Source organism: Cupressus sempervirens, chromosome 1, assembly GCF_028749045.1.
Source record: "Cupressus sempervirens isolate cs-2001-9-10 chromosome 1, ASM2874904v1, whole genome shotgun sequence".
NCBI classification, from domain to species: Eukaryota; Viridiplantae; Streptophyta; class Pinopsida; order Cupressales; family Cupressaceae; genus Cupressus; species Cupressus sempervirens.
The window spans coordinates 500,178,701-500,250,789 of NC_143118.1; the positions used below are offsets into that span (position 1 = coordinate 500,178,701).

The following is a 72,089-nucleotide window of genomic DNA, read 5'->3' on the forward strand; positions in this document are numbered from 1 at the left end:
ATCCAAACCACCTACTGAGTAAATACAATGAAAGAGAACAACATAGAACAACACCAAGGAGAGAGAGAACAAAACACTTATATTGATTCATCAGGTAATTAGCATACATGCCCAGCTATAAGGCCTTCTAGGTTATGGCTAGATAAAAAAATTGATGCAGTGTAAGGTAGGAGAGTCTCCAAAGGAGATGACCTAGCCCCCAACAAATAACCACACAACAGAAGATAAACAACAATGCAACATTTGAAGCCAAATCACAATAAGTTATTCATAAATATAACCGATTACATGTAATGTGTCAGGCTATAAGGCATTCCTAGTTACTGCCAAATACAAAGTAATAGGTCTACAAGATCTCTCAAGATCCAATCTAAATCCTAGCTAGTCTAGATCCATGTCTGGTAGAAATCTCCAAGGAAGATCCAACTTGTACTTGCAAGCCCACCAAGAAATCTCTTCCCAAGCCTTAGCTACTAGCCCTTCTCAAAATGTGCTCCTCTACCACCTCCTCTTCTCCAAGATGGATGAATAATCACAATCTTGATATAAATTATGTCACATTCGATGCACTGTCCATAGACTCAAGAAAAACTCACTCTTTAGCTACTCTCCAGACTCACTCCTCCTCCAAATAAATGAATAAATAATGACTAAAGACTTCACCACACCCACTATTTATACCCAACTAATTCATAAGTCATCCCAATAAGCTACAAATTAGATATCCCTTACATTAAATTCTTGATGAGCCACAAGTCAGCCTCCAACATAAATTAAATACCAAATGTCTTTAAAGGATTACAATACTTATTAAATACATCAAAATTAATTACCAAAGACCAAAAATAGGTCCAATCAACTCCACCAAAATCCCTTAATCATGTAGGATGGCCAACTACCCTAGGATGCTCTAGCATCATACTCCCCAGGTGTGAAAAGAAAAGTGTGTCCCACACTTTGATGCTCAATGAAAATTCACAATCATCTTCATTTCACCAAAGGCTTCCACTCCAATTGATCTGGAGGATATTTTTATTAAAAATTGAAGTATCTCTAGATCTCCCATAATTAGCTCCATGTCAAAGTTCTCAAAATTCTAAATTCGATGCAACTCGAACGGGCAAAAAAGGAGTCCACGCACTCAAGTTATGGCCAATCAAAGTTGGGTCAAACCTTGGACCAAAGGTGATAAAAAAGGTGAAATTTGGAAGTCTCTAAAAGTGGTCAAGGTCAATACCAATTCGAAGGTCTTGTCAAGAGGTTTATAGAAATGTTTGTTTCATCAAAAATGGAGCTTGGATGCAAAAGTTATGCCCAATCAAAGTCATGGTCAAATAGGCATATCAGGGGTTGACTAAAAATAGGTGTGAAATTTTGAATTGGTTGAAAATGAAATCAAGTCACCACGATTCCAATGCCGTTTGCTTCATCAAAAATGGAGTTTGTGTGTAGAAGTTATGAACGGTGAAAGATGCTCAAGAAAATGGTTGACTAGTGATGTGGCATGTCTGTATGATGATGTCAACATGATGATGTGGCAAGTACAAGGTCAAAAAGGTCCATGTGGTAGGTACAGTCAATATGTATAGCCACTCAAAAATTGACACATGGCACTATGTGGAAAAAATATATGGTGCTACATGTATAGCCACGTGGCACCTTGGTGTGACATGGCAGTGTATGTGGCTGATAACATGGCTACATTTTTTGTGAGCAGGGGCTGGAGTTGAACCCATGACCACCGGCTTCTAAAATTAGCTGGTGGCCATTACACCATCCACAGTCTTCAACAATATCTATGGATAGTTTGTATTTAAGCTTTTAAATGCTGAAATTGCCTTTTAAAAAGGTTGTCAGCAAGGTTTGAACCCCCGACCAATTGGGCCTTCAAAAGGTTCTAGGTCGTTGTACCACCGGTGGGCGGTTAAAACTAAAAATAGCAAACTTTCATTTAAATTTTATTTCGCCGTCAATCCCACTTAAAGAACCGCCAATGGAATCAAACCCCTGACTCGGTGGGTGATAAAATGCCAAGTGGCCACTGTGCCATGTTTGGCGCTTAATATACAAAGGCCAAAGTTTATATTTAAACTTTAAAATAAGGGCATTTGATATTTTGTTAAGATTTTGACCCCTAAATTTGGTTTAAGGCCAAATTTGTAAAAGCCCAAAGGGGTAGACGCAAAATCTAATTAATTATAAGCCCTATATTTAAAATAATTTGTTTTAGCCTATTTTAGGCTAATTTTGTATATAAAAAGAGGGGGGGCTTTTTTATGGGGCATTCTGGAGAGGTCATTCCAGAGGAGAGGATTTTGGACATTTCAGAGAGCATTCTAGAGGAGATTTTCTGAGAAGCCATTCTAGGGGCACTCATAGTGCACTTGCATGTGATGTAAAGATGTTCTGTGTCTATAGTTAAACCTTTTTAGGCAGAGTCTTCCTTGCTCTTCAATAACCAGTCTTGCACCTTCAAAGCTTGTATGGAAGATGGTTCAAGTTGGGATTTGTTAACGACTTTGTGGATGGACTACAGTATGTTGTAAATCAACTTTTAAGAGCATCAATTATACATCGATCACTCAGTTGAGCTAGACCCAAAGATGTAGTCTGTTCAGCCAGATGAACTTCGAAATCAAATTGGTTCTCTCTCTCTTGTTCTCTATTTCTTGTGCTTATATGTGCTATTAGTTTCACTTAACTATCATTTAAGTTCTTTATTCCGCATTTAACTAAATTGAAGTGGTTAGGTAAATTAGCACATAGAGTTTAGTGTTTTAATGCATTGCACCGACACATTGGGGATTTCAAAACACTCAGTTTCTCTGTATTTACCTTTCATCTTATTCATGTCATTCTTAATGTTTAATGTATTTTCAGTTAAACATTAGGCATTAAGTATCTATACACTTTGATGCAATTTTCACTAGTATATAATTGCCTAGATCCTAATCAGATCACCAATAGGGACAAGAAAACCAACATGAAAATCATCCACATCTACATCACTCTATCGAACACCAGAATCTCAACCATCCAATCAGCATGCTCACTCTCATGAATAAACTAAACATAATGCTTCATTGGTAAATCCACATCCACAATAGAAACTAGTGAATCCACAATAGGAACAACAAACTCCACATCAATAGCAATATGTAACCCCTCAGCAACATATGTCAAACTCTTAACACCAACCATCTCATTGCTCACAACAAGATGCTCTACAACACATAACTCATCACCAACAACAACCAAATCAATAATGACCAAGTGCTCTACAATCTCTATGTCAAACTCAACCAACTAATCATGAAACCCAATCTTCATCCTAGCATCAACAAGATTAGGAATATCCTCAACAATAGCCTCTAGTTTCTTGGAAGATTATGTATCAAGCTCCACAAATTGATCAAGAAAATTGAACTCTTCCACCTCGACCTTGCAATGTCATCTTCTCTCTTGAACAAGTCTTCTAACCAGCCAGACAACTCTCTTCAAGATCGGTAGACTCTAGCTTCACAAACATCCACGGAATGCCTTCCTCACCTTGTCCTTAACTTGATCAGCCAAGCTAGCTTCAAACTGAGAAGACATCTCATAAAACCTCCTCTCCACTATATTATGGAGATATGCAATCATCCCAGGGTCCAATCCTCTTAGAGCCATAAACAATGGAAGATAAACAACAATACAAGATTTGAATCCAAATCATAATAATTTATTCATAGATATAACTGATTGCATGTAATGTGTCAAGCTATAAGGCCTTCTTGGTTATGGAAAAATATAAAGCAAGTAATAGTTCTACAAGATCCCTCAAGATCTAATCCAAATCCTAGTTAGTCTAGATCCACACTCTGGTAGAAACCTCTAAGGAAGGTCCAACTAGTACTCACAAACCAACCAAGCAATCTCCTTGTTTCCCAAGCCTCAACTACTAGCCCTTATCAAAATTCATTCCTCTACCACCTCCTCTTCTCCAAGATGGATGAATAATCACAATCATGATGTAAATTACCTCACATTCAGCACTTTGTCCACAGACTCATAAAAAACTCACTCTTTAGCTACTCTCTAGACTCATTCCTCCTCTAAATAAATGAATGAATAATGACACAAGACTTCACCACACCTCCTATTTATACCCAACTAAGCCACAATTCAGCTAGTAAGCTACAAATTAAATATCTCTTACATTAAATACTTGAAGAGACACAAGTCAGCCTCCAACATAAATTAAATACCAAATGCCTTTAAAGGATTATAATACTTATTAAATACATCAAAATTAATTATCCAAGACTCAAATAGGTCCACTCAACTCCACTAAAATCCCTTAATCATGAAGGATGACCAACTACCCTAGGATGCTCATGTATTAGGCTCCCCAGGTGCAAAAAAAAAAAGTATGTCACACACTTTGATGCTCAATGAAAATTCACAACCGCCTTCATTTTCACCAAAGAATTCCACTCTAATAGGGACAAGAAAACCAACATGCAAATCATCTACATCTACATCACTCTATCAAACACTAGAATCTCAACCATCCAATAAACATGCTCACTCCCAGAAACAAACTAAACATAATCCTTCATTAGTAATTCCACATCCATAGCAAAAACTAGTGAATTCACACTAACAACAAAAAACTCCACATTAGCAGAATATATAACCCCTCAACAACTTATACCAAACTCTCAACACCAACCATCTCATTGCTCACAACAAGATCCTCTCCAACACACAACTCATTAACAACTAGATCATCCACAACCAAATTCTCTACAATCTCCATGTTAGACTCAACCAACTGATCATGAAAACCAATCTCGATCCCAACATCAACAAGATTAGGAATATCCTCAACAAGCTCTATATTAGACTCCACAAACCAATCAACAAAACTAAACTCTTCCACCTCAACCCTGTGATGTCATCTTCTCTCTCGAACAAGTCTTCTAACCAACTAGACAACTCTATTCTAGATTGGTAGACTCTAACTCTACAAACATCCACAGAATGCCTTCATCACCCCATCCTTAAATCAATAAACCAAGCTAGCTTTAAACTAAGTAGACATCTCATAAAATCTCCTCTCCACTATCATAGAGATATGCAATCATCCCAAGGTCCAATCCTCTTAAAGCCATCTTCCAAGTTCTTCGCAAACCCTTTGCAATAAATCACCAATGGATCAATCTTCCCAAACAAGATCAACCTTCCATCTTTGCAACCATAGATCCATTTGCATGTCCTCCCAAGGTCATGGTGCAAACTACCTCAACTTTGGTGATCTATCTAAATGCTTAGGAACAACCTTCACTCTAATACCACTTGCTACAGTGCAAGGTAGGAGAATCTTCAAAGGAGATGTCCTAGCCCCTAGCGAATAATCAAACAATGGAAGATAAATAACAATGCAAGATTTGAAGCCAAATCATAATAATTTATTCATAGATATAATTGATTACATGTAATGTGTCAAACTATAAGGCCTTCCTAGTTATAGCCAAAAATAAAGCAAGTAATAGTTCTGCAAGATCCAATCCAAATCTTAGCTAGTCCATATCCACACTTTGGTAGAAATTTTCAAAGAAGATCCAACTAATACTCACAAGCCCACCAAGAAATCTCCTTATTTTCCAAGCCTTAGCTACTAGCCCTTCTTAAAAATTTCTCCTCTGCCACCTCCTCTTCTCCAAGATGGATGAAAAATCACAATCCTGATGTAAATTGCCTCACACTTGGTGCTCTATCCATAGACTTAGGAAAAATTTGCTCTTCAGCTACTCTCCGGACTCACTCCTCCTCCAAATGAATGAATTAATAATGACTAAAGACTTTTTCACACCCCCTATTTATACCCAACTAAGCCACAAGTCAGCCTAGTAAGCTACAAATTAAATATCTCTTACATTAAATACTTGAAGAGCCACAAGTCACCCTCCAATAGAAAATAAATAGAAAATGCCTTTAAAGGATTACAATACTTATTAAATACATCAAAATTAACTACCTAAGACCCAAATAGGTCCACTCAACTCCACCAAAATCCCTTAATCATACAGGATGACCAACTACCCCAGGATGCTCTTGCATCAAAAATACATTCAAGATCTACGATCCAACTTCAAATTCACACTTCCAGACACATATGCCCCCTCCTTTTGAAATCCTTGAAGTTTTACCTTTAGCCTAAGCCTAAGCACTCTATTTATATTTTCCAAAATGGCTTACAAAACATTAGAGAACATTACATCAAAGAAAGGTAGACCTCAAAATGATTAACACTCATCCCTAGACAAGATCCTATCATTAAATTCATGATCCAAATTAAATAGAAAATTTGGCTCATATAAGAACCAAAACATAGACAACTAGGTAAAGGAAGGAACCAAGCATTAGTAATAATAATTCACTTAGCCAACACTAGACAACTCAGCACCAATTGGCACATATTGTGAACTTGACACGTACTAGGAACTCGGCACATACTAGGAACTCGGCACCAAAACTCGATAGCAACTAGCACTCGGCAATAACTGATAGATTGAACAAAAATGCAAGATTACAAGCCAACTCAAGATGCTCCTACATCATTAGACAACCAAGGTTGAAAGAAATTATTCTCCTGAATCATGCAAGTGTCACAACATGAGCTAAATCCAATTCAAATTGAGAAATCCATGTAGCATGTTCACTAGGTCTATTCTTCCACTTCACCAAATACTCATAGTAATATTTTACTCTTGTGCTCTTGCCAACTCATTGATCTAATATTTGTTCAATTTGCTTCTTAGGATAATCATCTAATACAACAACTTCATCATCTGACTCATGATACTTGTACAGATCAGCAACATTGAATATAGGAGATATATCCATGTCATCGGATAACTCAACCTCATATGCATTACTACTGTCAAACTTCTTCAAGATCTTACAAGTTCCAAACTTCTTCATCTTTAAATTATTGTATGTTCTAATAAGAAATCTATCTTTCTTCAAATAAACTATCACCTCATCACCAACTCCACAAATATTATGTCTCCTAGACTTATCAACATTCTCCTTATACTTTAGATTACTTTGTTCCAACTTCAACTTCACTTCCTTATGCAAAGACTCCATAAAATCAGCAAACTCTTCTCCTACATCACTTCTTTTCTCTTCACCAGTAATATCCCTTAAATATGATACTCCTCTAAGTTGCATTCCAGTAAAAATATCAAAAGGTGTCTTTCCTATACTCCTATTCATGCAATTATTGTATGAAAACTCAGCTTGTGCTTATATCATCTCCCAATTATGTGATTCATTTCCAACTAAGCATCTCAAAAAATAACCCAAGCTTCTCTATTCACAACCTCTGTCTGTTGCAACTTCATGTTGTTCATGATATGGAATGTGATCATTGGGACATGTATGTATTGTCTGATACTTCATTCCAATTTGATTCATAATGGTAGATAATTTTTGGTACAAATAAGACAAAAAATTTGATGGTGGTAACAAAAACTCACCTATCAACCTACAACAACAAATATGAATTGTTAATATAATGAATAGTAATGGTATGCTAACATTAAAGATGACAAAAATGGCATACCTTAGCATACATGACATTGTGACATTGGATAAATCATTCATAACCTTCAAGTTCACCAAAACTATAGCAAAAAGAAGAGTTCTTTGGGAGCCTTCATATAGGAGCTCATGTACATTCTCAAGTATGGGTATATCAAGACCATCTTCATCATCATTATCAGATGCACTAGTACCATTAATTGCACTAACACCATCTTCTTCAATCATGTCCTCTGGCACATTATCATCTTCTTCCATGGGAGTATTATTCTTAGCTTGGATATTCACACCTCCATGTTCCTATAGTTGGAAATCCACATTTAGCAATCAATAAAACTTGTGGCCCCCTTCAACATGACCATGTTGCCTACAATGACTCTAGGCTATTGTGATTAGAATTATTTGATTCTTTAAGCCCTTACACTTTTTGCACTTGGACAATTACATTTATCAACTTTTCTTCAAAACTGAGAACACAATCTAGCAATTGTCTTGTTATTTTGTTGTAGGTTCATATTGCCTGGTGTGGTCTTTCTTCACGGGAAAATATATCTACAAAATTATTGGACATGTTGTACTTAATTTTTATATTTGCACATATGGTTTTGAAAGAAAAAATTGGTGTAATTAATGTATACATCTACAAAAATATTGGACATGTTTTACTTAGTTTATATCTGCACATAAGATGTTGAAAGAAAAATTTGGTCACCTCACTCAAATTCACCCATATTACCCATATTATAATCAATGAAAAGTTGTCCACTTACATAAAACTTCATTATTTGTGGTTAAAAATTTATTGCTAGGGAAATTGGCAAGGAAGAAAGGACAAAAGTTAGATGAAGTCAAAGATTTCATTAAAAATATCACCTCCCAAAATCCAATCATAGAAACAAAAAGAAAGAATTTGTAGAAATGCAAGATGGAGAAGCAGAAGAGTTGGACAAGGTTCCAATAAACTCAAAATTGTTAAATCTTCCAAAAAATTGAAATTCATATATGTTCAATGTGCAAAAAGCCAAAGTGGGGTAGTGGTGCAGGGGCCCAAGGTCCTAAAGAAGATGGTTAAACATCAAATTTTGGATAGATTAGGTGATTAATAAGTGTCCAAGTTGACACATGGTAATAAGTCAATCTCAAGCATCCTAGAATGCATTTACGAAAAAAATTGCATGTTGTAATAAGGCCTATGAGAAAGTTGTAGGTCAGTCAACATTGGTCAACACTATGAGTTGACCCAAAAAATCTTCAATTTTATGTTTTTTAGAGTTATTGCATGGTTTATCAAGTTTTTGTAGACATTTGAAGTCATTTGTTTGGAAATATTAAAAAGTTGCAAAATTTGTCAAAAAGTTGTCATGCAACTTTTCTTGCAATTTTGGAAGGTCAACAATCACAGATGTATTTTTATCAAACAAGTAGAGGTGAATATGTAAAGACAATAAGGCCTATAAATTAAATGTTCTTCAACCTAGGAAGGTTTTTGGTGTTGTGATGTATGTAATTTGAATCAATAAAGCAATTTTTGGTGGGAAAATAAGTGCAGACAGCAACTACTATTTTGACAAGCAATCAAAGGAATGAAGTTGCAGAAGAGGTTCATGATGACAAGAAGATGGTTATGGATCAATGCAAGATCATGGATAGTATAGAATTGGAGAGTCTTAATGCAAAGGCAATGAGTTATCCATGGACAATAAACACAATTGAAGTGTAGAAAAATAAAGTGAAAATAGTAAGATTAATGTTGTTGAATTGGATGAGACCATCATTTTTGGCAATTGGTATGTTGAATAGTCAAATTATGGTATTTATGTCACTAAGGCAAGGTAAACCTTGTGTAAAGATGAAAAAAATTGGTTCATGTGGAGCAACTTTGAGTAGAGGTGGTGACACAATGGAGCCTAGTGGGATAGATCAAATGATGATCAACTAGTCCTAAGACCCTCTTCACTAAAGTTCTGTCAACTAAATGAATTTATGATTATCAAAGTGCAAGCACCAACCAAAATTTCTTTAGGGATGATGTTATTTTATCACAACCACTCACCCAAATACGAAAAACCCCAATCACAAGGGAACCCTACAAACAAGCCAATTTATCACAAGTTGCTCAAATTGCACTATTTGACCAATTTTGGCATAACACCCCTAAACTTCATGAAATGACCAATTAAAACTCATACACAAGGGAATGGTCTATTTAGGTCATAAATGGAATGGATCTATGGATAAAATCAAACTATGAAACTTTTAGCACACAATTACTTTGCAAAACCACTCAATAGGGCTAGTAGCCCTTTTTGATGAAAATCAAACTTAATTGCAAATAAATCCACACAACCTAGGGAATAAATCACACATCTGAGTACCCTTTTGGGGCTTACAAGACATACTAAAATACTAGGTTTTAAAGTGTAAATAAGGTAGGTTTTGTCAGGTGTCTCGCTTAGGCAATTAGGCCTAATAGGTCTCCATTTTGAAAGGAAGTATGCTTTTTAGAGTTCCACCCTACAAAAAAATGGTTGGAACATGTGAGGAAAATTAAAACTAAGACACAAACCAATTTCCAAGCCCTAATGACAAAACTAGCATGAGTTATGGGAGTTGTTGCATTCATTTCGTAGCATGCACATGGGTCTTGCATGCCTAGGGCATCAACTCATTAATTATTCCTTGCAAGTAAAAGCCTAAAACTAAAGGAATCTTATAGTACATTTAAAATAATAGGATTTAACCAAAGGCTATTAGATTCACATGGTGAAACCCCTGGTTATGCCTCAAAATCCTTCAAAACCCTAGGTTAGCAACTAATTCAGACCAACCAATGCAAAAATATGAATAACTTGAGATTGGTGATAGGTAGAGACTTCAAAAAAAATGAGTTAGAAATATAACTCATTAACCTATCCAAAAATGTGAGTCTCAACCTTTGGAGTGTCCATATAGGACCACACAACATGTTATAGCAATCAGACTGCGGAAAATAGGGTAATTTTATTGATTCAAAATGTGTAAATTCATCTTATTGCCTATCATCCACCTGAAAGATCTTCTTATAGGTATTCCAATGGTTAACAATATTTCAAGCATGTTTTTGGTTGTTGTGATTGGTTTTATATTAGTTTGCAAAAAGTTGCTTGATAACTTTTGAGCAATTTTGCATTTTTTGCAAATTTTGCAAACTATAAGCAAAATGTAATGAAAACTAATCCAAATGACCCAAATAGGATCAAAACATGTCAAAACATGAAAATATGAAAAATCCTAAGTTTCTAAGGCCTTTGACCACCTTTGACCATAGTTGACCAAGGGCTTATAATGCGCCAATCTTGGAACTAGGTCTTACAATTTGGTCTAGATGCCTATATGATAGTTCTAACCTATTATATATGTTCTTAGGACATTTATGAGTTATCATTTATTATGTATGCTCCTACACCAGGTGGTCAATTTCCTCCAATCATGTTGACCTGATAAGTTTTAATTTCTTCAACATTTTTTTGTGGAGAGTGATGATATAGCACGACCTATTCCTCAACAATTTTGTACTTGCATCTCCAAATTGTATGTGTTATTGATCATAGTTGACTAACTGAGGATAACGTAGCCTATGGCTATAAATTCCATTTCCAATTATGAATCTATCGTAAAGCACATTTTCCCTAATCATGCCATCCCTTATTTGATTTTTTAACACAAAGATATAAATTATGGGAGATATTAATTGTAGGAAAAAAAATTTATTTACTATTATTTTACTCTTGTTCATATACACGTCAAATATCTACTCACTACTACATACTACCCAACCAAATAAAATAGAGACTTGAAGACTAGTTTTCAAAGGCATGTGAAATAGGGGGAAGTTGACTTCTAGAATATGTTTCTCTATCTTAAACTTATAAGGAATCTTAAATAAAATATTTCACTTTCCAAACAAGGAAAAGAATTGAGAACTTGGAATACAGTGACTACAGGTTGATGAATAAGTGATCAACAAATAAGTCTAGAGTTAGTACACCCCCACCTTGTCCAACTTCCTCTAAACTTTATACATACAATGGGAAGCCATATCTGCAAGTAGCAAGACCATAGATTGAATAGTCATGGAGCTATTTACCATACCTATAAAAAGAAAGTTAAGCATATCATTGAGGAAATTAAAACAATTATGAAGTGATCATTCTTGATAAGTTGGACAAAAGAACTAATGGTATAAGACTTTTTATGTAGAATATACAAAAGAAAATACAACAACAGACTATAGTGGATTCAAAATTATTATAAACAAGATTCATTAGGCATTTAAGTAAGAAAAATAACTTAGGTTTTCTTTCTTCTAATTCTTTAATGAGAATATATTCATTAATTAAACAACACCATGAGAATCTATAGCCATGACTAGCTTATCTATTGATCTGTAAACTCCTTCTTATGAACCACTTACAATTTTAAGATTCACTAGGATATAGATTTAATAAAGATCGTCACTGGCATTGCTTGTGAACTAAGAAAATAATACATAGAAATGCATAAAATAACTAAGTAGGCAAACCATGCATCAAGAGAACAAGAGACAAAGGATTTGATTTCGAAGTTCACCAAACTCTGGCTATATCTTTGGATCTGTAAACTTGCAAGTTCAATATCATTATTATGATGCAAAACTTATACATCACCATGGTCTTCCATGGAGTTACAATCTACTTCTCACTTCCACACTACAATGACAGGAACTTGGTAGCAACATGTTCATGCCTAGATCCTTTGTCACTTTTGCCAATGCTAAACAATAAAATTGCAACTCTCTCTCAATGGGAATTAAGCTTTTACAATAATGACATGAAGTCATGAAATATCCTCTCAAGAAAATTCCAAGTTTTATCTCATATTATGAGACCACTTAACATTCTAGAGCATTCTCCCGAATTCTCCTCTTTGAGACTCAAAAACTTCTCCAACTCTCCTTCTAGACTTAATTTCCAAAAGTCATTGTCCCTTTTACCAAATATGTCCCCCTTTATATAAGAAAATAGTTGTATTTAGTTTATAGCCAAATAACTATTTTCCTATTTTACCATAACAAATTCACTCCCAAATAGGATTTACAAATGAACATATCCTTCAAAAATTTCCCCAAACATGGCTCATATGCTCATTGAGCCTTAACAATATGCTATCTCCTTATCATATCCACAGATATCAATACTATATAATAAACTAACCCCATAAAAATAGCAAATGCATTGCATGGTGTAGTGGTAATTTCAGTCTTTACCAACATATTGGTTTGAGGATAATATCTTGTTGGTTGTGATTGAGATGTTTTTGTCTCTTCCATTTTATCTTATCTACAATAAATATTATGACAAAATAAAATTGTCGCCACCAACATGCAAGATAATGGAAATGGTGAAATGGTTAGAAGGATTCTTAGAGGGAGGAGGTCTGACATTCAAACTCTTACCAACTATTTTCTTGCAACTAGCAACAAAACAAGGTGCCACGTGGCAAAAGGTAATTCATCTAACATTGACACATGTCCGGACCACTTTGATTGGACCATATTGCATTGCCATGTCACTATAGTAATCATCTCAAAATATAATGTCATCATGAGCTTACCACATGTTAATTTTGATTTCCATATCATCATTAAATGCCACATGTCATTATACGATTGGATGAAGATGCTTACTTGGATGTTGATGTCATCACTAGTCCATCTGGTCAACCATTTTCCCAAGCAACTTCAAACAAACATAACTTCCACATACGATATCCATTTTCGACAAAATGAACGTCTTGGAAAGCTCTCGATGAGGTCTTCCGTTTAAGACCCATTGTTGACCACTTTTGAGATGGTCAAATTTCACCATTTTGGTCAACCCCTGGTTTGCTAGTTTGACCCAAACTTTGACCAAGCATATCTTGAGCAAACAAATTCCTTTTGACACACTTCAAGTTGTGTCGGGAACATTTTTTTGTACTCTATGCACTGATGCCAATCTTGGGAGATTTTGAGTGGGTTAAATTTCTAAGGCCTTCAAGATCCACCTAGATCATCTACATCCATGAATAGCTTAATTTTCATTATGTAAATCCTAAATCTAAACCATGACAAACCTAAACTAGTGTAGTAACCCCAACCGGATATAACTTCTTCAAACAACAAAATCTTCTCTAGTTCATTTGTTTGACATTTTGTTAAACACTTTGCAATCAAGCTCTGATACCAATATAATAACCCCAATAGGTTATAACTTCTTTAAACACCAAAATCTGCTCTAGTTCAATTGTTTGACATTTTGTTAACACGTTTCAAGCACGCTCTAATACCAATGTAATATCCTCTTACAAGGAACTAATATGCAAGTACAATTCTTGTGGTATTTTCAATGCAAATACATGGAAACTAGACATGAAATGCAAAAAAATTGACATACAATAATGGCTATAGTAATGCCAATATTTGATTCTAAATTATTACAACAAAATCATATGTTTATGAAGTACAATGATAGCTACGAATAATTACAAGAGGAACCTGATAATAGTGATGCCCAAGAATGGAAATGAATCAAACATAGATACCGTAGCACAGCATCATCCATGCATACTATAGCAGCCAAAATCTATTCTCCAATTTAAGCACAAATAGAACTCCTGAATTAAAGCTCTCCTAAATACCAAATTCAATGAATATTTTGCCACCTCAAATGGTTGCAACACTAAAGAGTTGACGTTCTCCAATGGCGGATTGAAATCGAAAACCTTAGTTTCTTCTCTCAACTTAATATCAAATGCAATTTAGAATAATCGAATGGTAAACAATGAAGCTCTCACCTCTATTTATACTTTTCCTTCACCCTTCTAGAAAGAAATAAAATATTAATTAATTGCATTTTCTAGAAGCTTCTCCCTTGCAATACAATATTTAATTATGCTTCTAGAAAATTAAATTACTAGAGGCTTCCCCCTTTTCAATAATTAATGCACTCTCTAGAAGCTTCTCCCTTACAATACAATAATTAATTGTGCTTCTAGAAAAAATAAATTACTAGAGCCTTCACCCTTTCCAATAATTAATGCACTCTCTAATAAATTAAATTAATTAAATATGAAGTCACATTTTTTTAATGAATTTATAAGAAATTAATTTAATCAATTTCTCCTTATTTCTCCACTTAGCCTTTGGAGAATGTAAAGGCTAAGAACTCCACTAAGATGCTAAAAAGATGGGGATATTACAATCTGCCCTCCTTGAAATTGCTTGTCCTCAAGCAATTCAGCAACACAATGAACTCCAACCTCCACCTGGATCCCAAATGAAGTAGTATGTGACATCCCTATGGACACTAAACTAACTGCAAGCTAGCATTATCAAGACCAACCATGTCTTCTAGCCTAGCACCCAAAACTTGTGTTGATGATGTAGAAGTCAGAACATCACTAGAAGACAACTATGTAAAAGATCTATGAAACCTCTCCTCCCCTGTATCCACTCACATAATATATATTGGATTGGAATCTTGATCATCACTAACATGCATTGAAAAAGATGCAGCTACAAGCGAACCATATGCACTCATGCCAATTGTATCAACAATAGCTGTAACCACATCAAAATATATGGACACAGGAACAATACTAACTACCACAATAGAAAATTGAACCAAATCTGCAGTTGATGAAAACTCATAATCATCAACATGTGTGCCATCATTAGAACACACATCAACAACTACATGCATGTTGCTAAACTCCTTATTGGATGGTTCAACTGAAATAGAAGTGGCTACTGATATGACAGTATCCTCACATGCTCCTATTCCCACTATTGCCACATCGCCATCAAATACATAATCCGGGGAACTCGTGCCAACAAATGTATCATCTAACATAACTAGACATGAATTCTCATCACCTTCCACCTTAATTATGCCCAACTCATGTAGTATCTCATAAGAAATGTCTTGCAAAAATGAAATTGCAATTGTGTCATCACATTTCGCTCTTCAAAAAATTGATATCATGCTCTGCTCAAATCTTAGATTCAAAATTAGTTGTGTCATTCATTTATGATTTTGATTCATCTCATTCACTTTCACATCCACTATTTTACAATACCCTGTATCTTAGAATCTTCAACCCTTGGCAGAGAAGTACACCCTCTACAGTTATAGTCAAACCTTCTGTCACTACCCATAATGTTGAAAACCAAGTCCTCTAGTTGTGGGTCAAAAGAAAAGTGATGAGCACTCCTCACAATATAATGTTGATAAAAACTCCCAATCTCATCATCAATGAACTAGGAATTAGAAGATGGCTCCACTCTCTGACTCCGAACTATTAATAGGTTGGGCAAGATCCTAGGCAACCCTCTTAGCAAACCCAACCACAAAATTCCTATTGGGAAGCATTTTAGCCAAGGTCTCTACATTCTTCCTCATCAATCGTCGTATAGCACGAGAGCCTTGAATGAGAGTACCCACAGATATACTGTATGAAACCTCCAACAAATCTGACCTCTCAAGCAAATACTCCATGAATGACTCAATACAGTAGAAATTATATGTGGAAGCATAAATTTTCTCCCCTGCAATCCACAGTCAACCCCTCTGAAAATGTAGCAATGCCAACTGTCAAATGCTACCAGCTATACGAAAAGGAGAAATAGATTCATTTCCAGTAGAAGGAAGCAAATCACCATGAGAGCCCATCTCCTTTGATGCTCTCACCTCCTCTATACATACTACACTCATATCTTGGATGAATGCATTTGCCACATCATCATGTCCCTCATTCTCAACCATAGAAGCAAACTCACCACCAACCACAATATGTAATTGAACAGGATCTAGGGATGGTGTTGACTATACCCATTCTAACTCCATGGTAACCTTATCCAAATAAGATTGTGACTCTGAAGAGCCAACTGAGTATACTGGAGAGAGTCCACAATCACCTCAAGCTCTCGGGTGAGCTCAACCACCTCCTCCTCTTTCCCTAACAACATCTCATAGTAGGTGCTACCTCACTCTAGAAGGTAATTCCTGTCAGCAACTAACTGAGAGTAACTATGCTTCAAGATCTTAATAGCCTCTCGAAGCACATGAACCTCTGCTAGAGAAAGATCACTATCACCATGCTCATCAAACATAGGAGCACCCCAACTAGATGTAGCTAAAATATGATGGATAGCATCATAATTCTCAAGAGCTAAAGCAATATTACTATCACTCACCTTCAGTTAACAAGACACATGATGCCTCTATAATCTCTGACTCCTATGAAAGCACTCTATCTTACTAACTACACTGAGATAGAAAACTAAATTAAGCCTCTGCACCACAAGATTGCTCATACGTGTATTATCTTCCTTGCACAATTCTACATTCAACATACAACTTCCATGTACCTCAAAAAACTCTTCATCTAAAGAAATGGAAGCCCTTGTCATATCAATCTCGTCACATGTCTCAACTTCCACCTCAATAGTAAGATCTTGTAAGCATTGTTCCTGGGACCCATCCAAAATCTCCTCAAAGTCGTCACCCAATATCTGATAAGGGGTGCCATACCCAGTACATCTCATGCTATCATCAAATGGATTGTTAAATATGCCCATACTATTTGCATCAACATCTCTTGACAAAGCCTCAACTATAAACTCCTGACTCTGCACACATGACTCAGCACCAAGCTGTGAATCAGTAATACTAGAGCATAAACTCACATCTATTGACTCTACTAAAACACCCACATCTACTAACTCTCCTGAGTGACTCTATATGTGCCTCTGTCCCACCTATGGAAGCAACTACCTCCTATACTATAGCAACACCATGAGAGCTCACATACAAATCTCCAATAATAATCCTGTCCTCAAGAGAGCCAAAAGTATCGATGGTAACAACTGTATCAATTGTCTCTACCCTATCTGTAGCAATAGCTCTGGGAGCCTCAACCTGTTGAAGCTCGGTGATGCTAAGTCCATCATCAACTCTATAGATAGGACTAGCAAGTGTCATACTAAATATAGGTACATCTACATCAAGGACTCTTGTTGGGGAAAACTCAAGCTTCCTTCACTACAACCTCGATGTCGGCCTTCTAAAGGTGGAAACCATACACCTCACTACCCTTTCAATTGTCTCTAGATCCAACAAGCTCTCCCTCAATCTATATTGATGAAACTTAAGTTTCTCCATACTCTCTTGTAGAGCATTCATCTTTGCGCTAACTTCCTCATTACTCCATTGATTTCTAGAATTTTTAGCCCTCCTATGTCTATCTTGTCAGTTCATGCACTTAACCGTGGTTGTGAGTGCCTGCAAAGCCTGTGCTATTCGCTCTTGTCTTGTAACCATTTCTTTCATAAAATTTCTTGTTTCTAGATCCTCATTCCTATTATCTCTTGGTGGGCTTCACTCTTGCTTGTCACCCATGGTGTCTGGCTACCTAATAAAAACTTGTTCCTTGTCAACAAAGCTTGCTTGATAGTGAAAAAACTGTGAGAGCCAACCCCAAGTGGCTTGTGATTGCTAAACCCTCAAGATGGCAGGAATGTAGTTCTAATACCAATGTAATAACCTCAACCGGATATAACTTCTTCAAACACCAAAATCTTCTCTAGTTCAGTTGTTCAACATTTTATCAAACATTTTGCAAGTGAGCTTTGATACCAATGTAATAACCCCAACAGGTTATAACTTCTTTAAACACCAAAATCTGCTCTAGTTCAATTTTTTGACATTTTGTCAACACTTTTCAAGCAAGCTCTAATACCAATGTAATATCCTCTAACAAGGAACTAATATGCAAGTGCAATTCTTGTGGTATTTTCAATGCAAATACATGGAAACTAGATATGAAATGCAAAACAATTGACATACAATAATGGCTACAGTAATGCCAAATTTTGATTCTAAATTATCACAGCAAAATCATATGCTTATGAAGTACAATGATAACTACTAATAGTTACAAGAGGAACCTAATAATAGTGATGCCCAAGAATGGAAATGAATCAAACATAGATCCTACAGTGTGGCATCGTGCATGCATACTATAGCAGCCAAAATCTATTCTCCAATTTAAGCACAAATAGAACTCCTGAAGCTCTCTTGAATACCAAATTCAATGGATATTTCACCACCTCAAATGGTTGCAACACTAAAGAGTTGACATTCTCCAATGGTTGACCAAAATTGGAAACCTTAGTTTCTTCTCCTAGCTTAATATCAAATGCAATTCACAATAATTGGATGATAAACAATGAAACTCTCACCTCTATTTATACTTTTCCTTCACCTTTCTAGAAGAAAATAAAATATTAATTAATTGCATGCTCTAGAAGGTTCTCCCTTGCAATACAATAATTAATTGTGCTTCTAAAAAATTAAATTACTAGAGGCTTCCCCCTTTCCAATAATTAATGTACTCTCTCTAGAAGCTTCTCCCTTGCAATACAATAATTAATTATGCTTCTAGGAAAATTAAGTTACTAGAGGCTTCACCCTTTGCAATAATTAATGCACTCTCTAATAAATTAAATTAATTAAATATAAAGTCACTTTTTTTATAATGACTTTATAAGAAATTAATTTAATCAATTTATCCTTATTTCTCCACTTAGCCTTCGGAAAACTTTAAGGCTAAGAACTCCACTGAGATGCTAAAAAGATGGGGACATTACAACTAGACACTCGTATCAAACACCGACACTCAAAAAGTGAGTCATGAGCACTCTCCAATCATTGCAAAATATTATTATGTACTATGAATGGTAACTACTAATCTATTTTTTCTTGTATGGGCATAATAGAACCATGTCTCAGTTAAATTATTGCTTCTTACATTCAATGTAAATAGGAAGAATAGTTTTAACATAGTTTCTCAATGCATTAGGCAACACCCAACAGTTTCAAATAACAAAATATGATTTTCAAATACCTCAATTTTTGACAGAGATGTTGTGGGTGCATATCTATCAACTACATTTCCATTGTTGTCAACCGAAAACTTAGTGAAATTCCACTTTATGCTATGACTAAAAAATCTACCTTTGATTGATTTCAAGAACTTGTAAATAGGGGTTGCATTACTACCATTGACCTCAACCTACATCATCAAAGTGCAATACAAAAACAAAAGATAAAATTTAATAACTTTGTTTAATAATTAAATGAAACTTGAAAGAAAAAAGAATCAATTATTTTACAATAACATTTTTCCTAAAATATCTAATAAAGATATCTAATAAGAAATCAAAATATGGCTAATATGCTAACCTTGCCAAAAATAGGAAACTCTACTATAAAGTAAGTACATGAAACCTCTACAATCTCCTCATTATCACCTAGTTCATGTCCACCAAACTGGTTGCAAGGGAAGGTTAGGATTTCTACTCCTATAGTTATCCATATTAATATTTATCAATTGCTTGACTCAAATTATAGATTATTAGAACAAGCTAAGAACCATTTGTTAAAGTTGGTTTCTAGAAAAGAATCTAATAACAAATAAGTTGTCCTACCTACCAACAACAACTAAAACAGTTTCAGAGATTACCATATTACTATCAAAATTACCATTTTGTTGTCATTGATTATAATTAATTAAAAAGATTTAAACTCGTTAACCTTTTTTTTGAGTAGAGATTCAGAAATAATACTTGTCAAGCTATGATTTTAGTAATTGTGATGTTGAAGACAAAGGGAAAAAAATTCAAAACTTCATTTTAAAGATTCTGGTATTGCTATCAGAATTTAAATAGTAATTTATTTTTTTTAATTATTTATTCATTTTTCATAAACTCGTCTCTTATGAGAATGAATGTCACATTTCACTTATTACACCTAGGTTATGTTCACAGAGGTGAATTGGAACTTAGGTTTTAAGATAAACTTCTGATAATAAAGAATTCTTGACCAGTCTAATAGATAGAACATATCAGACATATTGATTCATGTTTTCTAAATTATGATTCAGTAACTCATAATTGATTTACAGAGAGGGAAATTTGATGGAGTATCTTCAAATCTGGGAGACAAATTTGTGATTTGTTTTCTTAGCAACAAAAGGCTTGCCATCCACAAGGAAGACACAACTTAGGAACTGGTTGCTTTTGCTTCACTCTACGTACGTATAGCTTACTTCAGCTCAAAGTTTTAGCTTTGAGATGACGGGATGCGTGTAGTGTCATGTTGAGTAGGCTTGAACTACACTGTGAAGAAGATCTATAAACAAGGATGGGACATGCCATAATAGTTTCAACATGACTTCGGTACATGTTTAACATAGTAAGAGGGATGACAACATATGATATTAATACTTTGTAGAACTTGCCTGTCTATTTTTGGATGTTGATATGGGTTTTTTTTTTCATTGAATTCGTGTGTCTTTTCTCAGGAAAAGGAACCATTGTTTGAGATATATTCACAATGTTAATTTTTCTATCACTGTGCATGTAATGCATGATCTCAATGTTAAGTAATGGTTTTAATTTAGTCAACAACACCTAGGTGATGCCGATAAATGACAAATTTGATAAAATAGGAATTTCTCATGAACTTATATTATCATATTAAAGACTGATCCCAATGTTTAAATAGTACCACAATAATATTATCATAAAACTTCTGCACACATTTGTGATCAGGAAAATTAGTTTACCGAGCATTCTGTATAGTTAGTTGCTGACTCCTTGCAAATAATGCGATGACCTTCAGAGCAACAGAATTTCCATGTATTAATATTCACCCCTTACATCACACTAAATGGCTATAGCTATGTGACAAAACAAGAATAAATTCAATGCCTACATTGCTATCGAACATGTTACCTCCATGATTGTAAGGTGCTCACAGCCAACGCCTTCATTCAGCCAAAGAGTAGACAAGTTTATTGTGACTTAGTGCCACCGGAGGCATTAGAGAGGGCGCTTTAAAAAATTGCAAACACTGTTTTCTGAGTTCTGATCCACTTTGCCATCCAAAACTTTTTTTTTGCTTAGCTCTTTGTGCGGTTGGAGGCTTGAGAGAGGGCGCTTTCATAAATTGCACACAGTGTTTTAGATTCAGGACGCCCTTCTAAAATCTTGCTAATTATTGATTTGTGATTTCTAAATTATGGAAGTTAATAATTGATATATTCATAATTGATAACACATTCCAAATGCTCTTTCTACATATAGAAATAAACATAGACATGCTTCCAAATGAGTATGTAATTCTTAAAGATGTATATATACATTCATTGCATGTATTGCAGTCTATATCATTAAGCATGGTGTTCTTCCTTGTCTATTCTAACAAAAGTGAGATTACATTTAACACTTATTAACCATGGAGAGTATTCTATACACTGTCAATCCATGATAATGTAGAAGTTGTAATAAAAACAAGTAGCAATTTTTATACAACGGAATTATCATCAAGCACCAATAAAGTTAAAGAATAGAGTTCAGGCTTTAGCAAGAATTCTGGGTACTAATCATGGGCAAGTATATGACAATCTTAAACGTAATCATGCAAGTCCATTTAGTATTCATTGTGATGGAGCCACTACAACATGAAGGGGGGTTTTAAGACAATTTTTAACTGAATTGTCGTAACTTGAGACAAAAAAAAAGTTGTGTATTGTCTTGTCTTTAAGTGAGTGTCTTAAACTATTGTCGTAAATTATTGTCTTATAAAGACAATAAGGAACAACGCTATTATTGTCTCTTACAGACAATTTTAATTGTCTTTATAGAAACAATTATGTCTTTAATCTCACTTATTATCTTTCTAAAGATGATTAGAGAGAAGATGGTATAAAATAATAAATTTAAAAAATAATATTATTTAATATAAACTGCAATATAATTAATGAAATCATGTTAAGGCACGATGGATTCGAACCACCATCCCCCTGCTTGTAATGCAAGTGCTCATCCATTGAGCTAGCACCTTTTAGAACAATGAAAATTAAAAGTCTAAGGTTTTGCAAATATGAGCTACAAGAAGGGAGCAAGATAAATTTATTCAATGAGTTGGAACATTAATGGTGAGTTGAGACTTACATGTGGATAGATGGCACTCAAGGTTGCTAGTTCATCACACAAATGTTTGAACAAATTAGATGGAGCTTAAACTTGTTTTAAGTGTAAACCATAAATCATGATTTCAAATTTTGATTACAAGATTTTGATAGTTTTAAAAACATGAATTCTAATTAAAAAACCTTTACAGGTATATTCTCTATATGTGCTGAACTGGGGCTTTGAAAACGGGTATGCACATACAACAATAGAGAGAGATTTTAGCTGCAGCTGATATGGTACACCTATACACTTGATGTGGAAGCAAAGGTAGGCATGTCAATTGGTTTTCATCACCACTTATGCCAAGATGAAAGCCTTTAAAACTAATTAATTTATTAAATCAATTGTAAATCATTGCATTCCAAGAAGACCATTCAATTTCAATTCTAAACATGACAATACACATCAAGTAGAAGTTGAATTGCCTTAGGGAGGACACATTGCAGAATTTTTTTTTTTTTTTAACTTAAAAACAAGCCAGTTCCAATCTAATAAAAGAGGGAAATGCATTGGAAATTAGGCAGGTTGTTGTGAACAAGAAAGAGAAGTGGGATTGTGGGGTAATGAAAAGGAGATGTGAGGAAGAAAATACCTAAGAAGGGTACAGTAAGAGGGAAAAAAAAACCCAGTGCCTATGGATTAACAAGTGTGTCACAAGACTAAAACAAAGGAAATAGAAAGACAAGAATGCATACAAGAAAAAATTACAAGAATGCAAGAAGAAGAATGTGTGGTTGAAGAAAGACATGGATTGTGTTTCTTGTTTGGATTCATTGTGGATTATGGAAATGTGAATCTTTGTCAAAGACAAATTTTAGAGTTCAATTTGAACCGAGCTTGATCAAATCTCTATGGATGCATAGGGATTTCACACTATGAGTAATTTATACCAAATACTTGCTGGTTTAAGTCAAGCATTGCCATTCCTATTTGGAGGCCAATGTATGTGAATGGTTTTGACAAGATATAAATGCTAGTTTTAGGTTTATGGGTTTCTATAGCAACAGTAGAATCCATTTAATCAGATAAAGTAATTTTTAACCAACCTGGTGTGTCTTTAGTTCCAGAAGTTGATGCTCCAAGCAAATATAGTTATCGATGTGATATTTGTAGTCTTAAAGAGATTGCACTTTCCCAATCATGAATTCCTACACAAAACAATGCATACCTAATTGTAGTCAGTCCATGAAAACAATTTGTAGTAATGCATATACTCATATAGCTTTATTTTAAATAATGTAAGAAAGAAAAATACCCACAATGAAAACTTGAAATATATTGGTACCCACAACTTGAAGTTTTTGTACCTTCGATAAAATCACTCTGGTTCCAACATGTTTATTAAACCACCCAAATATATTGTCTGATTTATGAGCTCCAAAAAAATCTGGCCATTTTCTTCAATGTAGATCAAATATCTGTCAATTTTTATTGTTTTATATATCCACCCAGCTCCCCATAAAAGTTCAGCCTAAGAGAACACCAACAAAAATAATTTCAACTAATATTTTACTATAGCATAATCTGAAAGCATACCACATTTATTTACTTTTACCCCTAACCCAGAAAAAGAGAAATAAAATGGACAGACTGTTTACTTAAGTGAGTTACTGTAAGATCCTTTATGCCTATTAGTGAAATCAAAAATCTAGAATAGGGAGGTTGATGACCTACTCAAAAAATAGAATTTAGTAAAGTTAGATCACTATCTGGTTGACATATTGAGGGATTAAGGATGTTTCAACTGGCCTCTAAATATGAAGACCAAAATAAGGGACTGGAACTTAGCATGCTCTGGCAACATCTTCGAAAAAAAAAAAAAATTGAAGATGAACTTATATAGTGGAATAGTCACATTATTGCTAACGGTCTGTCGACTGAAGTTCATGACATTTAGAAGGATTTATAGGACCAGCTTGAGGAGAGGAGATTTTGCTTAGGGAAGAGATTTATTGGCGACAGAGGTTTGATTTTTTCATGCTTCAGTTTAGGTTAGAAGACATTGTAATACAATATTTCAGATCGAGGATGCCTTGGACAAGTTATTAACTAAGGATAAGGATATTCAAAATGAGGCAGTTCTTTTTTTTTAAGATCTTCTCAATTTAGATGAACCTAGATAGGATAATTCTCCTCTCCTAAATTGTATTCCAAAACTTGTTTCAGATCAGCAAAATGCCAGATTGATGAGACCCTTTACCTTAGAAGAAGTGAGGAATCAGCATGGGTGTAGATAAGGCACCTAGCCCAGATGGTTCTTCCCCCCTATTCTTCCAAGAGTGTTAAAATTTCTTGGGGAGAGATATCCTCCTAGTTATTGAAGAAGCAAGAATCCATGGAGGGATACTCAAACAATTAAATAAGACTTTCATCACACTTATCCCTAAGTCTACTCAACCAAAGTCCTTTGCTGATTTCAGACCAATCTCCTTATGTAAAACAATATATAAGATCTTCACTAAGGAAATCTCTTCTAGATTGGCTGAAATCATCCAAAATGTCATCTCAAAAGAAGAAGGTGGATTTTTTCTAGGAAGAGAATCTTTGGAGGGAGCATTGATTGCTCATGAAGTTCTACACTCGATCAATTCAGAGGGTCTTTCGGCAATGATTCTGAAGCTAGACATGTTGAAAGCGTATGACCGGGTTCATTGGGAATTTTTAAGGGAACTTTTAGAGAAGATGGATTTTCATAGGGAAATGGATCAAGTAGGTAATGAAGTGTATTTCGGGAGCTAAATTTTCAGTCCTAATTAATGGCTCTCCATGTGGCTCTTTTTCGTCATCTCATGGGATCATACAGGGGGACTCCCTTTCTCCATTTCTTTTCATCATCCTTGCTAAGAGTTTGAGTAGGTTAATTAGCATAAAAAATCCTTGGGCCTATGGGAAGGTGTTCCCATTTGCCAATTTTTGTCTCTAACTCATAACTTATTTGCAGATGACTCTATGTTATTTGGCAAGGGAAACTTAAAGGAGGCTAAGGCTATCAAGAATACCCTTTTAGAATAATGTTGCACTTCAGGACAAAAATTGAATGTCTCTAAATCCAAAATTTTCTTCTTTAATGTAAAACAAGTGTGAAGAAGGAAATTCAGAATCTTTTGGGTTTTGAGGTCACTGAAACTCTATGTAAATACCTAGGCATTCCTCTCTTCCAAGGTAAATGTAAAGTTGAGCATTCAAATCATTCAGAATCAGATTGCTTCTTGGAAGGCTAAATGGTTATCCCTAGCTAGGCAGATCCTCTTGGTAAAATTTGTCCTCTCTTCCATTCCAAACTATGTAATGTTAGTCTTTTTAGCCCCCAAAGGAGTTCTAGATTCAATCAAGAAGTGTCTCAAGAATTTCATCTGGAAGGGGAACCTTGATGAGAAGAATAGGATAGCATCAGTCTCATGGGATAAGATGTGCACACCAAGAACCCATGGTGGGGTGTGGATTCAAAATATTGGTGAGAGGAATATTATATTGGGAGCAAAGTTGACATGGAAGCTGTATGAAAAACTCATCAGTCTTATGGGCTAGGATAATTAGAACAAAATACTTAGATTCAAATGCTTGTGAAAGAATATTTACTATGATGAATCCCCCTTTAGGGTCAGGAATGTGGAACTTCGTGGTTAGATGTAGGGAGACCTTTCTTACCTACCTTTCATGGGTAGTTAATGTTGGAGACTAAGCCCAGTTTAGGGCATATTCTTGGAATGGTCTCCCTCTGATCTCCTCCTTGGGCAGATTTCCTAATGCAAAAATTGCCTTGTGCAATTACAGTTGTAGAAAGTTCCAACTCACAAACAATACAAGATTCTGAATTTGAATCAAGGTTCACATAGCCTTCAGGATTCTCAAATTCAACATCCTTGTCATTTTGCAAAAAATAAAACCAGATTTTCTCAAGCACCAATTGTCATTTCAAACAAAGTGAATGTTTTGGCAACAAATTCCCATGATGGCATCTAAGTGATGCAATCGGCCTAGCACCACCATTACATGGTGCATCAATAATTTTCCACAGCAAGCATTACATAGACCTAAAATAAAAAATTACAAGTGCATACCAAATTTGGGAAATCTCTATTTTTTTCATATGCAACTTTAACAGTCGTTCTGAAAATTTAAATCTAGTAATTGCAGTGCTCATAATTCCATTTCAATCAATCCCTGCCATGAAGGATCCCATATATATGCATTTGAACACTCCATGCAAAAGGCTCATTTTGGGGAGGAAATGGAAATCTCTATTATTTTAGACTCAGATTTTGCAACTTTATAAACAAAGAGCACATAATAATCAATGGCAATCTCTGCCATGCAATGCCCTTACAAGAAAATTACTTTTAGTAAAACAGGAAATCTCTATTTTTTTCAGAGTAAAATTTTATAGCTGCTCTAATTCCCCGAGAGTCTACAGTTGAAATCAGAAAATGTAAAACAACCAAATGCAATACTCACTATATAAAAAATTGCATAATGACTTCCATACTTTGAGTGTGTCTCTATGACTTCCATACTTTGAGGGTGTCTATATGCTCTATCTCAATGATTCCAATGGGAATTATGTTAAACAGTTCATGTGCCTCTATGAAATATTTGTAGATTATATTTAAATCTTAATTTTTGACTCGTGGCTATACACAACAACAACATTTTAATATCATTCCTCAATGTCTTTTGACATAGAGAAATTAGTCACATAGTGGAGTGGAAGAGTGTTCGTACACCCTTGGCATAATCAGATCAGCTATCTTGGGGGTGGGCACAGTATACAGCAATCACAATATGATTTATATTTCCACCATGCTCCAATCATTTCTCATACTATCATCGTATGATGTAAATTGTTATCACTGGTCCTTATTTTGAATGTCTAATCACTTAATGAATTCGAGCTTGAGCTTTTGGGGTTCCTAGTGGTATAATTTACAATCTTCATGCATTCATTTGATAAGAATTATCACGATGATTCAGGACACAAACTAGTCTATGTTATTAAATCACCTCCTTATAGATTAATGTTGTTCATGCATGATTGCTATTTTTATAAGAGTTCCCTCTAAGTTGTGAGATCAATGACTACTCCACCAAATCTTCAACATTATCACTAAAATGGAGGCCCTAAAATTTTGCAAAAATTTGGGCTCCATCACACATAAGATCCCTAACTACAACCTCAAATCCTAACATGATATTAGGCAACTAAAGGAAATATTTTCTCGACCCAAAACCATAGTCCTCTATACATCTCCTCATCAAGTTCCAAACAAGAACCTGATCTATCACTGTCAAGGGATCGATAACAAAGATGTCAGCATATCTAACTTTGAATTCAACTAACCATGCAGAATATTTGTGATCGCCAACTAAAACATTATTAATGAAACTCAAATATGCCAACAATCTTGACTCACTACAATCAACCAATCATCATTTGGAAGCATGCATACTAACATTGTGAAGTGGTTCCAATCAAAATACTCTCCCAAGTGGAAGTGGTAAATAATTGAACTATACCTAGAAAATATCCCATAATTGATTGCGCTAATATCTACAAGAGTACAAATCAATCTACCCATAGGTTGCAACTACTGTAAACAATATAGAAAAGCTAAGGGAGTAATAAAGAATATACTAGAAGTAGCTAAAGTATCATCTCCTATGATCAAAACACCTGTACTAACCAGCCACATCCATAAAATATAGAATTGTTGATCAAAAGAAACCAACCAACTCATCAGTCAATCAAGGATTCAAGTCAAACATTGGCTGATTAAAAAGTGGACAAAGGTGCTAACAAGCATTGTAAAAACTCCAAGGGCCTCTATCCATAACATAGTGAAGTTCACTATTCTGAACCTATAATAAATGTAAACTATCAAACTTACAACACAAACCTTCATAAGATGAACTCCCCAAGTTTGAAAGATCTAAAATAAACTATATCTACTATTGCTCATGCTTAAAATCAATGACTATATATGGTGTGGGAGCACTTGGACTGACAAGCAACCAGTGCCACACAAAAAAACTTCTCATTTTATCTTGTTTCAGTTCAAAGGACTCGCAAGCTTTATTTCAGGACTAAAATTTTATTAGATTTTATACTTACAACCACCCTAATAAACATTTATGCAAAATTTGGATGTGTAGACAAGACACACAAGTTGTTTAATAGAATTTGTCAAAAGATGTCATTTCATGGATTGGGAATGGAATGATTGAGGAAAATTTAAAATAATTGTCAAGTGTCAAGCCAATTCCAAAAACAAAATTGTCAACATCCTCCAATGTCTGCCAAGGCATAAAATCAATTATTAGAATTGCTTGAAACAAACACAGTAGTTTACATATGTTTCCATACGAGGAGAAAATAAATTGTGTTGCGAAACCAACAATTGCAACACAAAACCAGGTTATGAGTCTTGGAAAGTGAATGCAAGTAGTTGTGAATGGTGGAAAGTTAAGGTGGTTGTGAATGGTGAAAAGTGAATGCAGATGTCTATTAGAAATAGTAACACGAGAATACAGAAAATAAATTTATGAGCATATTGGTGGTGGTAAAAAAATTGACAAGACCAAAAAGTAGTTATACTAATTATTCACTCATAAGCCCCAATTATTTTCTAAGATTTTGGTTATGTACAACAACACTGTGCTCTAAATATGGTATGAAGTAATTCCAATGATCACAAGATATCTACACGGCTCTGCATGTAAAAGGTAGTAATTATAAATAGCTCAAGCATCATACCCACAGGTCTTGCAACAAAATAAATGTAACAATGGTAAAATGTGGAGGAACAAAAAAAAATGTCCCAGTTGAGTTCATGGAGTCATGCCATCATTGTCTCTATTCATTGTTCTCTCTCTCCAAACTTCATAATTGGAGATGCATTTAAATATAAATGTGGAAGTAATGACAAAGCCCACCAAACTTTAAATCTTGAAAGGTTTTATGGTCTGAAGAATCAAATGAGATAGTTTGTAGGAGCACGTCCAAGATGTGTTTAGAACATAGTCAAATTGTAGATCAACAAACAAATTTCTAGTTTGGTTTAGTGTTCCAAAGAAATTCCAATGTTTGTGCAATTCGTAAAAAACATTTTCATTAAAAAAGGGAGGGGGAAGCAGTTTATAAACTTTGAAAGGAATGTCACATCAAGAAAGAAAAGAAATGACCCAAATATGCACAATATAGACTGGTAGGACAATGTCAAATGAAAGATTCCCAAATACTGTGAACACATGTTGAAAGAAAGAAAGAAATAAAGGGGGTTTTATAGTCCACGACACTATGCCATAGTTTTTGGGTTTACGTATGGTGACAGTGATATGGGACTACCTTGTACTCTTTTTTGAGAGGCGCTTGGCACTACAAACGAGGCGTACATACCCATCCCCCAGTGGGATTTGAACTTGTGAACTCTCTTTCAAGAGTACAAGTTCTCCACCACTAGGCCAATTCAGGCTGTACACAAAGGATGCAACTGAACCATTTGATTAGATTCTTCCAAAGAGAAATGCAACTCCATTAAAGAGAATGATAGTACCATGCCCAACTAAGAAAAATAATTCTTAAATAGCTCAAGTAATAACTGAACTTTGTGTCAAGAGTTTGTCTTACAATTCATGTTTGCAATAAATACACAAAGGATGCAACTGAACCATTTGATTAGATTATTCCAAAGAGAAATGCCACCCCATTAAAGGGAATGGTAGTACCATGCCCAACTAAGAAAAATAATTCTTAAATAGCTCAAGTAATAACTGAACTTTGTGTCAAGAGTTTGTCTTACAATTCATGTTTGCAATAATATTTTTGACAAAAAAAATGTGAACTGGATGCAAGTAAAATGTAGAAATTTTTTTGTCGATCAAATGCCCCAATCAGCAGTAAAATATAAGCTCACCTTGATCAATTAGTGGGCAGACTGTTATCCAGTATGCAGAGGTGAGACTTTTAAAATTCATTGGTCAATAAGATCGCCAACCTTCCGGCAAATAGTGTGAGCACGGTGCTGAAGAATTTTTCCATGGCCAAGCTTTAAACTTGGATGTTGAAATAACAAAGCCATCATAGTAATTCCCATGTCTTGCTTACAAATACAAAACATATGCATCTGAACTCGCTAATTAGTTTTCAAGGTTCAAGTTCTGTAGTTTAGCCTAATCAAACTCTAATATGCAACAATTTACTAATTTGTGCTGATGCATTAAAATATTGTGCGCCGAGAAATTTATTAATAGACCACATAATAGTTACTCAATATTGCATTGCTAGGCAAAATACTTGTTTACATTAGCTCTGAAAATAAAATTCAAATTTTCATTATACAGTCTGAGTTGGCCTAGTGGTGGAGAACTTGTACTCTTGAAAGAGAGGTCACAAGTTCAAATCCCACTGGGGGGTAGGGTATGTACGCCTCGTTTGTAGTGCCAAGCACCTTTCGAAAAAGAGTACGAGGTAGTCCCATATCACTGTCACCATATGTAAACCCAAAAACTATGGCATAGTGTCGTGGACTATAAAACCACCTTTCCTTTCCTTTATAATGGGAGTGAAGAATCTTTTTGATACTTGGAATTTACACCAAACTCACGAACCAAAGCAACTCATCCAGTCCTAGGCACTTCACAAATGCCATAGGTCTCAAGTAATAACTGCAATGCGAACATTTTCTCCAAGTCTCTTGTGAAAGTGTAACGTTGTGATATGATATATCAACGAGCTTTTCTCGAAATATGTTAGCAATGTCTAAGATATCTCTATGCACACTGCTATTTGCAACAACCTTGAGAAGCATCAGTTCTCTTTCTACAAATGAAAAATGTGTTATATCCTAACCTAGCTTTGAGAAAATCAACAATTTTATATAATTTTGAAGTAGCTTCCCAATGGAATTACTTGTTCCAGGAACAACAGTAGTTATTCATGAAGTTCGTCCCTTCTCTGCATGACCTACAACTAGGCTCTAAATATTGTAGCCTCTGTGAGAAAAACCACCAGTGACAATATTGAGAATTCCACGAGCATCATTCACCATAATGGACAACATGTGAGAGCATAGTCTAGTAGAGTCTTCATAAGTTTCACCCATGAACAAAATAAGTTGGGTACACCTTCTGAAAATTTTAGGTGGTCCAACACTTCAAGATTTTCAATTAAATCCATTCATTTTATTTTTTGAACCATATCAAGACTTTCTTTAACAGTTGTTACTAACAATGGGAGCATGGTACAATATTAGATATTAGAGTTGTTAACTAATATTTCTTGGGGGATTACTTAAGGCAAAACCCCATCTGCATTTAGATCCTGGTTGAATGAAGTAATATCACCGAAGCAACTTCAGTTGGGCTTATAGAAAGTGTAAATAAAATCTCCAGACAAAACTAGAGGTGAATTTGTTTCGGCATCCTATACATAATCCATTAAGTGGTGATAATGAAAACTTAAGAAGTATCGAGTTTCACAGTGATGCTACTTCTCTTCATTGGACTACTAGTTAATGTTATATGACAAGTATAATGTTGGTAACGTAGTATGTTCTTTCAAAGGGTTGTACTTGCTAGATTTGTCAAATCCCTATTTCAACTCAAGATATTGAAAGCTATAATTTTTAAATTTCTTATGATTTTATTTTTGAACCCTTCCTAACTACTTGGGTGCCACTGTAAAGACATGTCCCAAGTTAACTTGAGGATTCCTTGTTAACAGAGTTAAATAAAACATTTTCATGGTACTTATAGTTGTGTTAATAATTGTTGTTATTATCCTTGGTATAGAAAATAACCTAGCACAACAGTAGAAAAAGGTAGCCTTCTGCTTAAAGAAAACCCCTGCATTGGCATCGATACCACATCTATTTGGGGTTGTAAACTCTTCAATTTTCTTAGGGTTCTTCTTGACATTGCACATCTCAGTTATTCCTTTGACTACAATTGGGTTAGTCTACAAAGCATGCATATGAGTAAACCAAATTATAAGAAAATAATTTTAAAAATATATTCAAACGAGTCCCTTTAAACATCTTAAGTTCAAGGTTTCACCACATTTTAATTTTTATAGAATCTTTTTCATAGTTAAAGCACTAACTAAGCACGAGTTGTTCAAGTTTGTGCATACTTGTACACACGTTCACCTTCTACAACACTTCAACAATGGCTTATGCCTACAAAAGACTAGATATCATGATTAATATCTTAGGGTGTTAACTTAAGACGCTTTGCTTGTTATGTATGCTTCTATTCTAGCAGTTGAGGGATCCCAATAACCTTGGTTGTTTGGGGAGGTTTTGAGGTTGTGATTCATTGGCCTTAAATTTTAGAAAAGACAATTTATGGGAGGGGAGAGGTAAGAAAAGGGTTCATTGGCCTCGTATGTTAGTAATGATCTTTTGGAGGCTAGGGTTGGGCATTGTGATGTGGCCTTTGATGTTAGCAAAGGTTCTAGACCAAGTTGACTTCCTTCTCAAATTGTTCATTATGAAATTTACAGCGATACAGTTTTTACCTAAGAGTTTTCTAAATTCTGCATTGACCCAGGCCAGAAGGCTTGCTTCAGACAATGCGTTCAATCTCCATCTCCAACTATGGGTGCTCTTCATCCGCTGTATTCTTCATTAGGGCAATTTTTTTTTACTTGGTTCTCATGGTTAAGAGTTAAACTACTTGAAGTCTATACCTTCTCTTTATGTACAACTTTTTAGTGCTTAATGTTTGATTAATTTCAGTAATCTAGGGCCTTTTTACTTGAGCACTTCCCTATTGTAATTGAGTATACTCTTATAACCTATTAATGCACTTTGTTAATATTTGGACGTTAATAAATTGTCTTTCTTTAATTCCATATTTGTCTCTCACAGTCTATTGTGTTTCCAATTATACTTTCACCGTGCTTACCTAAATTTAACTAGAATCTCTATCTCAAGATTCTTTTTTATGGCACACCTAGTTATTAACTATTTTTTTGACCATTTATATTTTTTTCATGTTTGTAATTCGGTTGTTAAGTTTACTGAAGGGGGATCATCCTCTGCTAAACATCCAGAACGTAATCTCGATAAGAAAATGGAAAATGTAAAGGGTAGCTAAAAGACCAAACCTTATAGAAAATCCTTTTAAACAATTTGAGCATTTGGTAAAATGTCACAGGCAACCTGTTGATGGGGACATTGGTGAGAGTGAAGAATAGAATGGGGAAATTCTATGAATAAAAATGTAATTTTTCTCATTGTTTTGAAAAAAAAACATCCCAATTTTTGAAAGAGATTTTTAGAAAACTCTAGACTAAAGAAATGTAAAGCTCTTAGAATTGCATTCTGATCCTCAAGGATATCATATAAATCCCTCCAAGCCATAAGTGGTCATATCAAGAAGTCAAAAAAATCCCCTTTTATTTTTCCTTCTTTAGAAGACAATCAATCTGTAAGAAAATTGAAAACTCACCGGTAGTTTGTATCTACAAGCAAATCACAACAACCCCCAACTTTGGAAAATTGGGAAAAAATAGAAACACAAAGCTCTTGACCTTGAACTTGGCCTCAACACCATCAGTATCCACTATTAGTGTTGGCCTCAACACTCTCTTTTGGACTAACTGCTAACGTTCCTCTTCGAGATTCGTGACATGGCTTAACCACCTCCTGTGTTCTATAAGTCTAGTGGTTGTATCAGGCATTAACAAGTCAATCTTTTGGTGCAACGACAACCTTAACTTGTAACAAGTAGTATCAAAGCCTTGGATCACGAGTTCGAATCTTGGGAGGTCTCCTTCATTCCATTGGTGTGGAACCCTCGATGCTAAAGGGGATATTGTTGACTTGGTGGTCAGCCCTCTTTTGGGAATCACAACATGGCTTAACAGCCTCTCGTGGATTTGGTAAGTCTGGTGTTTGTGACATTCATTGATAGCTTGAACTTTTGGCGCAATGGCAAAATACCAACAATTGGTATCATACCTTGGTCACAGGTTCGAATCTCCTTGGGTAATGCTAAGGGGGGGATTGTTGGACTAACTGCCAATGTTCCCCTTCGAGACTCGTGACATGGCTTAACTGCCTCCTATGTTGTATAAGTCTAGTGGTTATATCGGGCATTAATAGGTCGATCTTTTGGTGCAATGGCAACCCTAGCTTGCAGTAGTCTCAATGTCTACCTATACCACTTCCAGGAATACTAGATCTAAGAGCTGGATTAGTGGAAACCCTGGTGCCTAGTCATGAAACACATGCAAAATTGTGGAAGAACGAAGATTTAACATAGAAATTAAAAACTATGCTCCTATGTAGCCAAAGCAAGGTTGGCCATGATGATCCCTCCCACCATTGATGCAGTTGATGATGCCTCAATCCTTGGCACTAACTACAAATGAAGAAATTTTTGTTTGAAGAACAAGGAGCAGACCATTAGTTCGTGCAACAGCACTGGCAGTTGACATTGGTGATTGGGAGGGGATTTTGAAAGAATCTTTCCTAATATCAAAAGCTATTCGACAAAGCATATTGAGCTCAGATTATTTGAAAAACATCTTATTCCTATTGGCAAGGTCACCGGGAGATCGGGAGACTTGGAGGTCTATAGTACTGGTACTAGTACCAGTACGTCAATTTTTCAAAAATAGGAGAAATAGGAGATGGGGGTACTTGGAGACGGCAAATTTTTTTTAATAGTTTAAAGAGTCTAATACAAAATACAAAATTTGAAAACTATAAAACTAAAAGACTAAAGCAAATAATAATAATAATGTCACATTAATATAGAGTCAAATATTTCAAAACACGTATAATCACAATATTGTATCTCATTGGTCTTAATTTTTGCATTAAAAACATCAAAATGAGGGCTAGAATATATAAAACTATTTAATATTATATTTTACATATATATATATATATATATATATATATATATATATATATATATATATATATATATATATATATATATATATATATATATATATATATATATGTTAGGAGACTTCGGGGAGACTTCACTTTTTGGATTAGGAGACTGGGAGACTTCATGGGACTTCATCATGAAATCTCCAACCTTTTTTGAGGTCTTCGAGGACACGAAAAGTCTCTGAGACGTGTCTCGGAGACTTTTAGGGAGGAGACAGGTCTCCACAGTATGTTGAGTCTACTAATAAGCTAAGTTGAGCTCAAATTATTTTTGCACTAAGGCAAAAACTCTTCCTTTTTCTAATAGTGTTCTAACATCCCAAATGCCACAGAAACATAATGTTTATTGTTAACTATCATATTGTAAAGACTGCCCCTGCAAAACAAATGCCACATCAGCAATCTCTGTAATATGCGAAAAAATCAACGAGAGTCAAAGTCTTTTGAATATTGACTAGTAAAGATTAGTCGATTAACTATCATTAATTTTACTAGTCAAGATTAGTCGATTAACTATCATTAATTTTACATATATGCTTAAATTTAAAAGAAACTGTAAATTCATTACCAAATTACTAATACCAGAAACCAGATACCAGGTGGTATAACCATGGCGACCAAGTTGAAAAGAGCTCCAGAACCTGTCTAAGAACACAAGGGCGAGAATATTGTAGGAGTGCTTTACCACCCTACCACGAAGCTGTTAAGCTTCCCCGAAATCTTTCCTGACATGAAAGATACCCAGCCCGGAAACAAGGGGGACTAAACAGGTAAAACCAAGAAGGTAATGGAATTGTGCAACATATTGTCTATATTTCAATCAGACAAGTAACACATCTTTGCAAGGCAAGTAACACAAATGTTATATTTCAATTTATTACATGGGAAAAATAATTAAGCTCAATAAGTTTCCTTCTCATATATCCACTAGAAAAACCAAATCACATGTTAAAAAAAAAACTCCTTCCATAAATTTAGACCCCACCACATAATGGTAAGATAGTAGAATCACTCTCTTATTGACTCATAGTTTATTTCAATTAAATCATGTCACTGACCCCTATCCATACTTAAATGTCTCTAGATATCTAATTCAGGGTAGACACTACTCTTAATCCAAATATTTATTCCACAGAATTGTTGGTATGAAACTTTAGAAGAACTCATAAGATTACTATTTTCATATGGTTCAATCATTATACAGAATTTATATTGAGGTCTGTCTCATTTTAGAAAGAATTGAAACAATGCTGTGTTTTTTAACATATATTGATTTCAGCATTTGAAAATTTAAATAACTGAGTTTTCAATACAACACTTAGGAATCTTTATAGACTTAGACCCAGAATAGCTTTGCATTGTGTATTAAGCAATTTCAAACGCACAGAACATTTTTCACAAAATGAAACAGGGAGTATCTGTCCTGTCACCTGAAGAGACTTGTTGTCGTTACAAAATTACTAAGACAGTAAGATAACAATAACTGCTACCACATCTGCCGACCAGGCATAACAAGATGTTTAAGGGCTCTAGGGTTAGATGCACTTAATATTGATAAAAGTAATGGATGCAGCAAATCTCAAACATTTAGATCACCTAGAGGGCCTTAAGATAAACCAGGTCTTTTTTTTAGCCCATTATGTGAAATTAGTCAAATACAAACTACGGCCACACTGCATCCAATCCATAAGTAATGCAGGAGAGCCTTGAGCTAAACCAAGAGGAAGCTTAGAACCTTTTTGTGAAGCTAAGCCAATGTCAAACATGCCTAGATTGCATACAATCCAAAATTTGAACATGTGGCCATCTCCATGTTGCAGTCATAGGTTATCAACAACATTTGATCATAAAAGATAATAAAATGAAATCGTATCACAGTTTTAAACAAGATTCAAGCATGATAATCCAGCTGCAACCAGGGATACAGAAAATAAAATGGCAGGACATGGGTAAGGGCAATGAAACGGCAAAAGACAACATGCAAATGTAGTTGGCAAGAAACTCTCCAACTCATGTAACTTCATTTCGTAAATGCACTTTCAAAAAAAAACTGGGACAGGGGCAAATTTTGTGCTTACCTCTAAAAGAGAGCAGATGATAAAATTACTATTTGAAACAGTACTAACGCGAATCACCACTTAGTGTGCGCCTCATCTCTCTCAAAGACTAATGGAAATCTTAATTCACTCACAAAGACAATTCACCACTCTACTTGTTGAAAAAGTCATAAGCTTCTGTTGTGTATTCTTTTTTACTGAAAGCCATCAGCTACGATGTATGGTTTAGGTAAGGCATTGAAGCGTCCTTTTATTGCACTGTCACAGTCATGCTCTGTGACATGCTCTTTGATTTAAGAAAGGTAAAAAGCAATGGGAGGCTGGTCATGGATAGATAATTGACCTCCTTTCTGCCCTGCCCCCCTCCCCCCTCCCCTTGTCATTGAACGGTTGTTTTCTTAGTTATGTAACTGATTCTTTTTATAACAACCGACTCATTATCCCTAATACATAATTAAATTAGTTAACATAGTTTCATAGTTCAAGAAAATGAATCCACGTAGGAAAGAATTTCCATTTTATTTGGGATTCAAATGGAGTGGGTTGTGACACATATCCTTAAGAAACTACAAAATAAATGTGTCATATCATATCAGAACATCTATAGATTTAATTTGTTTCAGACAATGTAAATGTGAATTTGATAATAATTTGAAGGAAAATACAAAAAAGAATGGAAAGAAAAGTTAATTATTCAACAATTTTCCAGGTGTGAATTTGATAATAATTTGAAGGAAAATACAAAAAGAATGGAAAGAAAAGTTAATTATTCAACAATTTTCCAGGTCATACTATTTGTTAAGAGAAAGAATCTAGAGATGGTCATGTCTCATCTAATATATAATATAGTTAAACCTAACCTATTCATTCCCACTCAAACCTATAGATTTTATAAAAGAAGAGAGAAATCAATTACAGAGAAAGGAATATTACCCCAAAAAAAATTGAACATCGATATAACCCACTGAATGATCAGCATGAAAGGAAAACCGAATTCTCTGTTTTGAAAAAGTGTACTCTATTTTTTGAATGGTAGAGAAAAGAAATTGCGTTTGTTATTTTACCACATTATTAATGTGAGCTTCTATGTTTTATGTGGTATTTATGACATAAATTTGATGGAATAGTTAATATATTGGCTAATAATTTAAACTGTCTCTTTCTTTCTATAATTTTCAATCAATACACTAATTTTTTATATAAGAAATTAAATCATAAAGCATGCTACCATGTAGTAGTAACACAATCATGAGATAAAAAGGCCACCATTAGATAATATTGATCACTATTCAGATCCATTCTGAGAAATAGAGTTTGATATTACTGACAGTGATCCTAACCATTTATGTTGTAACTGTAAGCAATAGATACCTAGTGACATGAAAAAATAATGATTCTATAAATAAGAACAGTCATGAAATGGTTGATGAATAAGGAAAGAATTTAAGAAACAAGTAAATGATATTGTACTGTCAAAAGCAAGGGACCAGTTGATAGTAGTAAAAAAGAGAAGTCGTGAATAAGAAAAGCAGACATTCTTGTGAAGAGCGTATATGAAAGGCAATGTTCAGTCAAATCAGATCAGGACACTCATGAAAGAATCAATGCTAAACATGTTTCAAATATTAGTCAAAGAAATAAAGAGAAAGAAAAATGGATGTCATGCTAGATGAAAGGATTGTTAGAAAAGAGCACAAATAACAATATATGAAGCAAAGATAGTGGCAGCATTAATGCAATCTTAACAATTGAGGTAATAGTCAACTACATCTTTAGGACTGTTAAGAAGCAGCAAGATCTAGAGATGGAAGATGATTATAAAATCAATAGTGGTAATCAATGCATAAAAAATAGTGTCAAAGAATGTAGAAAGACATTAACATTTAAATTCAAAACAATGGTAAATGAATAGATGAAAACAATGGCAGTACTGCCATTTAGGAGATCATGCAATCAGTTCAAATAGAAATTGTGGACAACAGAGAAGTTGTAAACTTATATAGAATACACAACTAGAAACTATAAATTTCAAATAATGAAGGAAAAATAAAAAGCCAAATGAAAATGTGAACCAAAGTTCAAAATATTCATGATAATTTCTGAAACGTTTCTCCATAAATTCTACCAATTATAAGTTTCTAGTCCACATAAAAGTGCATCATTCAAGGAAATGAATAATAAGAATAGTAATACTAGATGTACTCACCAAGTTCTCCTTCACAAGTAATCAAGTCTTACTAGCACAGCTTGATATCTCTTTGGTTGTTTATTTAGCAAATGAATGGAAGAAAGAGTAGTCTCATTTGAGTCAATTTGCCTATTTTCATTTTCATTGTCAGTAAATATATATTTTTAATTCAATTTCAATTTTTGGATCTAATGCACTTTGTTTCCATTATTTTGGCTATATTTTCTAGTTGTAGTAATTCCTACTCAATAGTTTTAACCTCTTAGGAGACTTCCTTAACTCCACTCTTCTTCAAATAAGAATCCCTAAGAAATAAACAAGATTGAAGTGAAACATAAAATAAGGATTAAGTTAATACAAGAACACATTAAAATAATCTCCTTCCAAGTAAGTCTGTAATGAACAACTCACAAGCATCCCCTATAAAAGATTAAAAATAAACAACTATTTTAATGATAGTTGCAGACTATGCATACCTTTGTAGCTTGTTTGTTGAATAAGACATACATCAAACACAATGTCATCATCTTTCTTTGCAAGGAAGCTAACACCAGATTCAATTTGCAGTCGATATGTATAAATATGTAATGTTCCCATGTTTTAGCCTTCACGTTCTCCAAAGTCTAAGTGGAAGATAAGAAAATTAAAAGGTGATTTTGTATTAATAGTTTCTAGGGTATGTATTAATTATTGGAAGGACGGAAGCCTCTCGTGATTTAATTAATTATTGTCAAGGAGGAATTTCTAGGGTATGCATTAATTATTGGAAGGATGAAGCTTCTAGCTCTTGCAATTAATTAATGTTTTAGTTCCTTCCAAAAGGATGAAGAAAAGGATAAATAGGGCTGAAAGTCTCATTGTTGATCATCGGATGATTATGACTTGCATTTGATAAGAGCTTGGATGTGTGAATCACACTCCTTTTTTTGGCAATAGAAGATGTTCATTCTCTGTCGTAACATTCTAGACGTCATTCCCTTAGGGTTTGGCCTTTAGAATACATCTCTTTGTAATTGATTGCATCATTCTCAGCACTAATATAATTTCAGCCTTGGTTCAACTTTTGGGCATTCCTAGGTGTCCATTACAGTGGTATCAGAGCATCCATTACAATGGTATCAAAGCTATAAGTCTTGCCATCCTATGGAGATCTTCAACATTTATGTTTGAGCATGCAACAAGGGCTTTATAATTTTTGCAATACCAGAGCAAGACAAAGTACGAGTTCAGACTCACTTAATGAACGGGATAGTTTGTTTGTGCAGAGGGACATACAATCCAGTCATATAGACACAGAAGAGACATTCTTTGAACAAGACAACAACATGGGTGACCAAGATGATAGAAATACCAATTCCAACCAAGAAAATGTAATATTTAGGTTACTGGGTACATTAGAGGAGGGGCAACAAATGCAACGGGAGCAGAATATGATGCAACAAGAGCAAAATAGGCGAACGAATATGATGTTGCAGCTAATGGCTAGATAGATGGGCATCAATATTAATCCAGGTGATGCCAACAATGGAAACAAAAATAATAGGGGTAATGATAATGGAGGCCGAGACAACATTAATGGTAATAATGGACATGACAACAATGGAAATGAGGTTGATAACTTTAGACATGTTGCACGACAAACTCGAACAACTAGCTCGAGACCTCTTCTATCGACCTTTCCACCCAGAGAACCAGTTCAACCGATTAATGAACCACAGATTGTAGAGTTACAAGATCAGTTTAGGAGGGATTGGGAGGCCATTGGGCCAGAGTTTCAGGAAGATATCTCTCTCAGAGATTACTTGAACTTGAGGATAAGACACATGCCCAGATCAGGAGGATGAAGTCAAAACTTTGAGTTGAGAAAGAAAGTGGGGAAACTTTCTTTACCTTATTATGATGCTTCAGGGAAGATGACCACACGAGCTTGGGTGCAGAAGATGGATACATACTTGCAGTTGAATCCTATGCTTGAAGAGGAGGCTATAAAGTATGCAGCTATTCACTTGGATGGACTAGCACATGAGTGGTGGCACCATGGCATGATAACCTTGGGACACAATCAAATCACATCTTATGAGGAGTTCATTGAGAAGCTCATAGAGAGATTTGATACTAGGGATCTTGAATTACAGTTTAATGAGCTGGCACAACTCAAGCAGTGGGGATCAATTGAAACATATATCAGTGAGTTTCAGAGGTTAGTTGTGTTGGTCATAGATATTTCAGAGAGGAGGTTAGTAGTGTTGTTTATGGATGGACTCTCAGAACCCTTGCGAGGTTGGGTCAAGGGACATGACCCAGGTACGTTGCAGGAGGCCACTAAAAAGGCTCATGACTTACCACCTTCTTCATTTAGGAGCAAATTTTAGCAAAAGGATTCTTATTTGAAAAAAGACAAGAAGGATAAAAAAACCTTTTCACAAGGATGCTCAGCCCAAAAGAGATAAGTTGGATAATGACACTTTGAATGATTTAAGAAAGAAAAAGTTATGTTTTCATTGTAGAGAGCCTTGGGATTTATCTCATAAGTGTCCACTCAAGGCTAAGGAAAATCAAATGGAGTATTTCTCAGTAGAAGAGTCACAGTCAGAGAGAGAGGATCAACACTCAAATTTAGATGATGATAGCACTACAAAGGAGAGCAGCATTCCTGAGGATGAGAAGTCATTAGCATGATTAACGGGGGCTCAGAAGGCAATCACATTTAAGGTCAGAGGTACTATCCAAGGGAAAAAAGTGATCTCACTCATTAACACTGGGGCTACACATAATTTTATAGATGCACAATTTGTAGCCAAGAGAGGTCTACAGACTGAGGAGCACGCCGGATTTAGAGTTATGGTAGCTAATGGTGACAAACTATTATGCACTTAGAAGATATCTAATCTTCACATCAAGTTTGGAGATGGCTATGAGTTGGAAGATGAGTTCTATGTGGTAGACATTGGAGACTATGGTATCATCCTTGGCATGGTATGGATGGCCTCGCTAGTATAGTTCACACTTAACCTAGCAAAATTGGAGATGAAGTTTCAGCAAGAGGGAAGAACTATGGTACTTAGAGGACTTTTAGAAGGGAGTTGCAGATTAGTTTCCCTGAGGAGAATGCAAAAACTTTTTTGGCATAGTAACATAGAGTGGGCAGCAGAATGCTTCACTATGCCCACTTCACAAGAGCCATAGGTGAAGAGTCATCCACCAGAGATTCAGGAGATACTTGACAGGCACACTAAGGTATTTGGAAAGATTCCGCATGGGGTTCCTACTAACAAAGGGATAGAACATGTTATTGAGCTTGAAGAGGGAGCCAAACCAGTCATGATTACTCCCTATCGTCATCCTAAGAAACATAAGGATGAGATAGAGAAGGCAATTAAGGAGTTGTTGGAAATAGGACATATCAGGCCTAGTAAGAGTCCATTTGCTTCAGCAGTAGTGTTGGTAAAGAAGAAGGATGGGACAATGTGCATGTGCATTGATTATAGGGTATTAAACATGAAGACCATTAAGAACAGATATCCCATCCCACGAATAGATGAGCTAATTGATGAGTTACATGGTGCATGCTTTTTTACAAAGATTGATCTACGGTCAGGGTATCATCAGAGCAGGATGAGGGAGGAGGACATTGAGAAGATAGCTTTTCAGTGTCACTATGGCCACTTTGATTTTTTGGTTATGCCATTTGGGTTAACCAATGCCCCTGCTACATTCCAAAGTTGCATGAATCAAGTATTTAGGGAGCAGCTTAGGAGATTTGTTTTGATTTTCTTTGATGACATTTTAGTTTTTAGTAAGACTTGGGAGGAGCATTTACAACATCTTGAGATGGTGTTGTCTACCTTGGAAAAAGAATCATTATATGCCAAGGAATCTAAATGCGAGTTTGGGATGACCGAGCTACTATATCTTGGACATATTATCAGTGCAAAGGGAGTTCACGTAGATCCTAAAAAGATTAGGGCTATTGTTGATTGGCCTACTCAAAAAAATCTTACACAACTTAAGGGATTCCTTGGTCTCTATCGATTTTACAAGAGATTTGTTAAAAGATTTTCATAGCTCGCTGCACCCTTGACAAACCTTACTAGGAAAGGGGCCTTCACATGGACAGAGGTAGCTCAGAGAAGCTTTGATCATTTGAAGAAGGTGATGTCATCATGTCCAGTACTAGCTCTACCAAATTTCACAAAGCGATTTGAGCTTCATTGTGATGCATCAGGAGATGGGATCGGAGCAGTCTTGATGCAGGAGAAGCATCCCATTGTTTTTGAGAGCAAGAAGCTCTGTGGAGTGGAGAGAAGCTATTCCATATATGATCGGGAGATGTTGGCTATAATGCATGCATTGGCTAAGTTTAGGTCCTACCTAGTTGGGGGAAAGTTTTTTATCAAAACCGATCACAACAGCATCAAATACTTCATGAATCAACATGATTTGAATGATAGACAACAGAAGTGGATCACAAAGTTGTAGGCTTATGACTTTAACATTGAGTTTGTCAAAGGTAAGAAGAATGTGGTTGCAGATGCCTTATCCAGGAGGTCTCATATTTGTGCTCTAGCTGAGATTACAGGAGTTCTAAGAAATAAGATCACAGAAGAATATGCAAGGGAACTTGGGCTTCTGGAGTAATTGCAGGCACCATACATGATGATCGCTATGTGGTGTTGGATGGGTTGATAAAGTTTCAGGGTAGGATATATTTGATTCCTTCATCACAATATAAGGAAGTAATACTAAAGGCATTTCATGATGCACCGACAGCTAGACATCCAGGGGTCTTTAAGACCTACAGGCAGATCTGTGAATGGTTCACATGGAAAGGGCTCAAGGATGATGTTTAGAAGTATGTCAAGGAGTGTACAATTTGCCAGCAGAATAAGGGAGAGTACACATATCCTGGAGGGTTTTACAACCTTTGCCCATTCCAAATAGGAAATGGGAAATTATTTCCATGGACTTCATCATCGGGTTACCATGAGTACAAGGGAAAGATTGCATCTATGTGATAGTTGACTGACTGACGAAGTTTGCTCACTTCTTTGCTATTCCATCCACTTATATAGCAGCACAGGTGGCTGATCTTTTCTTTAGAGAGATATTTAGATTACATGGGCTACCTACTTTCATTGTTAGTGATAGGGATAGTAAATTCATAAGAACCTTTTGGCAAGAGTTGTTTAGGTTGTGTGGTATTGAACTTACACCTAGCACTAGTTATCATCCACAGACAGATGGGCAGACAGAGATTGTGAATAAATGGGTGGAAGGATATCTGAGGAACTATGTGACTACACAGCAGAGGGCTTGTGTCAAATGGTTACATATGGGGGAGTATTGTTATACCACCACTTATCATATGTCCATTAAGATGACTCCATTCATGGCAATGTATGGTTATGAAGCACCTAGTTTCATGGATCTAGTTTTGGGAGATAGTAGAGTGCCCAAAGCAAAAAACTTCTTGCAGGATAGTCAAGATATTTTGAGGGTGCTCAAGGAGAATATACAGCAAGCCCAAAATCAGTAAAAATTGTATGTTGACCAGCACTGGATAGAGCGTAGTTTTGAAGTTGGGGATATGGTTTACCTGAGGCTACAACCATATAGACATTCATCACTCAAGAAAAGTGGAGTAGAGAAGTTGAAGCCTAGGTTTTATGGCCCCTACAAAGTGATCCGCAAGGTGGGTGAGGTTTCTTATGAGATAGAGCTTCCAAAAAATAGTCAGGTGCATAATGTGTTTCATGTGTTGTCAAGGCTTAAGAAAGCCATCAGACAAAGAGTTGTGCCTTCAGCAAAATTACCACCATTAGATGAGGAGGGGAAGCTTGTATTAATTCTTGAGGCTATTCTGGATACTAGGGAAAGGACTCTGCGAAGTAGGTTGATTAAAGAATATTTAGTCAAATGGAAATATTTGCCAGAGGAAGATGCTACTTGGGAGAGTGAGCAGGTGCTACAGCAAACAGGACTAAGATTGCTTGAGGGCAAGCAATTTCAAGGAGGGTGGACCTATAATGTTCCCATGTTTTAGCCTTCACATTCTCCAAAGTCTAAGTGAAGGATAAGAAAATTGAAGTCATTCAATTAAAATTAAAAGGTGACTTTGTATTAATAGTTTCTAGGGTATGTATTAATTATTGGAAGGATGGAAGCCTCTCGTGATTTAATTAATTATTGCCAGTGAGGAATTTCTAGGGTATGCATTAATTATTGGAAGGAGGAAGCTTCTAGCTCTTGCAATTAATTAATGTTTTAGTTCCTTCTAAAAGGATGAAGAAAAGGATAAATAGGGCTGAAAGTCTCATTGCTGATCATCGGATGATTATGACTTGCATTTGATAAGAGCTTGGATGTGTGAATCACACTCCTTTTTTGGCAATAGAGAACGTTCATTCTCTGTTGTAACATTCTAGACATCATTCCCTTAGGGTTTGGCCTTTGCAATACATCTCTTTGTAATTGATTGCAACATTCTCAGCATTAATATAATTTCAGCCTTGGTTCAGCTTTTGGGCACTCCTAGGTGTCCATTACAATGGTATCAGAGCGTCCATTACAAAATAAAAATAGATGGAGCACTTATAGAAAACCATTATTTTATTCCATCACTAACACTTCACTTTGTTTTGGGGTTCCGCTTTGATTTTCTATTATGAAACAACTAGCTGTCAATTACATCATGTTCAATAGAAATGATTTCAGAAGGTTGTCTAATATATTTACTAGTTAAAATACAAACTAAAAAGTTTAAAATTTATATAGAATGAGATTGATTTAAAGTGTAATCCATACACACAAATAACTTTCTCGCAGCCTATAATCTTGTAATTAATTTTTCTCGAATTTCCCTCTACTAGTGGGAGAGACAGGCAAGTGAACTCTTTACCTAGTGCATGAGGAACCATCAAATGAAGATGAAAGTTGATAATGGTTTCAAGTGTTATAATTTAGATTGAATATGCAAAGCTTCTATATGTGGAGTCTCTAACCAAAGTTTTGAAATATTTACCATAAACATGCATGGTAAAGGTTCAAAGAAAAACTCCAATCATCCATCCCATGTATATATGATTGTACTAAATTGCACTGAACTCATGTATTAAATGCAATTGTTAGTGTACCAAATATGGGGAAAAGACCTTACTAATATGAAATTTTTAGGGTCCATCACATATAAGTTATGATTGAAAGGAATAAACAACAAATTGCAATCCCAACCAAAGATGATATATGCCAAACTGTGAAATTTGCAGCAATATATATTACCATCCTAATAAAAGACCAGTGTGTGTAAGCAACACTATACGTAGGATGCTGAAAAGGAAAGGATTCAATTTGATAGCAATGGATGTAAAAGACAAAAATGAGGAACATAGTCAGAATTCAACGGAGAGCAAACTAAGAGATCGTTCAATATTGAGAGCCATCAAATTTGAATTTATCATGGGTTTTAGCATGCATCAATGGTAAGTCCAAGACATGAGTGATTGCCCCTAAAAAGAATTAGTGATATTGTTTTACCTTAAGGTATAAATTAATTTAAAATTAAGAAAACGAAAAGGTTTCGTTGAAACATTAAATAGTGTTATTACTTTAAAGAATATATAGCTTTTCATGTGAAAAGTCATATTTTTTAAATAATGAATGATATATAAGATAGGAGAAAAAGATGGACAATTACACTCATACAAGGAGTATTTTATATTTTTATTTTATGAAGGGACAAGGGTTATATTATAATTTTGTAATATAAATTCTATTATTTTATTTTAATAATAAAAATAAAATATTTTTTGTTTATTATTAAAGGTGTGGAGATTTAAACTACAGGCAAATCGTTCTTTGTAATTTTTTTTGAAATTTTGTATACAAATTAAATATCAAATAAGTAGACAAGGTCATTTAGCGTTTAAAATCAATCATCATAGATACTGTGAAATATTTAATTGTTTCCATATCTGTGTCTAGTTTGTCTCTCAGAGGAGTTAAAATTCAATCAGGACTAATTTAAAGATTGTGTAATAATTGATCTGTCTCATCTTGATTATTTAATTGTTGGCAGTAAAGTGTGTAAAACATTATGAAGTTGTACATGAAAATTCATTGAAGTTGACTCTATTGTTGGGATGAGTAGAGGCATTGGTCTTTTTATTATTGAAGTTAGAAAATCTATAACTTTCTTCCTACAAGCTTCAAATTCATTATTATTTAAACATTAAACAAAACATTCAATTATTATCTAGCATCCAGTTTAAGTTTCATCAAGTTCGAGGACCTTTCCAGTCGAAGAACTCTAGAAGTTTAAATTTGCTATAAAAAAAACCTTGAACCAAACAGTCGACGTTCGAGGTGAAGGTTAACCCTCCTGGGTGTAGCAGAGTCTGAAGTGCAGGGGAATTGAGGATTATTCTCGTTCATTGGCCAAAACTAATTGAGAAGTCCTATCAGAGAAGTTGTAGGCCCTTGGATTTCCAATTGTAGTTTTGGGAACCAACACATTGTACACCACAAGCTTAGGAGAAGAGGTTTAAATGATAATCATACCTAAACAAGAGCTATGTGCACTTAATTTTCACATCCTTTACATTGGTGTACAATCAATTACTTAATTACAAGCAAAAATAGAAGCACAAGTTTTTCTAAATTGTATAAAGTGTTTTTTGATGCATTGTTTTCTGCACATGAAGATTTTGAGATTTCATGGGAGGGAAGCCACATTTTAATCTATAACCAACATTATAAGTTTTTTTTTAACTTTATAGCATATGATCATAGCATACTCTATCAATGAGCAATGAGCAATTTATAAAATGACGTCAACACTCATGCCATAATATACCACAAAGGTATCAGTAGAAAAAAAAAATGTTCATCTATTGCATTTTAAGGAGTCAAAGAGTCATAATTGGAATTCAAAGTATTTTCTAGAATAAAGATTTGAGCGACTGTGAGTTTAGTGACTAAATAGGCATTGAACCATTTACAATATGTCACGCACTCTATTGTTCACTATTGCTTTAGTTTACGATTTAATTCTTGGCAACTAATTGTGGATAGTATACATTCCATATATTTTTCAACATTTTTATTTAGCCAACTGATGTAGAGGACTCAACAACCCGACTACATGTGCCAGAATATAAGGAATTGGCTCTACATTTCACACCATATATGATAGACACAAGTCCTCATATTATAGAAGAATTATTTAGGAGTGGTTTTGTATTAATTCACATTGAAACATGGGGAAAAAAATTGTGTCCAATGTATCTCATTCCCTTATCCTACCAAGCTTGTGGGAGATTGGTTGGCTCGGGCTTTAGATACCCTTGATAATGGGGTTGCTACATCAATTTGCACACACACATTAAATTGCAATGGTCTGTGATTTACCTATAATTAGAATGGATTTAAAAAACAAGCAATCTCTATATTCATAACTTCCTACTTGGTTTAGATATACATGTATATTAATGTATGTTCAATTCATTAGTTCAAGAGGAAGTGTGTATAGACTGTGGAGGTGATGACTTAGATGTGCATCTAATACTTCTCTCTAAAATCGATTTGCACCATTATAATTTTGAGACTCATACTACACCTATTGATGCCATGCTTAGATAGGAGGTTATAAGTTGATGACAACATCGCAGGGTGCTTGATTAAGGAAATCAAAGGGGTGATATCATTCTTGTTAAAAATAGATTGATAAGTATGATAAATGTGTTTCAATCATTGTTTTGTCACTAATGTCAAACCTACTACTTCTTGGTAAGACAATTGCTTATATGATTTAAGTACTATCATTTCTTTGATTGATGAAGAAGATTTGATCAAATGAAGTAACAATAACACCTAGAGGAAAGGAATATTAGAGATTGTTCATACTGACTTGTGTGGACCAATTGAAGTGCAAAGCTACAAAGGAGATAAGTATATTATGTTGCTTGTTGATGATTATTATAGAATGATGACTATTATGTTTCTGAAACATAAATCTAATGCTTTCCAAATGTTTAAGTGATACTTAGCAAGAGTTGAGAAAGAAATAGGTAGAAGTCTAAAATGTTTGAGATCTGACAAAGGTGGAAAATTTACATCAAATGAGTTTGAGATGTTTTGTAATGATAGAGGAATCAAAAGATAGACATCTGCACCTAGAACCCCTCCACAAAATGGAATTGTTGAAAGGAGGAACATATTTGTAATGGACTATGTTAGGACACTCATGATGGAGAAAAATGTTTCTTTGAAATACTAAAGAGAAGTTGTAAGTATAGTTGTTTATACCTTGAACCGTGTACAAGCCAAGAAAGGTACTCATTCAACACCTTTTGAACTATGGTATGGATACTCACCAAATGTAAAATACTTTAAGGTATTTGGATGCAAGTGTTATATTCTCAAGATTTTAGGAATGGTAAACTAGATGCAAAAAGTGAAGAAGGTATACTTCTTGGTTATTCCACAAGAAGTAAAGCTTATAAGTGTTTAAATACTAATACTAACAAAGTTGTGAAAAATGGAAATGTGAAATTTGATGAATATATGAAAGTATATGAGGATGAACCTATGAAGGAACCAAAAGAGTACAAATCATCTGTATATTTTTATGAAGGTATGTATGTTGAAGAAGATGTTGTAAATCAAGCTACAAACCAACAGCAAGTTTCAGTGACTGTTGAGTCACATACTATGAATGTCGAGTTGCATTCAGGAACCAAGCTACATTTAGGTACTGAGTTACATAATGAAGTTGAGGTGCATTCTGATTCTAAAATTAATGAAAGAGAGGTACATAGTGATTCAGAAGTTGAGAGACCAAATGTAGAAGCCAAAGCTGAACCAAGATTGTCTAAATATGTCAAGAAACATCATTATGCTACACAAATCATTGGAGATAAAGATGCTAGACCAATGACAAGGAACAAGTTGAGAAATTATACATGTTTGTTGAGCATGCAAAACCCAAGTCAGTGAAAGATGTCTTAGAAGATGTGGATTGGAGTAAAGCCATAGAATAAAAGATTGAACAAATTGAGAAAAATAAGACATGGACTCTAGTTTCTAGACCAGAAGACAAAAATATGATTGGTACCAAGTGGGTATACAGAAACAAGTTAGATGAAAATGGTGAAGTGGTGAAGTCACAAGGAATAAGGCAAGATTAGTTTATAAAGGATATGCACAAGAAGGGATAGACTATAGAGAGACATTTGCTAATGTTGCAAGATTGGAAGGAGTAAGAACTTTATTTTCTTATTCTGCATAAAAAGGTTTCAAAGTTTATCAAATGGATGTTAGTCTACATTTCTGAATGGTATATTGGAGGAAGAGGTTTATATAGAACAACCAGAAGGATTTGTTGAAGCTAACAACAAAAACATGTTATGTAGACTACACAAAACTTTATATGGTTTGAAGTAAGCACCAAGAGCATGGTATGAGAGACTACACAATTATCTAGTGAAGATTGGATTTGAGAGGACTGATGATAAAAATGATCTATACTTGAAGAAAGAGAAAGGAAAAGGTATTCTGTTATCTGAAATTTTTGTTGATGATATCATATTTAGAGGTCAAGATAATTTATGTAATGCTTTTGCAAATGAAATGAAACAAGAATTTGAGATAACTATGTTTGGAGAGATCAAGTTCTTTATGGATTTGCAAGTGCATTAGATGAAATATGGTATATACATCACTCAGTCAAAATATATTCAGGAGATACTTAAAACTTTTTGATTGGAAGATTCCAAGCCAATAAGCACACATATGGTGACGGGACATAAATTGTCAAAGAATGATGATTCAACTAAGGTGAATCAAACATTATATAGGTCTACGATTGAAAAATTATAATATGTAGCACATAGTAGACTTGATATTGCATTATCTATAGGGATAGTTGTAAGATTCTCTGCTAATCTCAGGGAGAATCACTTGATGATAGTTAAGAGAATAATGAGATATCTAAAAGGAACAAAGGAGTATGGTCTATACTACAAGAAAAATGAGAAATTTGAATTGAGAGCCTATATCGATGTTGATTGGGCTACAAATATATATGATAGAAAGAGCACTAGTGGAGGAGCATTTTTCTTAGGCAAAAGGCTGGTTACATGGACTAGCAAGAAACAAAACTACATTTCTCAATCTATTATTGAAGCTGAATATGTTGTTACTGCGATGAATTGTACAAACATTGTATGGATCAAACAATTACTCTGATGCAGGAGCATCTTGCATGGAAAAATTATTGAAAAATAAATTTAAAAAATTATTGAAAAAAAAAAAAAAAAAAAATTGGAGGAGAGAGAAAGTGACGAAAATTAGAGGAGAAATAATAAAAAAATAAAAAGGGGAAAAAGGAGAAAAGAAAGAAAAAGAGAATTTCTATTTTTGAGGTGCATGGGTGGCATAATAGGAAAAAATAAAAAAATAAATAGTTGTCATTACATTTATCGAGGTGTGTGGGTAGAATTCTAGAAAGTTATGAATATTGTAGAAGGTTGTGGAAGTTGTAGAAGGTTGTGGAGGAATTCTAGAAGCTTGTGGATAAGTCATGCATAGGGTGGTAAGTGCCTATTTAAGCAAGGCATATGAGCATTTCTAATCAAGCTCAAGTGGAAGTTCAAGAAATAGAAGCTCGAGGAGTAGAAACTTGAGAAGTAGAAGTTGTGGAAGGAGAAGCTCAAGGAGAAGCTTGATATCATCTTGTGGGTGTTGTAAGGATCTTCAAGTATAATAAAATTTCTTATGAAGCATTTTTTTTATTGGTCTCCATATTGTTGCTTTCTTGATTGTGAGTGAGTAAGGGTGGTGTGGCCCTCTATCAAGTGGTATCAGAGCGAACCTTCATTAGTGGTATCAGAGCAGGAGATCCTGAGTGTACAAGCAGATTGCCGAAGTGTGAGGTAGTTTGTACCAGGACCTTGGTTGGGTGAAGTTTATCAGAGCTGGTGGATTGCAAATCCGTTGTCCTAGACTTGTGATGTGGTTCCTGATTGTTCGTGCGAGGTGGCAGGTTGCGATCTGACTTGCAAACAATTCAAGGTTGTCACAAGGAGCATAGGAAGGATTTGTTGCAGAGGGTTTATAAAGATCTTGGGAGATGGCTCCAAGAGGATTGGACCCTAAGATGATTGCAAAAATCCATGATATAGTGGAGAGGAATTTTTCTAAGATGTTTGCTCGGTTGGATGCTAAAGCTAAGAAGGTCAAGGTGGAAGAGGATGGTTTTGCTGATCAGTTTGTGGAGCCTAATGCAAAACCTGCAGAGCAACTAGAGGTTGTTGCTAAAGATATTCATAATGTTGTTGGGACAGATGTTGGTTTTCATGATCAGTTGGTTAAGTCGGACATGGAGATTGTGGAGCACTTGGTCGTGGATGATCTGGTTGTTGGAGGTGAGTTATGTATTGCAGAGCATCTTGTTATGAGCAATGAGGTTACTAGTGTTGAGAGTTTGGCATGTATTGATGGTGATCTACATGTTGGTGCTGATATGAAGTTTGTTGTTGTTGATGCGGGGTTTGTTGCTATGGGTGTGAATTCACTAGTTGCTGATGTGGATGAGAGTTTTCTATTGAAGCATTATGTTCAATTTGTTCCTGGGAATGAGCATGTTGATTGGATGGTTGAGATTCTAGTGTTTGATAGAGTAATGCAGATGTGGAGGATTTGCATGGTGGTTTTGTTGTCCCTATTGAGGTGGAAGCCTTTGGTGAAGATGAAGATGGTTGTAGATTTTCTTTTTGGCATCCAAGTGTGGGACACACTTTTCTATCTACTGGGGGAGTCTGATGCAGGAGCATCTTGCATGGAAAAATTATTGAAAAATAAATTTAAAAAATTATTGAAAAAAAAAAAAAAATTGGAGGAGAGAGAAAGTGACGAAAATTAGAGGAGAAATAATAAAAAAATAAAAAGGGGAAAAAGGAGAAAAGAAAGAAAAAGAGAATTTCTATTTTCGAGGTGCATGGGTGGCATAATAGGAAAAAATAAAAAAATAAATAGTTGTCATTACATTTATCGAGGTGTGTGGGTAGAATTCTAGAAAGTTATGAATATTGTAGAAGGTTGTGGAAGTTGTAGAAGGTTGTGGAGGAATTCTAGAAGCTTGTGGATAAGTCATGCATAGGGTGGTAAGTGCCTATTTAAGCAAGGCATATGAGCATTTCTAATCAAGCTCAAGTGGAAGTTCAAGAAATAGAAGCTTGAGGAGTAGAAACTTGAGAAGTAGAAGTTGTGGAAGGAGAAGCTCAAGGAGAAGCTTGATATCATCTTGTGGGTGTTGTAAGGATCTTCAAGTATAATAAAATTTCTTATGAAGCATTTTTTTTATTGGTCTCCATATTGTTGCTTTCTTGATTGTGAGTGAGTAAGGGTGGTGTGGCCCAATATGTTGTTACTGCAATGAATTGTACAAACATTGTATGGATCAAACAATTACTCAAAGGTATGGAGGATATTACTAAACCTATGATACTTTATTGTGATAATACAAGTGCTATAAATATATCAAAGAATCCTATGATGCATACAAAGGCTAAGCACATTGCAATCAAGTATCATTACTTAAGAGAATCAGTTCAAAAATAAAGAGGTGAAGATGGAATATGTTAACACCAAAGAACCAATTGTTGATATCTTCACAAATGCATTACCTAAGGATGCTCATGAGTATTTAAGAGGTAAAGTAGGGGTGATACCCTATCAAAGGCTATCTAAGAAGCATGAGGAGTGTCCTATGTCAAATAAGTTGATTGACATATGTTATACATTGATGTAATGGATCTTACTTTAGGATCTACCTAAAGTAATCAAAGATCTAGAGCTATAAATCAGTCACAAGTAAGGTGACAGAGGGAGAAACTAAAAAAATTCATATCTACATATTAAAATGAAATGTCTTTGGCATTGTTGTCAAAGAGGGAGAAATAGATTTGGTTGTCAAGAAAGTGTACCAAGTTTCTTGAAAGTTGAGAGAGATTAAGGAGAAATCCTAATCTACCTAATCTTCACTGCTAAGGGAGAAAGTGTACAAATGTAGCTACTAATTACATCTACCTAGTAAGAGGGAGACAATGTTGAGGGAGATATAAGAAGTGATCAAAAGGAAGTCATAAGGATGAGTTGATTGATTGTCTGTTGATCAAAACATAATTTTGTAACCTATTTAGAAGATGAAAGTTGCTGATAGAGGGAGAGATTTCAATACAAGGAATTATTTTATTTTTTGGTATCTTGTTGGTCTTACTAATTAAGTATGGTCAATTTGGTTTGCCATCAATGTCAAAGAGGGAGATTGTTGAAAATAGATTGTTATAAATATGATAAATTTGTTCCAATCATTATTTTATCATTGATGTCAAACCTACTACTTGCTGGTAAGACAATTGCTTATATGATTTAAATACTATCATTTGTTTGATCGATGAAGAAGATTTTATCAAATGAGGTAACAATAGCACCTAGAGGAAAGGTTGAGTAAAAAGGAGTACAAGAATCAATTAAGATAGTAATATTATAGTTCATTAATAATCTACTTAAGGTTGCAAAGGTTGGTTACATTAAGTAAGTTTAGAAGAACAAGTTAAGCAAAGTTTGTCTGCCAAGCTTGATCGAATGGCTAGTAGGTGCCGACCAAAGTTAGTGCAAGCCAAGCAGAAAATCAGTTGGAGTCAAGCAAAGTCAATTTCAGTATAAGCTTAGTAAAGTTTAGTAGATGTTGAGCACTAGTAAACTTTAGTTTGTTCCGAGTGTCTTGACAGTGGATGTTGAGCAATGTGGTATGTATTAAGAATTAGATGCCAGTTAAGATCAAGTGTTGGCATTATGAGAAAGATTGAGAAGTTGATGAATCTAAGCCGAAAAGTTTGATTTCTTGGATTGTGTGAATCGTGTGAAAGATAAGATTGATGAGCTGGTGGCACAGAATTCAAGATAAACTATTTTGAGGTAAATTCAAAGAGGATTGAATGAGAAGTTTCTAGAGAGGAATGAAATAGAATAAAGGGTAGATTCACTTAATCCTATCTAATCTAACCTAACCCTGAAATAGACGATGGATGATGAACGGAAAAATATCTTAATTCTCTTGATGATATTTTAAAATATCTTAAAATCTCTATATAGACGATGGATGATGGCTGGTCAGAAGCAAGAGTTGATGTGTGAGAACCTAAGTAAGACAAGGAGTCTAATGATGTGACCTGAGAGAAGAGACTATATTGTCAAACAAAGCAAGAAGGCTTAAGGTTATGAATGCTTGAAGAGTGAACAAGCTATCAAAGCTAAAGTGTATGAAAGCCAAGTAGAATGGAGGACTAAAATAGAGATTTTTAATCTACAAAAGAAGTTGTAAGTTTTTATCAAATCAAGGCTTAATGTTACTCTCTAATGATTGTATCAGTCTAAGGAAAATCCTTTGGATTAAGCTTGACCTAATAGTCATTTGTAAATCCTTTAACCGGGTGACATTCCAATTCAATGCTCTAAAGTCTTCTAAGAAGGCTCACTCCTAACAGGGTGATTGAAATCCTTTAACTGGGTCACATTTAACAGTGTGTATTGTAACCTTTAACAGGGTTGGCCTTTCATAGGGCATCACTTTAGAAGAGTGAGAATGAGTAGCACATTACTGGTGGTTTTTCCCAAATTGGGTTTCCACGTTAAATCATTGTGTCAAATGTGTTATTGAATCTATTATATTTCTTGTTTACATTTCTAGAAATTGATTTGACAATAACCTACAAGTTTGAGTGATTGCATAATCTAATGGATGTGTGCATGATGAAAATATTTTATGGATATGGGTTCACTAAACTGTGAAAATTTTTAATTGTACATCTGGACCTTGGATAACTGATTCACACCCCCCCCCCCCCCCCTCAATTATTCTAAAGAATTGCAACAATTCTCACATTATTATGAGTGTACAAACAACTAGATGAATTTAGATCCTCTTTTACTAGCTATAATGTGCATTTACAAGACATACACAATTGCTTAAACAAGAACACATTGCTAATAAATAATTTTAAGAAAAAATTTAAGAATCCAACATCAATTCCCATTTCATAAGGCTTTGCAACATGAAAAATAAAGTTCTTACAAATAGAAAAAGGAAGGAACCTAATTAATATAGCACTTGAGTTCCTCTTGTATCTTCCAATTCCCAACGTTGTTCTAGCTCTTTGTTCCTTGCTTCTAGCTCTTTTTTTTTTTCTAGATTAGTTATGATATTTATTACAATTTCCTTTGGTACATAATTGACCTAATTATCGCATGACAAATCATGGCAGTGGGAGCAAGAATTTTCTAAACCCTAGGTAAGGGATCTTTGGTTGCAAATAGAGAAAAAAACTTGACTTAGGTTAAATTAGGGTAATTTATCATACCTAAGAAGCTTTCTAGAGGGTCCAACAATGGACCATTTTAACATGTAGAGCTCATCGAGATAGGAATTTGGGGATCAAAGTCCAGTGGTTAGTCTTGGGATAGAACCTCTCTACAATGAGGGGATTGAGGATAGATATACAAACATCACGAAATACCTAAGAAATAGTGAATATTCACAATTTTCATATTTTTGATTATGTAACTTGAGTTGGTCAAAATTTTGATCAACTTGGGAAACCCTAAGTTGGTTGAAATTTTGACCAACTTGGGCATAAAAACCAAAAAAAAAGGTATTGAACAAGTCTCTTGAGGAGTTGGTCAAAAATTTAGGTCAAAATTTGACCTCTAATGTACTATTGAAAAGATTTTTGTTGACTACTCAAAGTCCAAAATTTGACATTGTATGCCCAAGTTATGCCATAATATGTGCTCAAAATAAACAACACCTAACTTTTAGGCTCTTAAAACCTAATAAAATTTCAAAATCACAAATTCAAACCTATAACAAGTTGTAGTGCTCTGCATCAACTTTCCAATGATTATAAGAAGTCCAAAATCTAGTATCCAGAGAGAAAGTTATGGTCATTTTACTATGACAATTTTCTTACCATTTTCGCTACGATTTTTTTTGTGACAAAAATTCTGATGGGATTAAATTTGATGGTCATCATAGGTTGAAACTTAAAACCTTTGTATTTTTCTATCAACGTAGCCAAACTAGGGCATATTATATATTAAACTTTATGGAAACATTGACCTAGATCTAATGGTGATGTCTATTTTTGCCTAGGAGATCATTTCTACAAGCTACCCCCTAAAACCCTCATTTAAATGAAACATCTAAAACCCTTTTGCCCAACAATTTCACATGCCCAAAATCTACCATCTTATCAAAATAACAACCAAAAACTCTTAGATTTGGAATAAACAACTTATAAAACTCATACATCTTGCTCTTTCTTTTATCCTCTCATGCATTCCCATAGATTCAAGCTAGGGTTACAACAACAAAACCATAGCTCTAATACCACTTGTAAAAAAATTTGCAATGAATAATATAATTATTTCCACATAATCCATAATAGATCTAAAATAAATATGTAATTAAAATCCACATTCAAGATAATAGACAACATACCCACGAAAATGTGACACAAGATATACCTTGGGAAACTCTCATTGAGGAAAAAAAAAACCCAGCCTCCAAAAGCATCCATCACCATGTATTATTCAGCAAAAATATAATTCCAATACAACCATGGAACCTTCAAATCCATAGCCACAGCCAAGCAATCCATGTGAACAAGCATGACTCCACACATCCCATGTGATTCTTCCAACCTTCACAAATGTTCCCTTTGGCTAACCTATCAGCCCTTGTCCTACTCAACTCTTACCTTTTTTCTTTTTTGTCTTTTGTTTTATTTCTACAACTACCCTTGTGGCTTATTATATAGTAACAAGTCCCACAAAACCACCAAGTGCTATTACATAAATCATGTGCTAAAACCAAGTGCTACCTAACTTATTGACCCCACATTTAATATTGGATATTTAATTCTTTTCCCCAATATTAAATAATTACATCAAATATTATCACAATGTTACAATACAACTCATCAAGTATATCCCATGGGAATCTTTACATGTTGCATGTCCATCTGAGTTCTCCTAGGTGCAACTTACATAATAAAATATAATAATATTATGCAATGTGTGCAACATCCATTATCTCAACACCCTTTTAGGGTCAATTATTATAAATGATAATTTAATCCATTCAAATGTTCATATTAGTTATTTTATTTATCAAATGATAAATTTAACAATAGATCTATTTTTACAATATGCATTTTAATTCTATTTCTCTCATTAATCTTCTCATATATTTACTTCCATTCCTATTTTTAACAGTAGGATTTGTGAAACCAACATACAATATTTCTTTATTATAATTAGTAAACACTAACTATGGTAAAGTGTTCTATTAGGGTATTTTCCCTTGTACCTTTCTAAGAAAATAGTTGGTGTACCAAACCTTGGTTTCATTTAATACTTGTCACATAATACAAAGATCTTATCCCATGCAATCCCCTGTATCTTCATTAATATTTTGTGTTCAAAGGTATTAAAGGGTGGGATAAGTTAATTTATAATCATTTTTATATATTTTCATTGGTCATTGGGTCAACAAATTTAGGTGTTGATCCCCCCTTGTCATATGTTTCGTTGATAGTATATATTTCTTTTGTGTTAGTTATTCATCTACCACATTTGATGGAAACATAGGATGATGCCTATCTATAATGTATATTCCCTTGAATTTGAACAAAGTGGATAAGGAGTCCAAACAATGGGATCTTCCTTGTAATTTGATATTCCTTTTTTTGATGTTGGTTTTTCCTATTTGATGGGTGCTTCACTATTCATTGGTGATGTGGTACTTATTGTACCCTTCCTAAGGAGTCACGTCCATATGGGAATGAATGCGCTTAGGGGGTTGGGCCAGTTTATAAGTAATTTCAAGTGCTTAGGAATAGTATTTTTGGCTATTAATATTAGTAATGATATTATTCTTACTTGATCTATTATACTATTAGATAGTGTTATAAATCAATAAAAATTATATTAATTTATATGTTTATTTTATAAATCATAATATTATATATTACATCTTCCATAGTATATCATATAATTATCTCAATGATAATTATCATACATTTGCTAGCATCTATGTTGTCTTGATATATTATTCTTATTTATTTAAATTCATAATCGTTAGATAAGGGGTCATGAAATTTACCTCTTAATATTATTTTATGTGAATTTGTCTCTATTACTTTACAAAGTGGGCTGCCACTTATTTATCTCTTTTTCCATGTATAAAAAGTTCTTATTAATATTTTGCACTTACAGTATGTATACCTATTTTGATTAAGTAAAAAAAGGTTTCGAAATGACCTGAAATCTTTTACAAAGAACCAAGCAAGTACTAAGACACAAGATAAATAGTATAAGTCCAGGAAAAACTATGCATCAACACCAAAAAATTAAACATGCTAGATCAGAAAGCCCTAAAACAACATGCAGAATAAAAAGACAACAAAAAGACAGTAGAGAGACTTCAACAATACAGCTATAAAGTCTTCAACAGGTCAACTACCTAATCAACTAAAATATTCATGTTCATAGCAGAGGCCCTTAGCTCGTGGATCTCTTTATAATCTATAATCTTTGTTTTCTTCAAGTTTACCCTTGTTCATTTGTTGGGACCTTGATCATCTTTCATCTCCTTTACACCCTGATTTCTCCCTTGCTCCAACTTATCCAACAAATTCTTGATATTCTCTGCAACAACTTTCAATATGGAATAGCTCTGATCAACAAGTTTTTTTTAAATATTCTCTATGTCCTCAACTCTATTCTCCAAAATGTCCATCTTCTTCCACATGTCCTTCACCACTTGATCAGTAGCTCTATTTTTAGCTTCTAGAGGTGGGACTCTCTTCATCAAATTCTTAACTTCTTCAGCATTCCCAATCACCTCCAAGAGCCTATCCAAATGCTAGCCTAAAGTCATCTCACCCCTATTTGTTTTTCTAAGATGCTCAAACTCCCTTCTTATATCTTGCATTTTCTCCTTCATAAAATTAATGTCCCTTCTCATCTCCCTAGGGTTGCCCAAAAAACCTTTCATATACCCTTGATCATACTGGGCATTGCTCTAATTTAGATTCTCCTCAGCCATATCCACATTATCTTTCCCTGCATCAGCATCCTTAGTATTTTTATCCTCGTCCTTCCCTTGTAGCGTAATCTTCTTACTTTTAGATCCTTCTCAATTTTATGGATTAAGGATTCATCATCCGAGGGGATGTTCATGCATCTTTCATTTTTCTTCCTATTATTTCTGGTTCTAATTTTTTTGCCGGTTTTACCCTTATTGTTCTACCCTTTTTCCTCTTCAGTCTCCTCATCAATCTCAGACTCTGTCCCATAATCCACCTCATTTATTTTCCTTCTCTTAGATGATGAGCCCCTAGAAGAAGGATTATTTCTCTTGTTTTTTGTTAGCTTTGCTTCTTCCTTCTCCATTTCCTCTTCATAGACCTCATCTGAATCACTCCCCTCATTTTCACATTCCATAGTCTTTTTTCTCATATGAGGTCTATCCACTTTTTTTAACTTAAAAAAAATTCATAATCAAGACCATCAAACCCTCATGACAAATGGTGTGTATACTTGTTTCCACCTTCATATCAAAGGAAATATGGTACACATTTTTTAATGTTTTAAAGCTTAAACTTGGAGGGAGAGAAGTACCATGTCATAATTCCTTAATGATATCTTTTTTCTCCCCTTATGTATATGTTGTTTCTTTCTTCATGGCCCTTTATACCATTTGAATGAGTGTTCATGTGTAAAAGACATGTCATTTTCTTTCTACTTATATCATAGTATTCTGATTTGGTGATGGCTAACTAAATATATTAGTTTGAGGTTGGTTTATTAAACTAGCTTCTTTAGGAGTATGGTGATTGGTTTAAAACCAAATCACTTTATTTATTTATCATTGTTTTATAATTATTAGATTTGAATATAATTATATTTTATTCATTATCATTTGAATATTAAATATTTTTCAAGATAATTAAATATTAATACTATTTGAATATTGAATATTACTATGAGGTATTATTTTATTTTATTTTTATTTTAATGTTAAATATTACCATTTGAGTAACATTGTATTGGTCAAATGTTATTAGTGTGTATTCATTGGTTAATCCACAAGTTCATTGCAGTCCCTTTATCTCAAATTTGCTTGTCCTCAAGCAATTATACACTTAATATTATATCCTACTGACTAACCTTGGGACAAGTTGTCTTTTAAATAAATAATTTGGAGGTGTCCCATATTGGTACTAAATAGATTACAAAATTAATGATTGTATTATATTAAGAGTTTAAATTTAAAAAATTGGTTCATATTCATTGTAAGTTATTACAAACCTCTATTGAAAATGTTAAATATATATTGTATAGTATTGTTAAATTTTCTCTTAATAACTAAGTGTAATTTAACATTTATTTTCTATTGTTGTTAGGAGATTTCCAAGATCCATGAATTATGCAACTGTCTTTCTGGGCCAAGATTGTGTATAAACTTTTTAACCATCAACATTTTAGATTATACTCCATGATCCATCATCAAGATGAGAAAGTGTAAGAATGTCATAAAGAATAGGATTGTAGACCAAAGGAGTATAAGAAGAGGGGGAGAAAATGGGATAATAAGGGAGGCACATGGATTGAGAGAAGTGTGAGAAGCAAAGAAAAAGAAAAGGAGAAGAAGTAAACTAAAGAGAAAAAAAGAACAAATTAGCCCAAGGTCTCTTGGGTCTTTCCTCACGTCTTTTAGCTGGTTTCAATTTTGACCTTGGGCTAATTTGTTCTTTTTTTTTTCTCTTTAGTTCTCTTTTTCTTTTTCTTTGCTTCTCACGCTTCTCTCAATTTGCGTGCCCCCCTTATTATCCCACTTTGTCCCCCTCTTCTTATACTCCTTTAGTCTACAATCTTATTCTTTATGACATTCTTGCACTCTCTCATCCTAATAATGGATCATGGAGTATGATCTAAAACATTGATGGTTAAAAATTTTATACACAATCTTGGCCTAGAAAGAAAGTTGCATAATTTATTTTCTAATTTAATTTTTATTATCATTTTCTTTTATTTTACCCCATAGGATGGCAAGATCATAGCTCTAATACCACTGTAATGTCCTTGCTATTTGGGGATAATTATTATTTGCAAAATAAATGTTAGACTTAAAATTAAAAAAATCTAGAATTTTTTTTATACCCTTTATCTCAAAACCCCAACCTTAAAGACGTCTCTAGATTGGGTTTCCTAACCCTTAGTTATTCAATTGTCTTCTCTAGAGTGCACCCCTTAAGGTTCACATATACATATGTTGACATCATTAGAATATTCTTACCATTATACTTCCTTAGGCATATTGGTAAGATGGAGATAATTCTTGCATACCAATATTATAGAAGTTGTATACATTTAAGTAGTGTTTGGCCAAATGGGCATTACACTCATCTCTGATACCAACACTATGCATCCATCTCTTTAGTATAAGCCAAATAGTTATTTATACCCATCTACGATACTAGCACCAAAATTTTATAATCTATTTCATTGTGTTAGCCAAATGGGAAAATATACCCATCTCTAATACTGACACATCCATCTCTTTTGTGTCAACCAAATGAAAATTTCTCCCATCTCTGATATTGCCACTAACAACATGAAATCTCCCTTTTACAAGGATTTTTTTATTTATGAACAAAACATTTAATTATTTTTAACAAATAAATATATTATCCTTTAAATATTTTGCATGTGTGCATTCATATAGTACACTAATATATATAGACACATATAGACATATATGTATATATACATACATATGTATACACACACATATATAATATATATGTATATATGTATGTATGTATGTGTATGTATACATATTTGTATACACACACACACACACACACACACACACACACACACACACACACACACACACACACACACACACACACACACACACACACACACACACACACACACACACACATACATACATATATAGAAGCTTCTAATTAATATTTTGCACTTGCAGTATGTAGACTTGTTTCCACCTTCATATCAAAGGAAATATAGTATATATTTTTTAATGTTTTAAAGCTTAAAATTGGAGGGTGAAGTGTCATTTCATAATTCCTTAATGATATATTTTTTCTCCAATCATGTATATGTATTTCCTTTCTTCATGTCCCTTTATACCATTCAAATGATTGATAATCTATGTGCAAAAGACATGTCCTTTACTTTCTACTTTAATCACACTATTCTAATTTGATGATGGATAACTAAATATATTAGTTTTTGGTTGGTTTATTAAAATGGATTCTTTAGGAGTATGGTGATTGGTTTAAAACCAATTCACTTTATTTATTTATCACTATTTTATAATTATTAATTTTGTATAATAATTATATTTTATTTTATTTACTATCAATTGAATGTAAAATATTTTTCAAGATTATTGAATACTAATACTATTTGAATATTGAATATTACTATGAATTATTATATTATTTGATTAACATTGTATTCATCAAATACTATTAGTGTGTATTCATCGGTTAATCTATAAGTTCATTGCAAAAAAAGTGATAGCATGTTACTTAGTGGGTTTTCCCAAATTGAGTGTCCACATTACTAGTGGCATACATGTGTGAATGTTATTTTTTGATGCATGTTATTTATTGTTGTTTATTTTTATTAGTCATCATATATTGAACAAAGAGCTAAGTGATGAATGAATATGTTTATATATGTTTGTTTATATATGTTTATTTCAATATATTTTTTGAAGTTGTTGAAAGTTGAATTAGTACATCTAGACCTGAGTGTAATTGATTCACCTGCCCCCTCCCCCCTCAGTTATTGTAATCATTCTAATAATTGGTATCAAATCTTTGGTGCTTGTAATGAAAGTTTAAAGGGACTCAAGCCAAAGGCCAAGATGTACAAGAGAGAGGTGCCTAAGTTGAACAAAGAGAACTTTTAAGCATGGGATTGTTTGATAGAATTACATCCATCTAGAGTTATAGATTCTACACTTTACCTATATGATGAATACATTGATGTACCTAGACCTATGATAGTTGAGCAAATAAAGGAAAAGTAGGAGCATAATCAAATGATGGTAGATCAGACATCTTCCCTAAGTTATGTTGATTTTGATGATGTTAAGGAATGCACTACTACAAAGAAAATATGGTATAAGCTAGCACAAATTCATGGAGGAGAATTTGTTAAGGGCTAAAGCTAAGAGTTTGAGAGGCACATTTGATGACATGAGAATGAAAGGAGGAAACATTGCATAGTTTTGTGGTTGAACAAAAGAAGTGGTAAATACAATTAGAGGTGTTGGAGGAATCACATCTAATGAAACTCTTATCAGAAAGGTATTGAAGACTTTACTTCCTATATATGCAATTAGAGTATCTACAATTCAAGAATTGAGATGTACGCCTAGTAATGTTCTATCCCTAGATAGTCTAATTGGTAGACTCACTACATTTGAGTTGTCAAATTTTGATAATGTGTGTTCAATTCTCAAATAACCCGTGATGGATCTAAAAGAAAGAAAAAGAATAAGCATGTGGATAGTGACAGTGAATCAAAGGATAAATTTGATGACCTTGAAGCATTATTAGCAAGAATATTACTAAGAGGAAAAGGAAAATACAAAGGTAAACTTCCTATAATCTATTTTACATGTAATAAAGTTGGTCAAATTGAAGCAAGATGTCCTAAGAGAGATGAGAATGAGGAAATAAAAGACATAAAACATCAAGGAAGGAGAGAGAATAGAGATAGTTGAGGTAACAAATACTACAAAGGAAAAGGTAAGAAATCTTGTTACAAAGCTTAAAAAATATGGTTCTAATAGTGATTATGATGAAAATGGTGAAGAAGTTATATATGTTACAATGAAAGATGAATTTGATGAAGATGAGAAAACTAATTTTATCTCACATGCAAGTAAGACCACTAGATGGATAGTTGATAGTGGTTTTCCACATCATGTGACCAGTGATGCAAGTTTGAAAAGCTAGAACATTATATTGGAAGTAGTGTTAAGTTTTAAAATGATGCACCATATTATATGAAAGGTAAAGGATCAATTATATTGAATGATAAGATCAGGTGACAATGCATATTGGGTTGATGGATTGAAATATAACCTGTTGAGTGTGGTACAGTTGAACAGCTCAAGCTATCGACTTGAATTCCAAAATAAGAAGGAAAAAATCTTTAATGGTACTTGTGAACTAATTATAAGTGGAGAGAAAACAAGAGGTAACTTGATCTATCTAGACCTATATGAAGATACTTGTCTATTTTCACAATTTGAATATGTGTGGTTATGTCATAAGAGGTTGTGTCATATAAAATTTGATAATTTAGTAAACATTAGTAAGATGAAAAGAATAAGAGGATTACCAAGATTGAGAAAACCTAATAAGGTGATGTGTAAACAATGTCAAATGGAAAAAATGACAAAGTCTAGTTTCAAGAGAAAGACCTATTATTTTCATGATATTTTGGAGTTAGTTCATATTGATTTCTATGGTCCTATTGGAGAAAAAATCTATTATGGTGAAAAATACATTATTCTATTTGTTAATGATTTCTCTAAGATGATGACTTTGATGTTCCTAAAAGAAAACTCTGATGCTTTTCAAATGTTTAAGTGGTATTTGGCTAGAGTTGAACAGGAAATAGGAAAGAGTCTCAAATGCTTGAGATCATATAGAGATGGTGAATTCATATTAGAGGAATTCAATATATTATATAATGACAAAGGAATCAAAAGACAAATGAGTGCACCAAGGACTCCACCATAGAATGGGATAGCTGAAAGAAGGAATAGATCAATAATGGATTGTGCAAGAACCCTGACGATGGAGAAGAAGGTTTCATTAAAGTATTGGAGAGAAGATTGAAACATAAACTTTGTCTATATCTATGAAGGAGAACAAAGTAGCTAACCTAAACCAAAGAAAGAGGTTGTCGTGCATCAATAGCCAAGAACTATTGAGATTCAATAGAATAGCTCTACCAAGAATTAACAAGATGTTGAGAATTAGTCTATAGGAGTTGAGTCATAGAATAAAGAAGTCGAGCATTAGAAAGAGCAGATCAAACACTAGAGATACAATGTTGAGTTATAGCTAGAGATACTTGAAGAAGATGAGCAAGCTAGACCAAGTTAACTACCACAAGAAGAGAGAAGCTTTGAACCTATCTTAGAAAAATATGTGAGAATGAACCATACATCTGATCAAATCATCGAAGACAAAGATTCCAAAGTCATGACAAGAAGTAAGTTGAAGAATGATACTTGTTTACTATGTGAGTTTGAGACTAAACTAGTCAAAGATGCATTGGAGAATGAAGATTGGATTAAATAACTGAATGAGCAAATTGATCAAATAGAGAAGAACAGGATATGGGCATTAGTGCCAAGGCCAAAGGATAAGAATTTTATTGGAACCAAGTGGGTATTAAAAAAAAAGATAAATGAGAAAGGTGAATTCACAAGGAATAAAACAAGATTAGTTTGTAAGGTATATGCACAAGAGGAAGGAATTAATTATGGAGAGACATTTGGGCTAGTTGCAAGGTTGGAAGGAGTAAAAAAAATTCTACCATATGTTGTTTATAAAGGGTTCAAGGTATACCAAATGGATGTCAAATCTACATTCCTGAATAGAATCTTAGAGGAAGAAGTCTACATTGAACAACCTAAAGGATTTGTTGATCCTGGAAAGAGGAATATGGTATGTAAGTTGCACAAAAATTTATTATATGGTTTGAAACAAGAGCATAGAGCATGCTATGAAAGGTTGCATACATATTTGGTGAAAATTGGTTTTGCAAGAACTAATGACAATAACAATATGTACTTGAAAAGTGAATCTGAGAATAAGATATTACTAGCTGAAATTGTTGTTGATGATAACATATTTGGAGGACGTGATATGTTGTGCAAATAATTTGCTAATAAGATGAAGAAAGAATTTGAGATGTCAATGTTTGGAGAGATTAAATTCTTTTTTGGTTTACAAGTTGATTAGATGAAGCGAGGTATTTACATTACTCAATCAAAGTATTTCAAGGAGATATTGAAAACTTTTGGAATGGTAGATTCAAGACCAGTTGGAACATCTATGGTCACTAGTCACAAACTTTCAAAGAATGATGATTTTGTTGAAGTAAATCAAACATTGTATAGATCAATGATTGGAAAACTACAATATGTTGAAGATCTAACATTGCATTATCTATTGGTATTGTTGTAAGATTTTTTTCCAATCCTAGGGAATATCACATGATGGTTGTGAAAAGGATATTGAGATATCTAAAAGGAACAAAAGACTATGGTTTATGGTATAAGAAGAGTGAAAAAATTGGACTAAAATTTTATACAAATGTTGATTGGGCTAGCACCAATGATGATAGAAAGAATACAAGTGGAGTCACTTTATTTCTAGGAAGGATATTAATTTCATGGACAAGAAAGAAGAAAAACTATATCTTGCAATAGTAGTTAATTGTTCAAAAATTGTGTGGATCAAGAAATTGTTGAAAGGTATAAAGGAAGAGATTAATGAACCTATGGTGATATATTTTGATAGCACAAGTTCTATAAACATAAATAAGAATCATGTAATGCACACAAAGACAAAACACATTGCAATCAAGTACCATTACTTGAGAGAATTAGTACAAGACAAAGAAGTGAGACATAAATATGTGAACACAAAGGAGAAGATAGTTGATATTTTCACAAGGGGTAGATGCATATGTATATATAAAAGGTAATCTAGGGGCCATTCCCCTATTTGAAGCTAACTGAGTAGAGATGCAATATTGCATTAATTGTTATTATCAAAATATGCTACATATTTATGTAGGAGGTCACACTTTAGGAGCTTCCTAAAGTTGTGAAAAGGAGGACAGAAGTGTGAGTTGATGAGGGGCTACAAGGAGTCATGAAGAAATATGATAGATGGAGTGATATTTCATAGATCAGTCAGAAAGTGACAAAGCATAGATGTGTACATGTTGTGTGATAAAAAGGATGATGTCTTTGGCATTGTTGTCAAATAGGGAGATGTATGGCATCAACCATACAAGTTACATATAAAGAAGGAGATTTTGTGTTACCATCTAGTTAAAAGAAGTGGAATGATGAATCTATAATTGGCATCATAGAGGGATAAGTGTAAAGAAGCAAGAGGGAGAATATTAGAGATTGTATGGATGAGAATCATAATAAAATTAAGGATATCAATAAAGATCTGATACAAAATACAAAGGGAGATGACAATGACAAATCAAGTGAATTATTTTTCATTTGCATCGTAACTAAAGGTGTTTCCATCAATGCCAAAGAGGGAGATTGTGGGAAACTAAAATTGGAAAAATTGTTATGTTGTCATTTATGCAAAACCTTACTAGCAAGACATTTGCCAACAATGTAGAGTGGCATATCTGTTGATTGATGAAGAGGATTTGAAAAGAGGGATAATTTGATGAACTAATGAAGTTGTCAAGTAAAGAGGAATAAGTATGTTGGAATTAGAATGGGCACTTGATAAATTATAATTTGACAAGATAATGTGTTGTTTAGTCATTGTATGAAGTATAGAGGGAAGTTGAGTAATATACTAAGGTTGACCAAGTACCAGTTCTACAAGGTCAATGAAGGAGTTAAAATAGAAGATTAAGAAACTTAAGAGATAGCCAAGAAGATCCATATTAGTAGAGTGATAGTTATACATGAGCAAGATGAAGGAAAATGTAGTAGAAACCAAGTGTTAGTTAAGACTGAGCAAGCCAGTGTAAGCTAAGTGGGATCAAACAATAGAGACTGCACTATCCAGTGATGATTGAGTGTCTATAAAATAATAATTTGTGAAAGAATCAAGATTTGAGGCTAACATGGTTGAATTTTCAATCTTGTCAAAATGCATGAAAGATGAGGATTGATGAGCTAGCGTATTGAATGCACAAATTGAGTTTGTTAATCAATCTATGGTGAGGATTCAAACAGAAGTTTCTAGAAGTTTCAAGAAAGAAGAAGGATAAAACAGTAGATAGATTTGATGAATCTGATCAAACCCTAAGATCTATAGTGATGTTTAAGCAACAAAAGATCAAAGCTATCTATTTAAGGCGGGATAAATGATGTTTTATGTTGGTTGTTGGTTGGTTCATTATTGATTAGCAATTTTGTGAACAAGTGAAGAAGATAGTAGTAGAAGAAAAGTGAGAATATTAGTGTGTGATTTCTTGAAGGGTTGCTAAGTAGATCAGAGATGAAGAATGTGATGAAGTTCACTCAATGAATCATCATGACCTAAATGGAGAACTAAATATTTCAAAGTGAGTTGTGTTTTATTAGATCAACCTAGTTGTTACTTTCTAATCATTGTGGCTATAAAATCCTTTAAACAAGGTTGACTTAATAGTAATGATATTTTAAATTTTTTAATCAAGGTGACATTCTAATGGAATTATCTATAAATACTTCTAACTAGGCCACTCCTAACAAGGTGATTGAAATCCTTTAACATGATCAACCTAACAATGTGTTTTGTAATCTTTAATAGTGTTAGCTCTTAACTAAGCTCACTTCAGGATAAGTGAAAAAATGGTAGCATGTTACTTGGTGGTTTTTCCCAAATTGGGTTTCCACATTAAATCCTGGTGCCATACATGTGTGAATGTTATTTTATGATTTATCATATTTACTATTGTTTATTTATGTTAGTTGGCATATACTGAATGGAGATCTAAGTGATGAATGAATAAGTTGATTTATAGATGAGTCAAGTTATGTTGGATGAGTGGATATATGACTTATTCTTGACTTTGAATATGTCATTTGAAGTTGTCAAAAGTTGAATTGGTATATCTAGACCTAAGGATAATTGATTCACACCCCCTGAGTTATTTTAATCATTTTAACAATATCTAGATGATATGTGTATACAATTAGCCCAATTAAGATGTAGATCTAAGATAAAGATATAAAAGAAAATAAAATATGAAATAATCACCTCAAAATATGTAGAGGAAGATTTATTTTAGCTCCAAAAGTTATGGATCTAGGCTTGTTTCTAAAAATGTCTTATTGTATTTTCTTGAACAAAAAGACAAGAGGAATAAAACCTAGAATCATTTGACTAGAAAAATAGAAAGGATTGGTTGACCTAGAGAAAGACTAGGTCAACTTGGAAGGATTGATTCTCACAAGTTGACGTAGTTCAATGAAACTATAACAAAATTGAACCAACTTCTATAGAAATATTTTGTGGAGTTATTTCCGGATTTGCATGTGGAATTTTGCTATCCTTCTCCTACACATATAAAATGAAGATTTTTTGTTATTAGGTAGGTTAATAAATTAACCATAAATTTAAATGTAATTAATAAAGGAAATGCTTGCATGTGTTACATCTAAATAATATCAAAGGAAATACATAATTAGCTTAAAATATGCAATTCCATTTGATATATGATTAAGTATGTAAGTGTAATAGCATTGACTTGAAACCATAAAGACATCAAAGAATCCAAAACCTCATTTATGGAAATGTATGTAACATGTCGTGGATGGAAGCTTGATGCAAGAAGGAGATGCTTAGACTTGAATTCTTGAAGATGCTTGAAGAAGAATGCATTGATTGCTTGCTTATGGATGCCTTAGATTGTGAAAATAAGATGAGATAAAATGAGAATATGAGATATGAAAATGAAGCCCCAAAGCCTCATTATATACTATTTTTTTCATGGGAAAATAACTCCGGCTGAATGGGGAGTAAATTAAAGTAATTGGTAAACTTGAGGTCTTTTTGGCCTCAAACCTTGGAACCACTGAGGACTAGGTCAACTTGGGTCTACATAGACCAAGACTTGGTCAACCTAGGCTAACCTAGATATATAATAGGTTGACCTTGGTTTACCTAGTCCTAAGGAAAGGGATAAGAAAGCCTTAGAAAGGCCCAAAAGGAGGTGTTGGTAAAACTAGAAGATAACAAGCCTACCACGAGATATGGCCAGAAAGGTAAAAAATAAAAACTTAGAAGGCCATATTGGAAAATGAGAGATGATGAAGTACATTATAGAAGGGGAAAAAATAAAAAGAGACCAAAACCACTCTTAGG

General features: G+C 34.1%; 1 long non-coding RNA gene and 1 pseudogene across 1 annotated transcript; both read right to left on the minus strand.

Annotated features, from left to right (window-relative positions):
• Positions 1-21,149: 21,149 nt before the first annotated feature.
• Positions 21,150-37,736, minus strand: LOC149578428 (uncharacterized). The gene is made up of 5 exons (XR_016356319.1): positions 37,674-37,736; positions 23,998-24,161; positions 23,737-23,838; positions 21,449-21,652; positions 21,150-21,329 (listed from the first exon to the last, which is right to left on the minus strand). It is a non-coding gene; the product is annotated as an uncharacterized LOC149578428 (long non-coding RNA).
• On the minus strand, positions 31,238-32,148 carry LOC149578429 (acetolactate synthase small subunit 1, chloroplastic pseudogene; annotated as a pseudogene).
• Positions 37,737-72,089: the final 34,353 nt, after the last annotated feature.